General features: G+C 43.3%; 2 protein-coding genes across 2 annotated transcripts in view; both read left to right on the forward strand.

Moving 5' to 3' along the window:
* Positions 1–695: 695 nt before the first annotated feature.
* On the forward strand, positions 696–37279 carry LOC115111242 (excitatory amino acid transporter 1-like). Its single transcript, XM_029637105.2, has 10 exons — positions 696–1280; positions 2709–3004; positions 4191–4328; positions 18922–19126; positions 20096–20138; positions 28012–28286; positions 29292–29525; positions 29623–29817; positions 31145–31279; positions 34130–37279. The coding sequence occupies exons 2-10, from the start codon at positions 2824–2826 to the stop codon at positions 34335–34337; spliced, it is 1614 nt and encodes a 537-aa protein (XP_029492965.1). The 5' UTR covers positions 696–1280; positions 2709–2823; the 3' UTR covers positions 34338–37279.
* A 17666-nt stretch (positions 37280–54945) lies between these two features.
* Positions 54946–66241, forward strand: part of nipbla (NIPBL cohesin loading factor a) — a 42470-nt gene continuing 31174 nt past the window's right edge. The window contains 14 exon segments of the mRNA XM_029637101.2: positions 54946–55273; positions 57449–57513; positions 57653–57803; positions 57948–58113; positions 58227–58327; positions 59287–59401; positions 59614–59768; positions 59978–60105; positions 60290–60380; positions 60565–60791; positions 60794–61022; positions 61402–62385; positions 62601–62771; positions 63236–63418. Coding sequence (XP_029492961.2) covers positions 57740–57803; positions 57948–58113; positions 58227–58327; positions 59287–59401; positions 59614–59768; positions 59978–60105; positions 60290–60380; positions 60565–60791; positions 60794–61022; positions 61402–62385; positions 62601–62771; positions 63236–63418 — 2614 coding nt within the window. The 5' untranslated portion in view covers positions 54946–55273; positions 57449–57513; positions 57653–57739.

Raw genomic sequence — 66241 nt, forward strand, 5'->3', positions numbered from 1 at the left:
GATGAGAATCATCCAGACGTTCTCAAGCCCCAGGGGGAGACCGCAGCACTGTGGGGATTCTCACCGAAATTTGGCACTCGGGAGCTGTTTGTCCACTGACAAATGATCTTGTGCTCAGATGTACTGTATTGTTCCTGACAGCTTGACTGAGGGCTTCTTTGTACTGGTTCTCCACTGAGACGACGAGGGTCCGGGGACATCAGGAGAAACGTTAAATAGAACAGATTAGCTGTTCAACGCTGCCAGTGTTGTTATGTCACTGCCTTGACTTACTGTGTATTTGTTCCGTAGGCATGTGTACGTTTGAAGATGCAGTATCCAGTAGTCTAGAAAGACTATTGTATTGTACCGGCACAGCCAATTATTTTGCCTCTTACCAATGTTTTTTATTTTTTTAAATTCATTTACAAGGTTGTAAGTCATATGGGGCGGCAAGTAGCCTAGTGGTTTGAGCTTTGGCCCTCAAGTCCCTCGCAATGATCATTTTACTATCTGACTGTATATTTTAGGCCTGTGTTTCTTTCAGTGTAAAGTTGCATAAAACCACAGCAACACGGTCAATATTTGCTTGGACTCTACACTTGATTCTGAGTTTTCTAGCATAGGGTCAAACTGGATATCAAATATCAACACAACTGCACATGACTGAGGGAGTCATCTTCTTGGAATTTGGGAGGAAGATGTGTAGCGACAATGTGTAGCGCCACTCGGGAGGTAGGAACAGCAGCATTCTAATCATTAGAATGCCTATGTCATAACTGTCATATGTCATAGCGGTTTGATGGTTCCTTCTGGAATTTGGGAGGAAGCGACAAAGGAAGCTCCGTCCATATTTTAGATGGCTATAGCACAGCTGTTTGTCTCGTGTCTGATTCTGCTTTTTCATATCCAATCAAGCTGAACTGACGAAGCTTGAAAAGCATGTGAAAGAAGAAAATTAAGAAGGCCTCTTTTTCCCTGCTGTGGCAAATCCTCATTATTCCCTCAAGCCCCTCTGTCTGAAAGGGAGGTGTTCCTTGGAGGAGATTACAATCTCCTCCCTCTTCAGTGAGCCTCCAGCGTGTGAGAGAGTTTTCTGCACCTCCTCCCTCCATTCGCTCACTGGCCCTTTCATTCCCTCTCTCCCTCATTCCCTCTCTCCCTCCTCTCCAGCACTGGTTGTACCATCTCCGACTTAAAGAGCTACTCTTCTCTGTTGTTTATAGACTGAGATTTTCCCCAAATAACCCTGCAAAGGCCAAGAAATGACTCCCTAAAGGAAGGTATCACAAAGTTTAAAGGTACAGTAGCAACTCTCTTCACACTTTTTAAAATGTGTTTATCTGACTGAACCACTGGCTGTGTGCTACTGTTTACTCATACCTCACTATTGGTTAGTCACTATGTGGCAGTTCACTATTGGTTGCTTTCTATTGGTTACTCACTATCTGGCAGTTCACTATTGGTTGCTTTCTATTGATTACTCACTATCTGGCAGCTCAGACTGAACAAAAACATTCTGTGATTCCACATGTGGCATTACTAAGGCAGTGGAGTTTTGCTTCCTTCAGTTCTATGTTGTTTCATTGTAGCCCGAGCAATGTAGCCAACCTGGACTCAGGGGTAGACGTAACATAGTAAAAATAAATCAAGAAAACTCCAATTTGCATGATATGTTACGTTTACTATGGTATGTCTTAATTTTTGAATGTCCATCATCCATTTCTTATATCATGTTGCGAATTACAATTTGTACAATATGTTACGAATTTGAAAAACGTATGAAATGCCACGAATTTCAAATCGTTGTGACTAATGTTAGCTGGGTAGCTAACGTTAGCTAGACTAGGGCTAAGGTTAGGGTTCGAAACATGCAACCTTTGCATTGCTAGACGTTCGTTATATGTAACCGTCTGTCATATGTAACCATACCAAAGATAACATATTATGCTAATTTCAGCATCTCGGATTTAAATTTACTCTGTTACGTCTAGTCTATGAGACCAGGCTGGCTCCTACACTACAACAGCTACTGCATAAAGAACTTGTCTGTATTCCTTATATTTTCAGTTCAGATATATTCATCTTTATTTTATATATTTTGTATACGTACATACAGTATATATATCACAGATGTTCACCTAAAACTGAAATCTAAAAGTCAATTATTGGCAATCAGATCGATGGCAATAGATAGATGACTTTCTTTAGGTTATATGACTTACTTTCTGTGAAAATATTATCCAATCCATGTCATTTGATGTTGTTTTGGGAAAGTTCCCTTTTCTTTCTGTTCATTCCCACTTGCCCCTTGAGAGTTTAACTTGTGATTATCATTGGAACGTGTAGGTCTACACACTGTACAGTTTGGGGGGTTTTAGTTGTCTGATACTTAATAGGGATTTTTCAATGGATCATTATGGTACATTTCCACTGGTGGGCTTTGCACCAGGTTTTGGTCCAGAGATTGTGGTTGGTAAGTGTGATGATTTGGGGTGGCAGTAACTGAAAGTTGCTGGTTTGAATACCTGAGCTGACAAGATGAAAAATCTGTGGATGTGCCTTGAGCAAAGCACTTAACCCTAATTTGCTCCAGGGGTGGCTGACCCAGTAAAACAATGCATTTCACTGCGCCTATCTGGTGTATGTGACAATAAAACATGAATTAAACAAATACACATTATAGCCCTCTTCTTCTCTTACATTTTCCACCCTCCTTCCCTCCCCAGATTGTCTCATCTCAGCTCTAAGACCAGTGTGGGGAGCCGGACACAGAATCAGGATCTATAGGTCCTCACAGGTGTTGGGAATATAGTGGTACCAGCAACAGCACTACCAGCAACTATGACCAAGAGCAACGGGGAGAACCCGCAGGCCCGAAGCCGAGTCAGACAGATCCGCGATGGCCTCCAGTCCCGTTCCCTGAAGGCTGTGCAGAGGGTGGAGAGTGTCACTAAGGATGACGTCAAGGGTTTCTTCCGCAGAAACGCCTTTGTGATCTTCACTGTCGCTGCGGTCATCATCGGCAAGTGTTGTGTCTTTAAGCCTTTTAGTTTGAGAAATGAGAAATGGCCAGGATGAACAGAGTTGGTATTAAATTCTTCATATTCCTCATCTCTTTCTCTTTCTCTCTCTCTCTCTCTCTCTCTCTCTCTCTCTCTCTCTCTCACACATGCACTCACAAATACACACACACACACACACACACACACACACACACACACACACACACACACACACATTATTAGATTTCGTTTAACAAAATTTGAAAATGCATTGTGTTGAAGGTTGGTATCCACTTAGAATCAATGTTTTCATATTCTCCTTCTCGCATCATACAAAATGGGAGAATTTGGTCACGATTGATAATCTGCTGTGACATCAGTGCATCTGATAGCAGTGTAACTTCCCCCACCATGCCTTCATGCTCCCAGGGAAGAATAATGGCGAGTCAGATGAAGTGAGTGGAGGAACCCTTCACTAACCTCTAACCTCTAACCTCTAACCATTAACCCCTTAGCCTATCCCAGCAGGATCATAGCCGGGAAAAGCTCTGTGATAGAATTCCACACACAGCCCCCAGAGAAAGGGTCAATTGAAGTGCCTGCTCCTCCTTTCCTGAACCCTAACCCTGCCACCTGGAGTCATGTTGAAATTCAGGATCACACTAATAGAGTGGTCCAAATCACACCCTATACCTTATATTGTGCACTACGGCCGTAGGCTCTGGTCAAAAGTAGTGCACTATATAGGCGAAATAGGGTGTCATTTGGGACACATCCTCAACTTGTGTTAGGAGTTTTCGTACAAACGGAAGCCTTTTTTCAATCACATATACACTGAGTGGACAAAACATGTTCTTTCCATGATATAGACTGACCAGGTGAATCCAAGTGAAAGCTATGATCCCTTATTGATGTTAAATCCACTTTAATCAGTGTAAATGAAGAGGAGGAGACAGGTTAAAGAATCATTTTTAAGCCTTGAGACATGGATTGTGTATGTGTGCCATTCAGAGGGTGAATGGGCTAGACTAAACATATAAGTGCCTTTGAACAGGGTGTGGTAGTAGGTGTTCCTAATGTTTTGTCCACTCAGTGTAGATCTCTTTAACGAGATATACATCTGTGGGATTATTGTGGATGGATAATTGCATGCATCTGTTCCAGTCAGACTATTATATAGATGAGGTTGTTTATTTTATTTGACAGGTATAGGGCTGGGATTTGCACTGCGGCCGTACAAGATGACCTACCGCGAGGTGAAGTATTTCTCATTTCCTGGAGAGCTGCTGATGAGGATGCTGCAGATGCTGGTGCTTCCCTTGCTGGTGTCCAGTCTCATCACAGGTTAGAGGAGGAACCGCCTATTCCACCACACCACACTGGAGTTGGGTGAAGTTGCCCCTAGACGCTGATATTGGGTCAGTTTAGGGGAAGAAGAAGCTGATCCTAGATCTGTACTTCATCCAGGAGCGTGCCCACTTCTCATACCATGGCTTTAACTCTACCAACATCGTCTATACTGTTGCGATACTACTGCTGAGAAAACATGAATGGTTTAGCTGGACAAGCAGCCATAATAAATTAACTGCTACTACTGCCCTAAAAACACAGATGAAAAGTTTCCTCATCAATCTACACATAATACCTCATAATGACATCACAAAACCCGATAATGACATCACAAAACCCCATAACGACAAAGCAAAAACATTGTATAAATTGTGTTAATTTATTCCAAATAAAAAACGTATATCACATTTAAATTTTCAGACCTTTTACTCGGTACTTTGGCAGTTATTATAGCCTCAAGTCTTCTTGGGCATAACGTTACAAGCTTAGCACACGTGTATTTGGGGAGTTTCTCCCATTCTTCTCTGCATATCTCCTCAAGATCTGTCAGGTTGGACAGGGAGCGTCGCTGCACAGCTATTTTCAGGTCTCTCCTGAGATGTTCGTTCTGGTTCAAGTCCGGGATCTGTCTGGGCAACTCAAGGACATTCAGAGACTAGTCCTGAAGCCAGTCCTTTGTTGTCTTGGCTGTGTGCTTAGAGTCATTGTCCTGGTAGAAGATGAACCTTCGCCCCAGTCTCAGGTCCTGAATGATCCAGAGCAGGTTTTCATCAAGGATCTCCCTGTACTTTGCTCAGTTCTCCCTGTACTTTGCTCAGTTCTCCCTGTACTTTGCTCAGTTCTCCCTGTACTTTGCTCAGTTCTCCCTGTACTTTGCTCAGTTCTCCCTGTACTTTGCTCAGTTCTCCCTGTACTTTGCCCTGCCTCACCGTAGCGATGGTGCCAGGTTTCCTGCAGACGTGATGCTTGGCATTCAGACCAAGGACGTCAATCTTGGTTTCATCAGACAAGATAATCTTGTTTCCTATGGTCTAAGCATCCTTTAGGTGCCTTTTGGCAAACTCCAAGCGGGCTGTAATGTTCCTTTTACTGAAGAGTGGCTTCCGCCTGACCACTCTACCATAAAGGCCTGATTGGTGGAATGCTGCATAGATGGTTGTCCTTCTAAGGTTCTCCCATCTCCACAGAGGAACTCTGGAGCTCTGTCTGAGTGACCATTGAGTTCTTGGTCACCTTTCTGACCAAGGCCCTTCTCTCCGATTGCTCAGTTTGGCCAGGCGGCCAGCTCTAGTAATAGTCTTGGTAGTTCAAAAATTCTTCCATTTAAGAATGATGGAGGCCACTGTGTTCGTGGGTCCTTCAATGCTGAAGAAATGTTTTGGTACCCTTCCCCAGATCTGTGCCTCGGCACAATCCTGTCTCTGAGCTCTACGGACAATTCCTTCGACCTCATGGTTTGGTCTTTGCTCTGACATGCACTGTTAACTGTGGGACCTTATATAGACAGGTGTGTGCCTTTCCATATAATGTTCAATCAATTGAATTTACCACAGGTGGATTCCAGTCAAGTTGTAGAAACACCTCAAGGGTGATCAATGGGAACGGGGTGCACCTGAGCTCAATTTCGAGTCTCATAGAAAAGGGTCTGAATGCTTACTGTTTTTTATTTTTAATACATTTGCACAAAGTTCTAAAAACCTGTTTTCGCCATGTCCTTATGGGGTATTGTGATGTCATTATGGGGTTTTGTGATGTCATTATGGGGTTTTGTGATGTCATTATGGGCTATTGTGAAGTCATTATGGGGTTTGTGATGTCATTATGGGGTTTGTGATGTCATTACGGGGTATTGTGATGTCATTATGGGGTTTGTGATGTCATTACGGGGTATTGTGATGTCATTATGGGCTATTGTGATGTCATTATGGGGTTTGTGATGTCATTATGGGGTTTTGTGATGTCATTATGGGCTATTGTGATGTCATTACGGGGTATTGTGTGTAGAATGATGAGGATTTTTTTTATTCAATCCATTTTAGAATAAGGCTGTAATGTAACAAAACGTGGAAAAGGGGAAGGGGTCTGAATACTTTCTGAATGCACTGTAGCCTTTAGATGAGACCACTTTTCCAACTCTTAACATATACAATATTACACTGAACAAAAATATATATGCATCATGTAAATTGTTGGTCCCATGTTTCAGGAGCTGAAATCCAAAAATCGCAGAAATGTTCCATAGGCACAAAAAGCTTATTTCTCTAATTTTGTGCACAATTTATTTACATCCCTGTTAGTGAACATTTCTCATTTGTCAAGATAATCCATCCACCTGACAGATGTGGCATATCAAGAAGCTGATTAAACAGCATGATCATTACACAGGTGCACCTTGTGCTGGGGTCAATTAAGGGCCACTCTAAAATGTGCAGTTTTGTCAATGCCACATACTGTATGTGTCAAGATATGAGGGAGTGTGCAATTGGCATGCTGACTGCAGGAATGTCCACCAGAGCTGATGCCAGAGAATTGAATGTTCATTTCTCTACCATAAGCTGCCTACAATGTCGTTATAGAGAATTTGGCAGCATGTCCAACCGGCCTCACGCCAGCCGTGGGCCTCCACATCCGGCTTCTTCACCTGTGGAATCGTCATTGGGTGGGTGCTGAGGAGTATTTCTGTCTGTAGTAAAACCCTTTTGTCCAGAAAAACATATTCTGATTGGCTAGTTCTGGCTCCCCAGTGGGTAAGCCTATTCCCTCCAAGGACCACTCATAGCTGCACCCCTGCCCAGTCATGTGAAATCTATAGATTAGGATTTTCCTCATATGAACTTTATCTCAGTAAAATCTTTGAAATTGTTGCGTTTATATTTGTGTTCAGTGTATATTGATAGATATTGCTATGTGATTTAGGTGAACACTTTGTTGTTTCTTGACTTTACCATGTACCTCTGAGGTCACGTCCTAATGGCACCATATTCCCTATATAGTGAACTTATTTTCTTCAGGCCAAGTACACTATTTAGGAGAATAAGGTGGTATTTAGGACCTAACCTGAGAGCAAACACTATTCCATGTTTACCAGTGCATGTTTTTTTTGGGGTCCAGATGTGCTTCTAAATGACCTTAGGTCATGTTCCAAAGACAGATATTTGTATTTCTTTGTCCCAATTCTTAGCCAATGTACAAAGTCAAACCAAAACATCAGTGATTCCGGACGGGCTCGTACCTGGTTGTGTCTGCTTGTTTGTATTTGACAGGAAGTGGGCGTTATGCATGTGGCTTCTGAGTGGTTGCTCACAATGAGTGAGACAGAGGGCTGTCCCAGTTCCCTTGAAGTCTTCTTGGCCTATAATAACACGCTTTGTACCGTGCAGCTCTTCATTAACATATCCTCTGAGCTAATGTCACATGATACATGATAGTAAACAAAGCTCTGTGTTTTCAGACCAAAGCTCTTCAAGAAATCCCTGTTGTATGTACAGTGGTGTAAAGTACTTAAAAATCTTTTAAGGATCAGACTGTTTTTTTCAATTTTCGCCTAAAATGACATACCCAAGTCTAACTGCCTGTAGCTCAGGCCCTGAAGCAAGGATATGCATATTCTTGGTACCATTTGAAAGGAAACGCTTTGAAGGTTGTGGAAATGCGAAAGGAATGTAAGAGAATCATACAATCATACAAAGATAATACAAAGAAAAAACAACCGTTCTTTTGTAATTTTTTGTACCATCATCTTTGAAATGCAAGAGAAAGGCCATCATGTATTACTCCAGCCCAGGTGCAATTGAGATTTTGGCCACTAGATGGCAGCAGTGTATGTGCCGTTTTAGACTGATCCAATGAACCATTGTATTTCTGTTAAACATTTTTTATTAAGTCTGCCCAAATGTGCCTAATTGGTTTATTGATACATTTTCAAATGCATAACTGTGCTGAACTCTCCTCAAACAATATCATGGTACTATTTCACTGTAATAGCTACTGTAAATTGGACAGTTCAGTTAGATTAACAAGAATGTAATCTTTCTTCCCATATCAGATATGTCTATGTCCTGGGAAATGTTCTTGTTACTTACAACATCATGCTAATCACATTAGCCTACGTTAGCTCAACCGTCCTGTGGTAGTGTCACCGATGCCGTAGAGGTTAAGTAAAAAATACTATAAAGTACCACTTTTACTTCACTACATTCCTGAAGAAAATAATGTAATTTCTACTCCATACATTTCCCCAGACACCCAAAAGTACTCATTACATTTTGAAAATTGCCTAATTCACGCACTTATCAAGAGAACATCCCTGGTCATCCCTACTGCCCCTGATCTGGTGGACTAACAAAACACATGCTTCATTTGAAAATTTACTTACTATGAAGGTGATATGTGGCTGTCCCACCTAGCTATCTTAAAATGCATTATCTGTCAGTCACTCTGGATAAGAGCATCTGCTAAATGACTAAAATGGCAAATAGAATAATAGTGTGAAGTTGTGAAAATGATGATAATTCCCTTTTAGTGTAAGAGCTGTTTGAAAAGACTGGTGGGATGGACTTTTGGCCTTCCCGGTGACATCACCAAGCAGTCAATTAGTTTATAGACCAATAAGAAAGAGAGTTTCAAACCACTCAGCCAATAACAACTAGTTTTTAGTTTCCCCCCTCCCCAATCAGACCCCTCCCAGTCAGTCCTTGCTAAAAACTATTTTTGTTTATTTTTGAACATTAGAATTGAAAGCAATCACGCTAAGGTACTTAATTGTTACCCAGAAAAGATTTGATATTGAGATAAAAACGGCTGCATTGGATCTTTAATCAATGCATTTGTAGGTACATCTGCACAGTATGTTTGTTAGCCAGCCAGACTGTCATTTAATAGGATCTGTGTTCAGACTGAGCTCTGGGAAGTTGTGGTATCGAGCATAAACCTTCAGATCTGTTTTGGGGGAGTAAAGATAGGTGATTGAGTGTTGAGTTACAGATGAACAGATGGAATGGAGAGAGAGTAATGAAGGGGAAGAGTGAACTGAACAGGGGTTGTTGTGAGACTAGGTGGTGCTGCTCCTGTGTGGTCGCCGGTCTCTTCACCCAACAGGAGCTTCCGACTCGGGTCGAGTAGGGTCAAGGGTCGAGTAGGGTCAAGGGTCACGGTGGCCATGCAGAGACAGCCTGGAGAGACAAAACAGCCTTTCTCTCACCTCATGAAAAGAGACTCCTCCAGTAAGATATGTTGCGCGTATGTTTCCCAAAAAAAAGCATTTCACACTTTAAAAACGTGAGGGGGATGTTTTTTTCCCCATTTTTACTGGTTGCAATTTAATCTATAATTCAGAATTTGACAATGGAGGAAAAATCCATTGAAAGTGAAAGGAAATGTTTGGGTCTCTTTGATACTGTGAACTTTGTGTAGACTAAAGTAAACCCCCAAAAAACAGTGAAGAAGAGAATAACTTTATTAAGGAGCATATTGGGCAATTATTTTCTGGAAATATGTGTGAAAGTGTTTCCTCATCTAGCATGCTGTGTTAAACAGCTGTGGGAAACATTACGTTGGTCATTGGCTCATAAAACCACCGCAGGGTTTGATTTACACTATGAAATGGGAAACTCTTGTTGCCTGACTACATTGGAGTCTATGGTTAGAGAATGACATCGATGTTAACACTGGGTGGCTGCCACATTGAGACTTGAAATAAACACTTTGATTCAGACTACGACATATATAGAATTTAGGGAAACTTTTTGGGATCCATCAAATGCAAACATGGACGTGATAAAATGGATGGATATTGGTAGAGCTTGGCTAATATGACTTCTGATGGTACAAAATATGTTACGTACAACTTCGGGAATTGCAAAATTGTAAGAAGAGTGAAACATTTAAATATATTGTGCCATACAACAGTTAAAGGGGTTGACACTTTTATACTGAACAAAAACATAAACGCAACATGTAAAGTGTTGATCCCATTTTTCACCAGCTGAAATATTCTCAGAAATGTTCCATATGCACAAAAAGCTTATTTCTCTCATATTTTGTGGACAATTTTTTTTCTTTTTTTTCCTTTTTTTCCCATCCTTGTTAGTGAGCAGTTCTCCTAATATAATCCATCCACCTGACAGGTGTGGTTTATAAAGAAGCTGATTAAACAGCTTCTCCACCTTGTGCTGGGGGACAATAAGGCCACTCTAAAAATGTGCAGTTTTGTCACACAACACAATGCCAGAAATGTGTCAAGTTTTGAGAGAGTGTGCAATTGGCATGCGGACTGCAGGAATGTCCACCAGAGTTGTTGCCAGAGAATGTAATGTTAATTTTCCTACAATAAGCCGCCTCCAATGTTGTTTTAGAGAATTTGGCAGTATGTCCAACCGGCCTCACAACCGCAGACCACATGTAACCATGCCAGCCGTGGACCTCCACATCCGGCTTCTTCACCTGCGGGATCGTCTGAGACCAACTACCCAGACAGCTGATGAAACTGTGGGATTGCACAACCAAAACATTTCTGCACAAACTGTCAGAAACCTTCTCAGGGAAGCTCATCTGCGTGCTCGTTGTCCCCATCAGGGTCTTGACCTGACTGCAGTTTGGCGTCGTAACCGACTTCAGTGGGCAAATGCTCACCTCCGATGGCCACTGGCAAGCTGGAGTTGTGTGCTCTTCACGGATGAATCCCAGTTTCAACTGTACCGGACAGATAGCAGACAGCATGTATGGTGTCATTTACATTTACATTTACATTACATTTACATTTAAGTCATTTAGCAGACGCTCTTATCCAGAGCGACTTACAAATTGGTGCATTCACCTTATGACATCCAGTGGAACAGTAGTGCATCTAAATCTTTTAAGGGGGGGGTGAGAGGGATTACTTTATCCTATCCTAGGTATTCCTTAAAGAGGTGGGGTTTCAGGTGTCTCCGGAAGGTGGTGATTGACTCCGCTGTCCTGGCGTCGTGAGGGAGTTTGTTCCACCATTGGGGGGCCAGAGCAGCGAACAGTTTTGACTGGGCTGAGCGGGAACTGTACTTCCTCAGTGGTAGGGAGGCGAGCAGGCCAGAGGTGGATGAGGTGGATGAGGTGTTGGTTGGAGAGCGGTTTGCTGACGTCAATTATTTTAACAGAGTGCCTCATGGTGGCAGTGGGGTTATGTTATGAGCAGGCATAAGCTATGGATAACGAACACAATTGCTTTTTATCACGACTGCGTGGCCATGCACGCCTCCAACTCAATCATCAAGTTTGCGGACGACACAACAGTGGTAGGCTTGATTACCAACAACGACGAGACGGCCTACAGGGAGGAGGTGAGGGCCCTCGGAGTGTGGTGTCAGGAAAATAACCTCACACTCAACGTCAACAAAACTAAGGAGATGATTGTGGACTTCAGGAAACAGCAGAGGGAACACCCCCCTATCCACATCGATGGATCAGTAGTGGAGAGGGTAGCAAGTTTTAAGTTCCTCGGCATACACATCACAGACAAACTGAATTGGTCCACTCACACTGACAGCGTCGTGAAGAAGGCGCAGCAGCGCCTCTTCAACCTCAAGAGGCTGAAGAAATTCGGCTTGTCACCAAAAGCACTCACAAACTTCTACAGATGCACAATCGAGAGCATCCTGGCGGGCTGTATCACCGCCTGGTACGGCAACTGCTCCGCCCTCAACCGTAAGGCTCTCCAGAGGGTAGTGAGGTCTGCACAACGCATCACCGGGGGCAAACTACCTGCCCTCCAGGACACCTACACCACCCGATGTTACAGGAAGGCCATAAAGATCATCAAGGACATCAACCACCGAACCACTGCCTGTTCACCCCGCTATCATCCAGAAGGCGAGGTCAGTACAGGTGCATCAAAGCTGGGACCGAGAGACTGAAAAACAGCTTCTATCTCAAGGCCATCAGACTGTTAAACAGCAATCACTAACATTGAGTGGCTGCTGCCAACACACTGTCATTGACACTGACCCAACTCCAGCCACTTTAATAATGGGAATTGATGGGAAATGATGTAAATATATCACTAGCCACTTTAAACAATGCTACCTTATATAATGTTACTTACCCTACATTATTCATCTCATATGCATATGTATATACTGTACTCTAGATCATCGACTGCATTCTTATGTCACTAGCCACTTTAACTATGCCACTTTGTTTACATACTCATCTCATATGTATATACTGTACTCGATACCATCTACTGTATGCTGCTCTGTACCATCACTCATTCATATATCCTTATGTACATATTCCTTATCCCCTTACACTGTGTATAAGACAGTAGTTTTGGAATTGTTAGTTAGATTACTTGTTGGTTATCACTGCATTGTCGGAACTAGAAGCACAAGCATTTCGCTACACTCGCATTAACATCTGCTTACCATGTGTATGTGACAAATACAATTTGATTTGATTTGATTTGATTTATCAATGGAAATTTGAATGCACAGAGATACCGTGATGAGATCCTGAGGCCCATTGTCATGCCATTCATCCACCTCCATCACCTCATGTTTCAGCATGATAATGAATGGCCCCATGTCGCAAGGATCTGTACACAATTCCTGGAAGCTGAAAATGGCTCAGTTCTTCCATGGTCTGCACCAAGGTCAACTCTGTCTCTCCATATGAGACCAATGTTGGTTATCGGTCATAAAGCAAATCCAAGCACAACCAAAGTCAACCATTGTGATTCCAGGGAAGTACGCCAGGGACTTCTCTGTGTTTTTATCAAGGAGAGGCACTGATATTCAATCTCTTGAATCAGTGATTGAGGGAGTTGTTTAGAGGGATTTTTGTGCTGTGTTTTCCAGGTGGATTGTTAACTGTTTTCACACCAAGGCCAGCCAGAGTTTCTACACACTTGCATGTCACCCTTTGAACATGTTTGGAAAGATCTCGATCGACATGTACAACAGCGTTTTCCATTTCCTGCCAATATCCATGTTGTTTAGTGTACACCCCAATATGTGTAGTTTACCCCAATATGTGTAGTTTACCCCAATATGTTACTGATAAATTGTACCATAATATCTAGATCATTTCTGACATTGCCTGTCCTTCAAATTATGTTGGCTGTTAGATGGGAGAGGGAGAGAGACGGAGGTAGAGAGAGAAAGAGACGGAGGTAGAGAGAGAGAGAGACGGAGGTAGAGAGAGAGAGAGACGGAGGTAGAGAGAGAGAGAGAGACGGAGGTAGAGAGAGAGAGAGACGGAGGTAGAGAGAGAGAGAGACGGAGGTAGAGAGAGAGACGGAGGTAGAGAGAGAGAGAGACGGAGGTAGAGAGAGAGAGACGGAGGTAGAGAGAGAGAGACGGAGGTAGAGAGAGAGAGAGACGGAGGTAGAGAGAGAGAGAGACGGAGGTAGAGAGAGAGAGAGAGACGGAGGTAGAGAGAGAGAGACGGAGGTAGAGAGAGAGAGAGACGGAGGTAGAGAGAGAGACGGAGGTAGAGAGAGAGAGAGAGACGGAGGTAGAGAGAGAGAGACGGAGGTAGAGAGAGAGAGAGAGAGATGGAGGTAGAGAGAGAGAGAGATGGAGGTAGAGAGAGAGAGAGAGACGGAGGTAGAGAGAGAGAGAGACGGAGGTAGAGAGAGAGACGGAGGTAGAGAGAGAGAGAGAGACGGAGGTAGAGAGAGAGAGACGGAGGTAGAGAGAGAGAGAAAGAGACAGCGGTAGAGAGAGGGAGACGGAGGTAGAGAGAGAGAGAAAGAGACAGCGGTAGAGAGAGGGAGACGGAGGTAGAGAGAGAGAGAGAGGGTCTGGGGTCCACTCACCAACCAAGAATTCACAAACACCAAATTGAGACTGCATGCAGAATTCTGCAAAAAATATCCTCAGTGTACAACGTAGAACACCAAATACTGCATGCAGAGCAGAATTAGGCCGATACCCGCTAATTATCAAAATCCAGAACAGAGCCATTAAATTATACAATCAACCTAAAAGGAAGCAATTCCCAAACCTTCCATAACAAAGCCATCACCTACAGAGAGATGAACCTGGAGAAGAGTCCCCTTAGCAAGCTGGTCCTGGGGCTCTGTTCACAAACCCAAACAGACCCCACAGAGCCCCAGGACAGCAACACAATTAGACACAACCAAATTGTGAGAAAACTAAAAGATAATTACTTGACACATGGAAAGAAAACTGAGCAAACTAGAATGCTATTTGGCCCCAAACAGTGGCAGAATACCTGACTACTGTGACTGACCCAAACTTAAGGAAAGCTTTGACTATGTACAGACTCAGTGAACATTGCTATTGAGAAAGTAGGCAGACCTGGCACTCAAGAGAAGACAGGCTATGTGCACACTGCCCACAAAATGGGGTGGAAACTGAGCTGCACTTCCTAACCTCCTGCCAAATGTATGACCATATTAGAGACATATTTTCCTCAGATTACACAGATCCACGAAGAATTCAAAAACAAATCCAATTTTGACAAACTCCAATATCTATTGGGTGAAATACCACAGTGTGCCATCACAGCTGCACGATTTGTGACCTTTTGCCACCAGAAAATAGCAACCAGGGAAGAACAAACACCTTTGTAAATTCAACCCATATTTATGTTTATTTATTTTCCCTTTTGTACTTTAACCATTTGCACATCAACAGATGTGACTCAACAGCCTTGGTTTCTCAAATGATTGCCTCACCTGGTTCACCAACTACTTCTGCGACAGAGTTCAGTGTGTCAAATCTGAGGGCCTGTTGTCCGGGCCTCTGGCAGTCTCTATGGGGGTGCCACAGGGTTCAATTCTTGGGCCGACTCTCTTCTCTGTATATATGAATGATGTCGCTCTTGCTGCTGGTGTCTCTGATCCACCTCTACACAGACGACACAATTCTGTATACTTCTGGCCCTTCTTTGAACACTGTGTTAACAACCCTCCAGACAAGCTTCAATGTCATACAACTCTCCTTCCGTGGCCTCTAACTGCTCTTAAATGCAAGTAAAACTAAATGCATGCTCTTCAACCAATCGCTGCCTGCACCTGCCCGCCAGTCCAGCATCACTACTCTGGACGGTTCTGACTTAGAATATGTGGACAACTACAAATACCTAGGTGTCTGGTTAGACTGTAAACTCTCCTTCCAGACTCACATCAACCATCTCCAATCCAAAATTAAATCTAGAATTAGCTTCCTATTTCGCAACAAAGCATCCTTCACTCGTGCTGCCAAACATACCCTCATAGAACTGACCATCCTACCGATCCTTGACTTCAGCGATGTCATTTACAAAATAGCCTCCAACACCCTACTCAACAAATTGGATGCAGTCTATCACAGTGCCATCCGTTTTGTCACCAAAGCCCCATATACTACCCACCACTGCGACCTGTACGCTCTCGTTGGCTGGCCCTTGCTTCATACTCGTTGCCAAACCCACTGGCTCCAGGTCATCCTCAGGTCTCTGCTAGGTAAAGCCCCGCCTTATCTCTGCTTGCTGGTCACCATAGCACCCACCTGTAGCACGCACTCCAGCAGGTACAGTATATCTCTCTGATCACCCCCAAAGCCAATTCCTCCTTTGGCCGCCTCTCCTTCCATTTGTCTGCTGGAGAATGACTGGAACGAACTACAAAAATCTCTGAAACTGAAAACACTTATCTCCCTCACTAGCTTTAAACACCAGCTGTCAGAGCAGCTCACAGATCACTGCACCTGTACATAGCCCATCTATAAATAGCCCAAACAACTACCTCTTCCCCTACTGTATTTAGTTATTTATTTTGCTCATTTACATCCCAGTATTTCTACTTTGCACACTCACCTACTGTCAAATCTACCATTCCAGTGTTTTAATTGCTATATTGTATTTACTTCGCCAGCATGGCCTATGTATTGCCTTTACCTCCCTTATCTCACCTCATTTTCTCACATTGTATATAGACTTATTTTTCTACTGTATTATTGACTGTATGTTTGTTTTACTCAATGTTCTCCATTTACTCCAACAACTCTGTGTTGTTATATGTGTCGAACTGCTTTGCTTTATCTTGGCCAGGTCGCAGTTGTAAATGAGAATTTGTTCTCGACTAGCCTACCTGGTTAAATAAAGGTGTTCTCAACTAGCCTACCTGGTTAAATAAAGGTGTTCTCAACTAGCCTACCTGGTTAAATAAAGGTGTTCTCGACTGGCCTACCTGGTTAAATAAAGGTGAAATAAAAATACATTAACAAAAAACATCTTTACGTTAGATGTGTACACACAGACAGCTCTGTATATCGACATAATATGACATTTGAAATGTCTTTCTTCTTTTGGAACTTCTGTGAGTGTAATGTTTACTGTACATGTTTTATTGTTTATTTCACTTTTGTTTATCTACCTCACTTGCTTTGGCAATGTTAACATATGTTTCCCATGCCAATAAAGCCCTTACATTTAAATTTAAATTGAATTGAGAGAGAGGGAGAGAGAGAGAGAGGCCTCTGTCGTTTTCTCCCTCTTTGCGTCAGCTGCTCTAATTACTGCTATGTGTGGTCTGCTTGTGACAAGGGCCCTCATGGCTCTCCCTCCTTGTCCTCTTACTACACATAAAACACTGCATTTCCTTCCGTTGCTTTCTAGAAGAGAAAAAAAAACATATTGTGGCCAGGCATTTCATGTCCCCACATAAGAGGGAAGTGCAGAGGTTTAAAGGGTGGGTGGGTGGATGAATTGGGATACAGGGGTTGGGGCCGTGGAGGTTATACAAGGGGTGTGTGGTGGGGCCTCTGCTCACATGAACCCACTCGTTAGTTCTAGCCCATGGCTAAATCAGGCTAATACGTTTTTTTTACACTAACTCTGTGTATTCAGAAAGTATTCAGACCCTTTGACTTTTTCCACATTTTGTTACGTTAACAGCCGTATTCTAAAATGTATGAAATAGTTGTATTTCCCCCATCAATCTACATACAATACCACATAATGACAAAGCAAAAGACAGTTTTTTAAAAATGTTTATAAAATGTATTCAAAATAAAAAACGTTGTCATTGCTTTGTCATTTATGGGGTATTGATGAGGGGGGGAAACAATTGATCAATGTTATAATAAAGCTGTAATGTAACTATATGTGGAAAAGGTCAAGGGGTCTGAATACTTTCTGAATGCACTGTGCCTCTGTTTTGCTTATCTGGATGTATGTATAATCTCTCATGTTAAAGTAAACACCACACTGTTGATGCACAGTTGGCAATGTAGGCCTAAACAGTGTCTTGATTGGCACGATCAGTTGTCTTCAAGATGTTTTTGCCATAAAAAAAAATTGTCCTAAAAATCACTGTTCATAAAAGGTCTAAGTCAATATAGAACATCAGACAGACTATCTGCATTTGCATCAGTTCAATAAATGAAGGAACCCTGCAGGGAACTTCTACTTCTGACAGGCTTCAAATAAATAGTTCACTTTTGTCTGTTGTGCTAATGCCAGAGATCTGGGTTTGTGTCCCAAAAGGCACCCTATTCCCTATGTAGTGCACTACTTTTAAATGAATAGAGTACCATTTAGGACAGAACCTATACAGAGTTAATGGCCTCATGCTCATTGTCCGGGACCTAAAGGAACTGAATAGGTATTGTGCTGGATGGCTGTGAATTTTAGTTGGCATAGCTCTAACATCACAATGTCTCCTCTACTCTCCTCGCCTCTAGAACTCTTTGAATAACCCTTCTGGTTTCATTTATAACCCTTTTGAGTTCCATGTAGAACCCTTTACACAGAGGGTTCTACATGGAACCCAAAAGCGTTCTACCTGGAACCACAAAGTATTCTACCTGCAACCAAAAAGGTTTTTCCTATGGGGACAGTTGAAGAACCCTGTTGGAACCCTTTTCCTAAGGGTGTACAGCACTTTGGTTTAATGAACGTTCTCTGAATGAGAAAGTAATTATTTCACTCTAAAGGATGAAAATGCGGTGGCTGCATTTCTTGTTGCCAAAGAGATGGGGGAGAATCAATGTAGCTGTGCAAGCTGGACTAAGTCAACAAGTTTTCCCAGGGTTGTCCGAAAGGGAAAGGGGGGGGTAAAGAAAGAGAATTGCAGGCAATAAGATTAGTGTGTAAAGGGGGAGAGCAGAGGAGAGAGACTGGGGGCCATGTAGGGGTCACACAGTGCACCTCTGAAAAGAACACATACATCACATCTCATTCACACAAAAGGCTGAACTGGGGGAAATACCCCATAAGAACAGCTGACACTGAAAATATGTCGCTAACTAACGTCATTGCTATTGAAGCAAGCTTATTGTCCCAGTATGTTATCCTCCACAGAATAACAATTTTAAAAAATGTCTCACTTTAACATCCTTTACATCCCGTCAAAGAGATTCAAACTCAGGTACAGCGACTCAGCTGAAGCAGTCCAGCCTGGAAGTCACAGCTAGTTTCAATTCCTGTGTTAGAAAACGTCAGGGGATAGTGGTGGCCCGTGTCCTAAATAGCACCCTAGTCATTATAGAGGGAATGGGGAGCCATTTGGGACACATACTTGGTGAGCATGGCAGGTCTCGGATTGTCATCAAGTGTTTTCTCTATTTTCAGACTGACTCACCAGGTTGTCTTTTTGTCCCACCAGGCATTGCAGCATTGGACAGCCGTGCCTCTGGGAAGATGGGTATGCGGGCAGTGGTGTACTACATGACCACCACAATCATCGCAGTCTTCATCGGCATCGTCATGGTGCTCATCATCCACCCTGGGAAGGGCTCCAAGGACGAATTCAAAAATCAGCAGAAGATCGAGCAGGTCAGCCCTGCTGACGCTTTCCTGGACCTCATCAGGTAGGCCATAATTATTGTTGTGTATTCAGGGTGTTGCCCTGCCCGGGACTCAAACCCAGGTCCAGCGATTGTCAACCCAACACCTTAACCGTTACGCCAAGAGATCCGAAACTTGCTGACGAGGTCACTTGGTGTTGAGTTAGAGTCGCAACTGTAATTTATACTGCTTCCTGTTGCTGTTCTGTTCTTGTTTCCTGTTGCTGTTCTGTTGTAGTTTCCTGTTGTCGTTCTGTTGTTGCTTCCTTATGCTGTTCTGTTGTTTTTTCCTGTTGCTATTCTGCTGTTGTTTCCTATTGAAGTTCTGTTGTTGCTTCCTGTTGCTGTTCAGTCGTTGCTTCCTGTTGCTGTTCTGTTGTTGCTTCCTGTTGCTGTTCAGTCGTTGCTTCCTATTGCTGTTCTGTTGTTGCTTCCTGTTGCTGTTCTGTTGTTGCTTCCTGTTGAAGTTCTGTTGTTGCTATTCTGTTGTTGCTTCCTGTTGAAGTTCTGTTGTTGCTTCCTATTGCTGTTCTGTTGTTGCTTCCTATTTTTATTTGATTTTTTATTTCACCTTTATTTAACCAGGTAGGCTAGTTGAGAACAGGTTCTCATTTGCATCTGCGACCTGGCCAAGATAAAGCATAGCAGAGTGAACAGACAACACAGAGTTACACATGGAGTAAACAATTAACAAGTCAATAACACAGTAGAGAAAAAAAAGGGGAGTCTATATACAATGTGTGCAAAAGGCATGAGGAGGTAGGCGAATAATTACAATATTGCAGATTAACACTGGAGTGATAAATGCTGTTCTGTTGTTGCTATTCTGTTGTTGCTATTCTGTTGCTGTTCTGTTGTTGTTTTCTAATATTCTCTTACATTCACATGAATGATCAGCTTGAATGATCAGTTTGTCACTGTAAAGGAAAATAAAAAGCAAGTAAAATACTTTTTTCAGTAGTGAGATTTGATTGGTTTGTTTCTCTCTTCTAGAAACATGTTCCCTCCAAACATTGTGCAAGCTTGCACACAGCAGGTAAGTCCTTTTCTGTTCCAAAATGTAAACCTGGACCGTACATCGATCTCACTGACATATTTGTACAAAGGGAACAATGTGAAACCCAGATCAGTGCCATTTCCAGATAGTATAAACGAAGCCTAGTAATATAACCCACAGGGAAATATCAAAGTCCACTGCTTATCGTGAATACACCAAACATTAGGAACACCTTCTTCAGAACAGACTCAATTCGTCGGGGCATGGACTCCACAAGGTGTCGAAAGCATTCCCCAGGGATGCTGGTCCATGTTGACTCCAATGCTTCCCACTGTTTTGTCGACTTGGCTGGATGTCCTTTGGGTGGTGGGCCATTGTTGATATACTGGTGAGTGTCAAAAACCCAGCAGCGTTGTTGCAGTTCTTGACACAAACCGGTGCACCTGGCACATACTATCATACCCCTTTCAAAGGCACTTAAATAATTGTGTCTTGCCCATTCACTCCCTGAATGGCACACATACACAATCCATGTCTCAAGGCTTAGAAATCCTTCTTTAACCCATCTCCCCTCCTTCATCTACACTGTTTTGTAACAGGGTTCTTCCTGGGAAGGACCAAAATGCAGCGTGGTTGAGGTTCATGTTTTTTAATAAGAAAACTAAACATGAACATAATACAAAACAATAAACGTGGAAAAACCGAAACAGCCCTATTTGGTGCAACAAACACAAAGACAGGAAACAACCACCCACAAAACCCAACACAAAACAGGCTACCTAAATATGGTTCCCAATCAGAGACAATGACTAACACCTGCCTCTGATTGAGAACCATATCAGGCCAAACATAGAAAATAGACAAACTAGACATATAACATAGAATGCCCACTCAGATCACACCCTGACCAAACAAAACATAGAAACATACAAAGCAAACTATGGTCAGGGTGTGACATGTTTGAAGTGGATTTAACAGTGGACATCAGAAAGGGATCATAGCCTTCACCTTGTCAGTCTGTCATGGAAATAGCAGGTGTTCTACTCTCAGTGTACATGACATATTATACACCATTTAGCAGATGTTTTTATCCTTAGAGACTTACAGTCATGCGTGCATACATTTATCATATCGGTGGTCCCAGGAATCAAACCCACTATCCTGGCATTGCAGGTGCCATGCCTCAACCCACTGAGCTACAGAGGACCAGGTTTTTTATGTAATCAAGTGTGTTGGTTTTTTTCATTGTTAATCTGTTCATAGAAATCTACCTACCCATATACAGTGGATTTGGAAAGTATTCAGACCCCTTGACTTTCCACATTTTGTTACGTTACAGCCTTATTCTAAAATTGATTTTTTTTAAAAAATCTTCTATATTCTATTCTAAAAATGTATTAAAAAAAAAAAATCCTAATCCATCTACATACAATACCCCATATTAACAAAGTAAAAACGTGTTTTTAGACATTTTTGCTAATTTATTACAAAATAAAAACTGAAATACCTTATTTACATAAGTACTCAGACCCTTTGCTATTAGACTCGAAATTGAGCTCAGGTGCATCCTGTTTCCATTTATCATCCTTGAGCTGTTTCTTCAACTTGATTGGATTCCAGCTGTGGTAAAATCAATTGATTGGACATGATTTGGAAAGGCACACACCTGTCTATATAAGGTCCCACTGTTGACAGTGCATGTCAGAGCAAAAACTAAGTTGTGAGGTCGAAGGAATTGTCCATAGAGCTCTGAGACAGGATTGTGACGAGGCACAGATCTGGGAAAGGTAACCAACATTTTTTAGCAGCATTGAAGGTCCCCAAGAACACAGTGGCCTTCATCATTCTTAAATGGAAGAAGTTTGGAACCACCAAGATTCTTCCTAGACCTGGCCACCCGGCCAAACAGAGCAATCGAGTAGAAGGGTCTTGGTCAGGGAGGTGACCAAGAATCCGATGGTCACTCTGACAGAGCTCTGGAGTTCCTCTGTGGAGATGGGAGAACCTTCTCTGCAGTACTCCAGCAATCAGTCCTTTATGGTAGAGTGTCTAGATGGAAGCCACTCCTCAGTAAAAGGAACATGACAGCCCGCTTGGAGTTTGCCAAAAGGCACTTAAAGGACTCTCAGACCTTGAGAAATAAGATTCTCTGGTCTGATGAAACTAAGGCTGAACTCTTTGGTTTTGAATGCCAAGCATCAAGTCTGGAGGAAACGAGTCACCATCCCTACGGTGAAGCATGGTGGTGGCAGCATCATGCTGTGGGGATGTTTTCAGTGGCAGGGACTGGGAGACTAGTCAGGATCGAGGGAAAGATTAACTGAGCAAAGTACAGAGAGTACCTTGATGAAAACCTGCTCCAGAGCGCTCAGGACCTCAGACTGGGGCAAAGGTTCACCTTCCAACAGGACAATGACTATAAGCACACAACCACAAGACAATGCAGGAGTGGCTTCGGGACATGTCTCTGAATGTCCTTGAGTGGCCCAGTCAGAGCCCGGACTTGAACCCGATCGAACATCTCTAGAGAGACCTGAAATTATATGTGCAACGACGCTCCCCATCTAACTTGACAGAGCTTGAGGAGATCTGAAGAGAAGAATGGTAGAAACTCTCCAAATACAGTTGTGCCAAGTGTCATGACATGCTCTTTGGGGAAGGATCATAGGCACCCCCTCTCTCTCTCTCCACAGTTTTATGATGGTCATAAATACCTGCAGGAAAACTCTCTCTCCCACTCTCAGCAATGGAAGTTAAATCCCTTTGTTATACCACAGGGAGAGACGTTGCAGTTCAGTAAACAGTATTTCTGTATTCCAAACATTTGGAATGGTCCATGGGTATTTAAAGAACAATCCTGTCGAATTTGGTAATAATTTGTGATGTAACTAAAGACGGTAGAACAACATAACTGTATCTCTGACTGTATATATTTACCCGTTATCAGACTCACATCCAAATGTGGAGGAACGTGTATGATTAAATGTGAAACTATTTCTAGAGCGTTGGACTAGTAACCGGAAGGTTGCATAGTTCAAATCCCCGAGCTGACAAGGTACAAATCTGTCGTTCTGCCCCTGAACAGGCAGTTTACCCACTATTCCTAGGCCGTCATTGAAAAAAATAATTTGTTCTTAACTGACTTGCCTAGTTAAAAAAAAAGAGATAATTGTTTTTCATTTGAAGTCTTAACCAAGTCAGTGGCCACGCCCACAAATTACATCGGCGTCATAGAACACCCCCTTTTCCCAGAGTGTATAAAACCCACTTCCAACAAAATGTACATGAGGCCAACGAGACCAACAGCTTGAGCTGAGAGGCACGTAATGGCTAGAAATCTGAAACTTTCAATAGAGAAGAAGAAAATCTCTACAAAACTAAAGACTACACATTAACAGTCTGCAGCTGTATATGTAAAATTACATTTACATTTACATTTAAGTCATTTAGCAGACGCTCTTATCCAGAGCGACTTACAAATTGGTGCATTCACCTTATGACCTCCAGTGGAACAGTAGTGCATCTAAATCTTTTCAGGGGGAGGGGGGGTGAGAGGGATTACTTTATCCTATCCTAGGTATTCCTTAAAGAGGTGGGGTTTCAGGTGTCTCCGGAAGGTGGTGATTGACTCCGCTGTCCTGGCGTCGTGAGGGAGTTTGTTCCACCATTGGGGGGCCAGAGCAGCGAACAGTTTTGACTGGGCTGAGCGGGAACTGTACTTCCTCAGTGGTAGGGAGGCGAGCAGGCCAGAGGTGGATGAACGCAGTGCCCTTGTTTGGGTGTAGGGCCTGATCAGAGCCTGGAGGTACTGAGGTGCCGTTCCCCTCACAGCTCCGTAGGCAAGCACCATGGTCTTGTAGCGGATGCGAGCTTCAACTGGAAGCCAGTGGAGGGAGCGGAGGAGCGGGGTGACGTGAGAGAACTTGGGAAGGTTGAACACCAGACGGGCTGCGGCGTTCTGGATGAGTTGTAGGGGTTTAATGGCACAGGCAGGGAGCCCAGCCAACAGCGAGTTGCAGTAATCCAGACGGGAGATGACAAGTGCCTGGATTAGGACCTGCGCCGCTTCCTGTGTGAGGCAGGGTCGTACTCTGCGGATGTTGTAGAGCATGAACCTACAGGAACGGGCCACCGCCTTGATGTTAGTTGAGAACGACAGGGTGTTGTCCAGGATCACGCCAAGGTTCTTAGCGCTCTGGGAGGAGGACACAATGGAGTTGTCAACCGTGATGGCGAGATCATGGAACGGGCAGTCCTTCCCCGAGAGGAAGAGCAGTTCCGTCTTGCCGAGGTTCAGCTTGAGGTGGTGATCCGTCATCCACACGGATATGTCTGCCAGACATGCAGAGATGCGATTCGCCACCTGGTCATCAGAAGGGGGAAAGGAGAAGATTAATTGTGTGTCGTCTGCATAGCAATGATAGGAGAGACCATGTGAGGTTATGACAGAGCCAAGTGACTTGGTGTATAGCGAGAATAGGAGAGGGCCTAGAACAGAGCCCTGGGGGACACCAGTGGTGAGAGCACGTGGTGTGGAGACGGAGTTCTCGCCACGCCACCTGGTAGGAGCGACCTGTCAGGTAGGACGCAATCAAGCGTGGGCCGCGCCGGAGATGCCCAACTCGGAGAGGGTGGAGAGGAGGATCTGATGGTTCACAGTATCGAAGGCAGCCGATAGGTCTAGAAGGATGAGAGCAGAGGAGAGAGAGTTAGCTTTAGCAGTGCGGAGCGCCTCCGTGATACAGAGAAGAGCAGTCTCAGTTGAATGACTAGTCTTGAAACCTGACTGATTTGGATCAAGAAGGTCATTCTGAGAGAGATAGCGGGAGAGCTGGCCAAGGACGGCACGTTCAAGAGTTTTGGAGAGAAAAGAAAGAAGGGATACTGGTCTGTAGTTGTTGACATCGGAGGGATCGAGTGTAGGTTTTTTCAGAAGGGGGTGCAACTCTCGCTCTCTTGAAGAAGGAAGGGACGTAGCCAGCGGTCAGGGATGAGTTGATGAGCGAGGTGAGGTAAGGGAGGAGGTCTCCGGAAATGGTCTGGAGAGAGAGGAGGGGATAGGGTCAAGCGGGCAGGTTGTAGGGGCGGCCGGCCGTCACAAGACGCGAGATTTCATCTGGAGAGAGAGGGGAGAAAGAGGTCAGAGCACAGGGTAGGGCAGTGTGAGCAGAACCAGCGGTGTCGTTTGACTTAGCAAACGAGGATCGGATGTCGTCGACCTTCTTTTCAAAATGGTTGACGAAGTCATCTGCAGAGAGGGAGGAGGGGGAGGAGGATTCAGGAGGGAGGAGAAGGTTGCAAAGAGCTTCCTAGGGTTAGAGGCAGATGCTTGGAATTTAGAGTGGTAGAAAGTGGCTTTAGCAGCAGAGAGAGAAGAGGAAAATGTAGAGAGGAGGGAGTGAAAGGATGTCAGGTCCGCAGGGAGGCGAGTTTTCCTCCATTTCCGCTCGGCTGCCCGGAGCCCTGTTCTGTGAGCTCGCAATGAGTCGTCGAGCCACGGAGGCGGGAGGGAGGACCGAGCCGGCCTGGAGGATAGGGGACATAGAGAGTCAAAGGATGCAGAAAGGGAGGAGAGGAGGGTTGAGGAGGCAGAATCAGGAGATAGGTTGGAGAAGGTTTGAGCAGAGGGAAGAGATGATAGGATGGAAGAGGAGAGAGTAGCGGGGGAGAGAGAGCGAAGGTTGGGACGGCGCGATACCATCCGAGTAGGGGCAGTGTGGGAAGTGTTGGATGAGAGCGAGAGGGAAAAGGATACAAGGTAGTGGTCGGAGACTTGGAGGGGAGTTGCAACGAGGTTAGTGGAAGAACAGCATCTAGTAAAGATGAGGTCGAGCGTATTTCCTGCCTTGTGAGTAGGGGGAAGGTGAGAGGGTGAGGTCAAAAGAGGAGAGGAGTGGAAAGAAGGAGGCAGAGAGGAATGAGTCAAAGGTAGGCGTGGGGAGGTTAAAGTCGCCCAGAACTGTGAGAGGTGAGCCGTCCTCAGGAAAGGAGCTTATCAAGGCATCAAGCTCATTGATGAACTCTCCGAGGAACCTGGAGGGCGATAAATGATAAGGATGTTAAGCTTGAAAGGGCTGGTAACTGTGACAGCATGGAATTCAAAGGAGGCGATAGACAGATGGGTAAGGGGAGAAAGAGAGAATGACCACTTGGGAGAGATGAGGATCCCGGTGCCACCACCCCGCTGACCAGAAGCTCTCGGGGTGTGCGAGAACACGTGGGCAGACGAAGAGAGAGCAGTAGGAGTAGCAGTGTTGTCTGTGGTGATCCATGTTTCCGTCAGTGCCAAGAAGTCGAGGGACTGGAGGGAGACATAGGCGGAGATGAACTCTGCCTTGTTGGCCGCAGATCGGCAGTTCCAGAGGCTACCGGAGACCTGGAACTCCACGTGGGTCGTGCGCGCTGGGACCACCAGATTAGGGTGGCCGCGGCCACGCGGTGTGGAGCGTTTGTATGGTCTGTGCAGAGAGGAGAGAACAGGGATAGACAGACACATAGTTGACAGGCTACACAAGAGGCTACGCTAATGCAAAGGAGATTGGAATGACAAGTGGACTACACGTCACGAGTGTTCAGAGAGTTAAGCTTACGTAGCAAGAATCTTATTGACTAAAATGATTAAAATGATACAGTACTGCTGAAGTAGGCTAGCTGGCAGAGGCTGCGTTGTTGACTAAGTAGGCTAGTTGGCATTGGCTGCGTTGTTGACACTACACTAATCAAGTCGTTCCGTTGAGTGTAATAGTTTCTACTGTGCTGCTATTCGGGGCTAGCTGGCTAGCTAGCAGTGTTGATTACGTTACGTTGCGTTAAAAGAACGACAATAGCTGGCTAACTAACCTAGGAAGTCGCTCTAGACTACACAAAATAGTCTAGGAAACTTGACCGAAGACGAGAGGAGAACATATCAAACGACCATTGGTACGACTCACATATCCATTGCAACAGACAGACGCTACAACTACAAAGGATCTGGGGGACAAACCAGAGACTTTCTGTCGACTGACTCTCCAGCAGACGGACTAGCGATTTCAACAGAGACAACAAAGGCATACAATCGTAAATGTGTAAATTGTAAATATTTTCGAATGAGCGGCCATTCATGTGCAAGGTATTAGCATTTCCATGAGCATAGTTATCAGCTGTGTGTACGATAGTGGAGTCGTTTTTGTTTTTCCTCCCGCTCTTTCTCACCTGCCCCTCCCTTTTCATTTGGTGTAACAAGCCGTCATATTGGTTTAGTCCACTAGGGACTTTTCATTGTATCATGTATAATGTATAACCTATCCTGTGTGTATTTATGTACTTCTGTGTGATTATTTAGTTAGTTAGTAAATAAATAATTAAGCAATTGGTATATCACTGATTCATCATTTATACTAGGGTTCGTGCTGATATCCAAGAGTTTGCGACCTTCAGAATATGACTGATGATGTGATAATACATTAATAAGTGACTAATCGATAAGATATGAAAATATCTGAGAGAGTTCAATTCTGGAAATAGTAACTCTTTAAACAACATTTTCCCGTGGTGTTAGTTTAATCATGTAATAATTACACATAGACAATTGATTTGATCATTTAAGTCTTCACATTAATGATCGTCCAAGACACACTTGTAGCATCATACCCAAAAAGACTCAAGGCTGTAATCGCTGCCAAAGGTGCTTCAACAAAGTACTGAGAAAAAAGTCTGAATGTGATATTTCAGGTTTTTTTGCAAAGTTTTTGCTTTGTCATAATGTGGTATTGTGTGTAATTTGATAAGGGGGAAAAAACGAGTTAATCCATTTTAGAATAAGTCTGTAACGTAACAAAATGTGGAAAAGTCAAGGGGTCTGAATACTTTCCAAATGCACTGTATAAACACTGAACAAAAATCAATAAAGCTTTGCACCTTTGCCCTACAGTTTAAAACGCAGTACGGAAAGAGAGTGGTCCATGTGAAGATGACGGTGAACGATACCCTCTTCGTCTTGAACGGGACCCAGGGGCAGCATATCATGCGGGAGGAGGTGATCCCCATCCCGGGGCAGGTGAACGGGGTCAATGCCCTGGGTCTGGTCGTGTTCTCCATATGCTTCGGTCTCATCATTGGCAGCATGAAGGAGCAGGGAAAGCCCCTCAAGGACTTCTTTGTCTGTCTCAACGAGGCTATCATGAGACTGGTGGCCATTATCATGTGGTGCGTGGTGCAGTGTTAGGCATGGTTTGAATTCGGTTTAGGGCGAAGTTGCCCCTAGACATTGATTTTGGTTCAGTTTTAGGATTGTGGGACTGGAAGCTGATCCTAAATCTGTACCTAGAGGAAACCTCACCCCGGAGAGTTCAAATTACAAGGTGGCTGGGTATTACAGGGTGGCTGGGAATTACAGGCTGGTTAGGAATTACAGGGTGGCTGGGAATTACAGGCTGGTTGGGAATTACAGGCTGGTTGGGAATTACAGGCTGGTTAGGAATTACAGGGTGGCTGGGAATTACAGGCTGGTTGGGAATTACAGGCTGGTTAGGAATTACAGGCTGGTTGGGAATTACAAGGTGGCTGGGAATTACAGGCTGGTTAGGAATTACAGGCTGGTTGGGAATTACAAGGTGGCTGGGAATTACAGGCTGGTTGGGAATTACAGGCTAGTTGGGAATTACAAGGTGGCTGTGAATTACAGGCTGGTTGGGAATTACAAGGTGGCTGGGAATTACAGGCTGGTTGGGAATTACAGACTGGTTGGGAATTACAGACTGGTTGGGAATTAAAGGCTGGTTGGGAATTACAGGGTGGCTGGGAATTACAGGGTGGCTGGGAATTACAGACTGGTTGGGAATTAAAGGCTGGTTGGGAATTACAGACTGGTTGGGAATTAAAGGCTGGTTGGGAATTACAGACTGGTTGGGAATTACAGGCTGGCTGGGAATTACAGGGTGGCTGGGAATTACAGGGTGGCTGGGAATTAAAGCGTGGCTGGGAATTTAAATCTCAATGTACCGGTCTCTCACCCATTTAATTAACCTCTATATCTATCCAATAAAGAGAAAATACTTTAAAAAATAAGAAAAGTAGAACTTGGTATTGTGTACTATGTGATAGTGGAAATGTGTTGATCTTGACGGTACCACAATAACGTGATGTAGCACTCGCTTGGTATTGTGAGCCTAAATTTGACGTGGGATTTGTTTTGCATTTTTTTTGCATCAGGTATGCACCCGTTGGTATCCTGTTTCTCATCGCTGGGAAGATAGTGGAGATGGATGACATCACAGAAACGGGCGGCCAGTTGGGCATGTACACAATAACAGTCATCATTGGCCTGTCTATCCATGCCTTCCTGGTACTGCCCACACTCTACTTTGTGATCACACGGAAGAATCCCTTTGTCTTCATCTGTGGACTCCTACAGGCTCTCATCACCGCGTTGGGGACCTCATCTAGGTGAGTTGTCATGGTGATAGACAGTAGATCTGACTTTTACTGACTCCTAATGTCTCGTCTGTCTCTCTCTCTCGCCTTTCCTCCTGTTCACCCTCAGCTCAGCCACGTTGCCCATCACCTTTAAGTGTCTGGAGGAGAACAATGGGATAGATAAGAGAGTGACACGCTTCGTGCTGCCAGTGGGCGCCACCATCAACATGGACGGCACCGCCTTGTACGAAGCTATCGCGGCTCTCTTCATAGCCCAGGTCAACAACATGGACATGAACTTTGGACAGATCCTCACTATAAGGTATGTCCATCCAGTCCATTAACCAAACTATTTGGGATGAATCATGACTTACGCTTAGTCTCCCACTAACATCAATGCAAATTCATGGAAGTTCAAATATATTTTTCTGGGATTTAGTCAGCTTCTGGGAAAAGGAGGAGCTGCAGAGGTTGGTTTCTTTGAAACTGAATGAGTCAAGGGTTTGTTAAGGATCGGTCTCCCTTCCACGGGACGGTTGAGCTAACTTAGGCTAATGTGATTAGCATGAGGTTGTAAATAACAAGAACATTTCCCAGGACATAGACATATCTGATATTGGCAGAAAGATTAAATTATTGTTAATCTAACTGCACTGTCCAATTTACAGTAGCTATTACAATGAAAGAATACCATGCTATTGTTTGAGGAGAGTGCACAATTTTGAACATGAAAAGTTATTAATAAACAAATTAGGCACATTTGGGCAATCTTGACACAAAATTTTGAACAGAAATGCAATTTGATTGGATTTGATTTGATCAGTCTAAAACGTTGCACATACACTACTGCCATCTAGTGGCCAAAATCTAAATTGCACCTGGGCTGGAATAATACATTATGGCCTTTCTCTTGCATTTCAAAGATTATGCTACAAAAAAAATACAAAATAACGTTGTTTTTTTCTGCTATGTATTATCTTTTACCAGATCTATTGTGTTCTATTCTACTACATTCCTTTCACATTTCCATAAACAACAAAGTGTTTCCTTTCAAATGGTACCAAGAATATGCATATCCTTGCTTCAGGGCCTGAGCTCCATGCAGGTAGATTTGTGTATGCCATTTAAGGCGAAAATTGAAGAAGAAAAAGGGCTAATCCTATTAAGCGAAAAGTCTCTTACAGAAGTGATGTGTCCACAGAACTAGAATGGCATAACAGGTGGGACTGGCAGCTAGTGTGTTCATCTAATCCAATGTTTCCCAAACTCTGTCCTCAGGACCCCAAACAGTACATGTTAAATTCGTTTTTTTAACTAGGTGAGTCAGTTAATAACAAATTCTTATTTTCAATGACTGCCGGTTCAGTGGCAGAACGACAGATTTTTTTTAACCTTGTCAGCTCAGGGATTTGATCTTGCAACCTTTCGGTTACTAGTCCAACACTCTAACCACTAGGCTACCTGCCACCCCACTAGGCTACCTGCCACCCCACTAGGCTACCTGCCACCCCACTAGATTAGTTTATCATTTGAATCAGCTGTGTAGTGCTAGGGCAAAACCAACATGCACCCTTTGAGGACTGAGTTTGGCAAACCCTGATCTAATCTAATCTATTTCTTTGGTTGTGTCTATCTGTCCTGTGGAATAGCATCACGGCCACCGCAGCAAGTATCGGTGCAGCTGGGATACCACAGGCTGGACTGGTCACCATGGTGATTGTGCTGACCTCTGTTGGACTGCCCACTGATGACATCACCCTCATCATTGCAGTGGATTGGTTCCTGTGAGTACAGTGTATTTTCTGTAACAATGATTAATAGTTTGACTGATATGATCATCTTGTAAAGAAGTTTGGATAGTTACTGTGTGGACAGTGTCAAACACAGGGTGACTAGCTGGACTAGTAGACTGCAGTTTCTAACCAGCCCATGTGTTGTTCCACTAGCCAAGGGTCCAAAATCTATGCCATGCCATATTTAAGAAGACAGATTTCGGGCTATATTTTGATATATGTTCTACTAGCCTGGTCTGAAAACTAGCCAGTGACTAACGGGTTAGCTTCATTTCCATCTCTGGACAGAAACCAAAGCCTAAGGGAAGACTCAGTCGGTATAGGTAGTGAGATACTCCCTTCACATTCCATTCTCCCCAATCCATCTGTTTCTGATTCTATCGACATGTGATTCCTCTAAAGATCTCATGCATGGGATCGAGTGGCTGAGCGTTTCCACTTTTCTTTTCTGAGTTTATTTAAACATACCCATTGTGTTCAACGATAATCATAATATTGTTGTATTATATATTTTGTATTGTAGATATGTAGTGGTGTAATAATTTTACACGATGTAGTGTTTTATATTTTGTATTATATGTAATGTAAGTGCTCTAATATATTTCGACCCCAGGAAGTGTAGCTGCTGCCTTGACAGGAACTAATGGACATCCCTAATAAACCCCAGGAAGTGTAGCTGCTGCCTTGACAGGAACTAATGGACATCCCTAATAAACCCCAGGTAGAATAGCTGCTGCCTTGACAGGAACTAATGGACATCCCTAATAAACCCCAGGTAGAATAGCTGCTGCCTTGACAGGAACTAATGGACATCCCTAATAAACCCCAGGTAGAATAGCTGCTGCCTTGACAGGAACTAATGGACATCCCTAATAAACCCCAGGTAGAATAGCTGCTGCCTTGGCAGGAACTAATGGACATCCCTAATAAACCCCAGGTAGAATAGCTGCTGCCTTGACAGGAACTAATGGACATCCCTAATAAACCCCAGGTAGAATAGCTGCTGCCTTGGCAGGAACTAATGGACATCCCTAATAAACCCCAGGTAGAATAGCTGCTGCCTTGGCAGGAACTAATGGACATCCCTAATAAACCCCAGGTAGAATAGCTGCTGCCTTGGCAGGAACTAATGGACATCCCTAATAAACCCCAGGTAGAATAGCTGCTGCCTTGACAGGAACTAATGGACATCCCTAATAAACCCCAGGTAGAATAGCTGCTGCCTTGACAGGAACTAATGGACATCCCTAATAAACCCCAGGTAGAATAGCTGCTGCCTTGACAGGAACTAATGGACATCCCTAATAAACCCCAGGTAGAATAGCTGCTGCCTTGGCAGGAACTAATGGACATCCCTAATAAACCCCAGGTAGAATAGCTGCTGCCTTGACAGGAACTAATGGACATCCCTAATAAACCCCAGGTAGAATAGCTGCTGCCTTGGCAGGAACTAATGGACATCCCTAATAAACCCCAGGTAGAATAGCTGCTGCCTTGACAGGAACTAATGGACATCCCTAATAAACCCCAGGTAGAATAGCTGCTGCCTTGACAGGAACTAATGGACATCCCTAATAAACCCCAGGTAGAATAGCTGCTGCCTTGGCAGGAACTAATGGACATCCCTAATAAACCCCAGGTAGAATAGCTGCTGCCTTGGCAGGAACTAATGGACATCCCTAATAAACCCCAGGTAGAATAGCTGCTGCCTTGACAGGAACTAATGGACATCCCTAATAAACCCCAGGTAGAATAGCTGCTGCCTTGACAGGAACTAATGGACATCCCTAATAAACCCCAGGTAGAATAGCTGCTGCCTTGGCAGGAACTAATGGACATCCCTAATAAACCCCAGGTAGAATAGCTGCTGCCTTGGCAGGAACTAATGGACATCCCTAATAAACCCCAGGTAGAATAGCTGCTGCCTTGGCAGGAACTAATGGACATCCCTAATAAACCCCAGGTAGAATAGCTGCTGCCTTGGCAGGAACTAATGGACATCCCTAATAAACCCCAGGTAGAATAGCTGCTGCCTTGGCAGGAACTAATGGACATCCCTAATAAACCACAGGAAGTGTAGCTGCGGCCTTGGCAGGAACTAATGGACATCCCTAATAAACCCCAGGTAGAATAGCTGCTGCCTTGGCAGGAACTAATGGACATCCCTAATAAACCCCAGGTAGAATAGCTGCTGCCTTGGCAGGAACTAATGGACATCCCTAATAAACCACAGGAAGTGTAGCTTGGCAGGAACTAATGGACATCCCTAATAAACCCCAGGTAGAATAGCTGCTGCCTTGGCAGGAACTAATGGACATCCCTAATAAACCCCAGGTAGAATAGCTGCTGCCTTGGCAGGAACTAATGGACATCCCTAATAAACCCCAGGTAGAATAGCTGCTGCCTTGGCAGGAACTAATGGACATCCCTAATAAACCCCAGGTAGAATAGCTGCTGCCTTGGCAGGAACTAATGGACATCCCTAATAAACCCCAGGTAGAATAGCTGCTGCCTTGGCAGGACGTAATGGGCATCCCTCATAAATCCTATTGAATACAAATTATGTCCACAAGTATGTGAAATGATACACCTGGTTTTAGTTTGCCAAACCTCCAATGGAAAATTAACTGTTTTTTTCTCTCTCTAAGAAATAGGCTGGGTAGTGCATGCATGCCTTTGCCAAATTTCACACCAAAGTGTTGCCTCTGTGCAAACCTTGCCTTTTTTTTGTGAAAATGAGTCCCTCGTAGGAAAGCTGAAAGAGTAATATTCTGAGTGTTTACATTCCCCTTCTGTACGGTATATTATCTCTAACAACTGGACTCCCTCCATTTTATACAGAGACAGGTTGCGTACCACCACTAACGTGCTGGGAGACTCGATTGGCACAGGTATTGTTGAGTATCTGTCTCGTCATGAGTTACAATCCAAGGATGCGGAGATGGGGAACTCTGTGGTGGAGGAGAAAGACAAGAAATCATACCAGCTCATCGCCCACGAGAACGAGCATGAAAACGAGAAGCCTCCAGTCAGTGAGACCAAGATGTAGCACCAAACAGTTTGACCACTGTGGTGTTTTTAATCCCATGGTAAAGGGAAGCAACCCATATCAATCCTCAAAACACAAAAAAAAATGATAGTGTTTGTTTAGACCAAGAAGCTGAACCAAGAGTATGTACAGGATGTATTTGATTTGATCAAGACTTCTGCAGCCGTTCGTGCTGATTAGATTTCATTGAATAACTTATTGATATTGATCTAATCAAGAAGATACAGTGGGGTCTGAAATCATTAACACCGTTGATAAAAATCAACAAAAATGACCGTATCAAATAAGTAATTAAATTACTGAGTTATATTGTATGCACAAAAAAGGAAAGTAATATTATTTTATACTTATAGAATTGTGCGGGAAAAAAATTGATTTTGTTTAACAAGTCGTGTATTTCTTTTTTTCAAAAAAGTAAGGGTCAAAATAATTGACACCCCTGTTTTCAATACCTTGTGAGGATAACTACACTGAGCCTTTTGATAAAATATTTTATGAGTTGGATAACACATTGGGAGGGATCTTGCGCTTATGGAATGACATGAAAATACCTGTGGTTTGAATTGAAGAGGGCAGGCCATAAGTGCAGACAAAGGATATCAAGGATCTGGAAAGATTCTGTATGGAGGAATGGTCGAAGATCCCAATGTGTTCTCCAATCTTATAACACATTTTTAGAAAAAGGCTCAGTGTCATTATTTTCGCAAGGGGAGGTAAAAAAAAGAATATATATATCACTCGTTAAACAATATCCGATTTCTCTGAGCAATTGTATAAGTACAAAATAATATAATTTTTAAAAGAAATGGAGCATACAACATAGCTCAGTATTTTAATTATTTTAAACAGTATTTTTGCTCATCTTTAACAGTGGTGGAATAGGTACTCAATTGTCATACTTGAGTAAAAGTAAAGATACCTTCGTAGAAAATGACTCAAGTAAAAGTGAGAGTCACCCAGTAAAATACTACTTGAGTAAAAGTCTACAAGTATTTGGTTTATAATATACTTAAGTATCGAAAGTAAAAGGAATTGCTCAAATATAGGTAAGTATCAAAAGTAAAAGTATGGCTCAAATCCCCGAGCTGACAAGGTAAAAATATGTTGTTCTGCCCCTGAACAAGGCAGTTAACCCACTGTTCCTATGCCGTCATTGAAAATAAGAATTTGTTCTTAACTGACTTGCCTAGTAAAATAAAGGTAAAATAAATAACAAAAAAACCAGGTCACAGTCCTTACATTAAGAAATCCAAACAGAACAATTTATTTTTTAATTTTTTATTGACGGATAGCCAGGGGCACACTCAGACGTAATTTACAAACGAAGCGCTTGTGTTTAGTGAGTCCGCCAGATCAGAGGCTTTAGGGATCACCAGGGATGTTCTCTTGATAAGTGTGTGAATTGGACCATTTTCCTGTCAAAATGTAACGAGTAGTTTTGGGTGTCAGGGAAAATGTATGGAGTAAAAAGTACATTATTTTCTTTAGCAATGTAGTGAAGTAAAAGGAGGCAAAAATATAAATAGTATGGTACAGATTCCCCCCAAAAACTACTTAAATAGTACTTTAAAGTATTTTTACTTAAGTACTTTACACCACTGATCTTTATGGGTGTCAACCATTTCGGACCCTACTGTAAATCAATGGTTGTAAGTGCCTAGTATGAATTAAATACATAAAATGTTGAACTTCTGAATTAGATACCCAGCAAACAATAATGAGTCATTAGGACATCCCCAGGATGTCACAAAATGGTCCCCTAAAGTTGTCAGGACGTTGTGTCATGGTCCCTCCTGGAGGTTTTTGTCTAGTTTCCTGTTCGTCCCCTAAAAGGTCGCAAAGAAATGTTCTCCCCTGTAGTTTCATTACACATCATCCCCTGATCAGCATATCCTAAATCCAGAGGTTGTGAGTTAGAAATGAAGTTGGGGTCATATAGTCAGTAAGAAGTGATCATGTCAAATGTAATCATTGATTATAGATTTTTACACTATTTTAGATGAACAGCCTACCACTTACCTGAAAACCGCCATATCGTTATATTACTTATAACGGTTTAGGACACATGGGACCATCACGTGACAAAAACTTCCAGGGGACCATGACACAACATCCCAAGAATGTTCAGGGGACCTTCAGGCTACCATGACACAACGTCCTAAAAATGTCCTCAGGACAAACTAGGAACTATAAAAAGGTCCCCCAGAGAATGTTCCCTTTGGACCATCCCAAACCCTTAAGGAACCTAACTGGGAACAGAGCTGATTGTCCTCAGTACATCCCTTGTTTTCTGGGTAGGGAATAACGAAGAGTCCCTGCCACTCTTCTATAAGATGCCTTTACCATACCATTTGATGGTGTTTAAAGTTCAACAGTTTGACAGAGATGATTTATTTTTGATATGTCAGATGTGAAATGATGTGGTCTTTCATTCTTGCTTTTGTCATTATTTTTGTTACGGCTGACAAACCAGAATAGGTTGCCAAACCCTTTGCATCAGAGCTTTTTAGATGGAGGTTTTTCTTTGTAAAACTGCCAAAATATTAGTTTCAACTGGAGGTGGGAGTTGAACAGTATGACATTTTCACATAATCATACCAAAAATATAAACAATTTCTGCATGTTTACAATTTTGGACTTTTTGTGTAAAGACATTACAGGGATCCCTTTTACAGTTGAACAAGTTTCATGATTTGATACTGAAACCCTTGATGTCTAAGGGCTCTATTTTAACAAACGTAAATGCAATGAGCCCAATAGCTGGCGGTGACATGAAAGGGCTGTGTTTTGATGAATGATCCAGTTGTGGTGTGTCGAGACTTGGCCCCTCACTGGCCAATCAGAACATGCTCCATGGTTGCTTCAAGTTGTGCATTTACCGTCTTTTATGTATTGTGTTGTCGTCAACTCGAATTCGAATGTTAGTCCCATTATAACATTTACATTTAAGTCATTTAGCAGACGCTCTTATCCAGAGCGACTTACAAATTGGTGCTTTCACCTTATGACATCCAGTGGAACAGCCACTTTACAATAGTGCATCTAAGTCTTTTAAGGGGGTGAGAAGGATTACTTTATCCTATCCTAGGTATTCCTTAAAGAGGTGGGGTTTCAGGTGTCTCCGGAAGGTGGTGATTGACTCCGCTGTCCTGGCGTCGTGAGGGAGTTTGTTCCACCATTGGGGGGCCAGAGCAGCGAACAGTTTTGACTGGGCTGAGCGGGAACTGTACTTCCTCACTGGTAGGGAGGCGAGCAGGCCAGAGGTGGATGAACGCAGTGCCCTTGTTTGGGTGTAGGGCCTGATCAGAGCCTGGAGGTACTGAGGTGCCGTTCCCCTCACAGCTCCGTAGGCAAGCACCATGGTCTTGTAGCGGATGCGAGCTTCAACTGGAAGCCAGTGGAGAGAGCGGAGGAGCGGGGTGACGTGAGAGAACTTGGGAAGGTTGAACACCAGACGGGCTGCGGCGTTCTGGATGAGTTGTAGGGGTTTAATGGCACAGGCAGGGAGCCCAGCCAACAGCGAGTTGCAGTAATCCAGACGGGAGATGACAAGTGCCTGGATTAGGACCTGCGCCGCTTCCTGTGTGAGGCAGGGTCGTACTCTGCGGATGTTGTAGAGCATGAACCTACAGGAACTGGCCACCGCCTTGATGTTAGTTGAGAACGACAGGGTGTTGTCCAGGATCACGCCAAGGTTCTTAGCGCTCTGGGAGGAGGACACGATGGAGTTGTCAACCGTGATGGCGAGATCATGGAACGGGCAGTCCTTCCCGGGAGGAAGAGCAGCTCCGTCTTGCCGAGGTTCAGCTTGAGGTGGTGATCCGTCATCCACACTGATATGTCTGCCAGACATGCAGAGATGCGATTCGCCACCTGGTCATCAGAGGGGGGAAAGGAGAAGATTAATTGTGTGTCGTCTGCATAGCAATGATAGGAGAGACCATGTGAGGTTATGACCGAGCCAAGTGACTTGGTGTATAGCGAGAATAGGAGAGGGCCTAGAACAGAGCCCTGGGGGACACCAGTGGTGAGAGCGCGTGGTGAGGAGACAGATTCTCGCCACGCCACCTGGTAGGAGCGACCTGTCAGGTAGGACGCAATCCAAGCATGGGCCGCGCCGGAGATGCCCAACTCGGAGAGGGTAGAGAGGAGGATCTGATGGTTCACAGTATAACCTTGTTCCTTAAATAGCCTGCCCCCATATTAGCTAAATATGTTGAACATGTTTGCAGTCCACATTGATCTAGTTGCATTTTTTCAATATGGAAATACATTGTTAACATAGGCTGTAGCGTTCTCACTAAAATAGGGGCTAGGCGTACTGTTTATTTCATGCTGGACATGGACATGCAAAACGTAGTCAATAAGTGATATTACATTTCCTAGGATATTGATATAGCCAAAGAAGACAGTATATCATTCTAATCAAATTCTAATACAAATGGAACCATAACTTGTTTTAAATAGGCTATGTTTAAATACAGTTACAGGCACCGCAATTGCTGCGTTGGGCGTATAATACAGACAAGGCAATTTAGACTATGGAGGGTTTTACGCGCATCCAAACGGGATAAAGATCCATTATGAAGAGAAAAGGGTCATGTACTGCTCGCAAATGTAATGTTCTGTAAACATTATGGAACCATCTCACAGATCATATTTGCACTTCTCCAGAAATAGCAGATTAAATTGCATTGCATTTGAGCCTTAAACCAGCCTCACCATAAACACATGGAAGGTGAATCTTAATAATAGGTTAATCAAGTTAATCAAACGTTAAACAACACGTTAAACAACGTTAAACAACACGTTTTTCAAACAACAATATTTCTAAATATGATCGGGTCAGAAGCATGATATCATAAATCGCTTATTTCGTTCCATGGTACTGTGTGCACACGCAGGCCTAAATGTCTTCACGCATAACATTTGCACATCTACAGTAAACGAAATACTAGATTCCTGTCAATTGTATCGTTCCCTATGTGCGAGGTAGATTCTCAAAAAATCGCCCATTAACATAGCATTATAGGAGGACTGAATCACTTGGAGGAGCGCATCTTCGGTAATAGGAGAAGGGATGGATAGCCCATTTGAACAAGCGAAATTCAGGTAGACCATTTCAAGCACCTTTAATCATAAGCTACTTGGATAATGTCCAGGATAAAAAGCAGCACCAATGTGATCCTGCTAAACCAGCCTTGATTAAAGGGAGGATAGGTTGTGCTTGGTTTTCTAGCAAATTAAACGAAATAGGGGGATAGAACCAATCGTTTTTTAATGTTTATAAATATGAGATTCACCAGCACAAAAGGCACAGCTTTCCTTCTATGGGCACTGTGCGTCATGGCAGGATAGGCTGCACTTCCTCTCTCAACATCCATTCCATGATCAACTCTGTTACATGTTAACACCTGCTTTTTGTGGGTCTTAAAACGTCCCTTTAGAACTGTTAAAATTGTCACTTGCGCTCGTTTTTAAGGACACACATCAAATATGCCCCCCCCCCCCCCCCCCACCACCACCACCACCTCAGCGCCATTGAGCTGATGTTAAACAGCTAAATTGCCAAACCTGGCATGAGGCCTGGAAAATGCCAGTGCGCCAGTTTTTACACGAGGAAATTGCAAACTAACGTGCCTTTGACACTCGCGCCTCCTTAGAGCCAGCTGTAAATAGAGCACTAAAGGTAATTGGTACTTTTCTGCTTTTAAACTTTTCAGTCTATTATTCTAATCGAGATCCTATTAAATTGTACTTCCCAGTTCTATGGTTATACTGTCGTAATGATTGGGCAGAACAAAATCTAGAATGTAGAATTGAGTGTGGTTGTTATGTGACATACCCAAAAGGTGCGACAAATACAACTTGAATTAACATAAAAATTGAATTAACTAATAGAACATGTAATCACGCTCTAAAACTCATATAGTGAGAATTTTATATTTCTTCTCAATGTCTTTGATAGAAATTGTTTTGTATAGAAAAAAGGTTTTGATATATGTATATATAGAATTTGAAGAGTAAAAGATGACTTTAGGAGGATGATGGCTGTGAAGTTTTTGTAAAGACATTCCTTTGAGAACTAGAAGAACCCCCTAGCTATTAAGAACCCCCTAGCTATTAAGAACCCCCTAGCTATTAAGAACCTCCTTAGCTATTAAGAACCCCCCTAGCTATTAAATACCCCCTAGCTATGAAGAATCTCCCTAGCTATTAAGAGCCTCTCTAACTATTAAGAACCTCTCTAGCTATTAAACAACTCCCTGTGTGTGTCCCAAATGGCACCCCAGTCCCTATATATGTAGTAACCTATTTATATTACACTACATAGGGAATAGTGTGTCATTTAGGAAGCATTCCCAAATGCCATATCTATCTACACCGGCTAATAAGTGGAAGCTATGTGAAACAAACTTTTGAAAAGATTGAACGAGTTTCATACAATTGATTTTGGTGTCATGTTTGATATGCTTGTTTGTTAGCGCCTCAAATAATTAACGACAAACGTAAAAATCCCCCCCAAAAAACTGAAAGGAAATGTAGATTTTTATTTGTATAGTTTTTAATAAAACATGGACCTTAAAAGACCTGTGTCATTTTGTGTGTCCTCGTGTTATCACCTGTCCTTTTCTCTACCTTAAAAGACCTGTGTCATTTTGTGTGTCCTCGTGTTATCACCTGTCCTTTTCTCTACCTTAAAAGACCTGTGTCATTTTGTGTGTCCTCGTGTTATCACCTGTCCTTTTCTCTACTTTAAAAGACCTGTGTCATTTTGTGTGTCCTCGTGTTATCACCTGTCCTTTTCTCTACTTTAAAAGACCTGTGTCATTTTGTGTGTCCTCGTGTTATCACCTGTCCTTTTCTCTACTTTAAAAGACCTGTGTCATTTTTGTGTGTCCTCGTGTTATCACCTGTCCTTTTCTCTACTTTAAAAGACCTGTGTCATTTTGTGTGTCCTCGTGTTATCACCTGTCCTTTTCTCTACTTTAAAAGACCTGTGTCATTTTGTGTGTCCTCGTGTTATCACCTGTCCTTTTCTCTACTTTAAAAGACCTGTGTAATTTTGTGTGTCCTCGTGTTATCACCTGTCCTTTTCTCTACTTTAAAAGACCTGTGTCATTTTGTGTGTCCTCGTGTTATCACCTGTCCTTTTCTCTACTTTAAAAGACCTGTGTCATTTTGTGTGTCCTCGTGTTATCACCTGTCCTTTTCTCTACTTTTACCTGCTTCTTTTAAACAACCATGTGATCTGATATTCTTGAAATTGATGATACGCACGTTGGCATAGAAATACAGGTTTTAAAAATAGACATGTTAATAGATTATATTTATCAATTAACTAAATGCAAAGTGAGTGAATAGAAGAAAAATCTCCATCAAATCCATATTTGGTGTGACCAGCCTTTGCCTTCAAAACATGTCTATTTTTGAAAGCATTCTTACTTTACAGCATTTTTTCACAACTTCCTAAAACTTTTGCACAGTACTGTATATATATATATATATATATATATAAAAGTGTATATTTTTAGTTTTTGTTCAATCTGAGCCTGGCAGGGCCTGGCTCGCCAGTGGGTGGGCCTGTGTCCACCCAGGCCCACACCCCTGGATGCTACCATGATTATGGATAGTCTTGAATGAATCGTGAATAATGATGAGTGAGAAAGTTAGACCCACAAATATCATCATATCCCCCCAAATACTAATCTCCCCTGTTATTGTAATGGTTAGAGGTTAGCCTGTCTTGGGGTATGATATTTGTGTGTCTGTAACTTTCTCACTCATCATTATTCACGATTGTACAACAAGTGCTGTAATGTCTAAATGGTTCACCCGATATGGATGAAAATACCATCAACTTAGAGCTGACAGTCTGCACTTTAACCTCATAGTCATTGTATCATTTCAAATCCAAAGTGTGGAGTAGAGAGCCAAAACAACAACAAAATGTGTCACACTCCCAATACTCTTGGAGCTGACTGTATATGTTTGTGTAGTGTGAGGCAGCTTGATGTACAAGTACTCCCCCTGGACAGCACCATGTAAGATGCAGCAGGTTCAAATTCACCATTTTGAAGAAAATAATGGACATTCACCCTCTATGGGCACAGGGTAAAATACTCATCACCAATCAAAAAGTGTAATTCATGCAGCTACAGAATGAAATTGATATGAACATAAGCCTGTAACAGAGTGTGGTTTCTAATATCAGAGTGTAGATTCCCACTCAACACGTATCCCAAATGTACAATATATGACATATGGTCATGTGAAGGGGAGAAACTGGAGGTGCCACATCACAATGTGGTTCTGTTGGAGTGTGTAAGGCCCAAATTAATCAGGAACTGATTAGACCGTTGCTTTGACACATGTGAATAAATTGGGTTTTTGCTGACATCTTAAGGACATGTTTAAAACTGCTTCTTCACTTGATTTTCAAACGCCCCTCAGTAAACCTCAATATTCTAAAGCGATTCAGTGTATTTGATTCAGCCTAAAAAGCACCAGCTTGTTGTCAGTGTGAACTCCCATACAAAAAAAAGGATTTAACATATATATTTGTGTGCATTTTAAGGATACATGTAATATTTAAAATTGGCCTAACATATTTGTTCTAAAATATATTTAAAGGTCAAATGCAGCCGTTTTAATTGTTTTTTTTCCAAATCAAATCATTTCTGGGTAACAATTAAGTACCTTATACCTTACTGTGATTGTTTTCAATTAGCAAAGAGCAATTTCTCAAGCTATAACTTTGCTGGGACTGTCTGGAAATGGTCTGAGTAAGGAGGGGAATACTCAAAACTAGGTATTATTGGCAGAGAGATTTGGAACTATTTCTTATTGGTCTATTAACTAATTTACCTCCTGGTGATGTCACCAGGCAGGTCAAAGCTCCATCCCACCCAAACAGGCAGTCTTTTCAAACAGCTTTGGCAACACCCACCCGTAGCACGCGCTCCAGCAGGTGTATCTCACTGATCATCCCTAAAGCCAACACCTCATTTGGCCGCCTATCCTTCCAGTTCTCTGCTGCCTGTGACTGGAACGAATTGCAAAAATCGCTGAAGTTGGAGACTTTTATCTCCCTCACCAACTTTAAACATCTGCTATCTGAGCAGCTAACCGATCGCTGCAGCTGTACATAGTCCATCGGTAAATAGCCCACCCAATTTACCTACCTCATCCCCATACTGTTTATATTTATTTAATTTTCTGCTCTTTTCACACCAGTATCTCTACCTGCACATGACCATCTGATCATTTATCACTCCAGTGTTAATCTGCTAAATTGTAATTATTCGCCTACCTCGTCATGCCTTTTGCACACAATGTATATAGACTCCCCTTTTTTTTCTACTGTGTTATTGACTTGTTTATTGTTTACTCCATGTGTAACTCTGTGTTGTTGTCTGTTGACACTGCTATGCTTTATCTTGGCCAGGTCGCAGTTGTAAATGAGAACTTGTTCTCAACTAGCCTCCCTGGTTAAATAAAGGTGAAATAAAAAATAAAAATGAGACAGATCTCTACTGCCGCTGTCCACTGGGCCTGTCAGACAGAACTCTACAGCCGCTGTCCACTGGGCCTGTCAGGCAGAACTCTACAGCCGCTGTCCACTGGGCCTGTCAGGCAGAACTCTACAGCCGCTGCCCACTGGGCCTGTCAGGCAGAACTCTACAGCTGCTGTCCACTGGGCCTGTCAGGCAGAACTCTACAGCCGCTGCCCACTGGGCCTGTCAGACAGAACTCTACAGCCGCTGCCCACTGGGCCTGTCAGACAGAACTCTACAGCCGCTGCCCACTGGGCCTGTCAGACAGAACTCTACAGCCGCTGCCCACTGGGCCTGTCAGACAGAACTCTACAGCCGCTGCCCACTGGGCCTGTCAGACAGAACTCTACAGCCGCTGCCCACTGGGCCTGTCAGACAGAACTCTACAGCCGCTGCCCACTGGGCCTGTCAGGCAGAAATTCTGATATTCCACTGGGTTTTTCATTTTCCACATCTGTCAATTCTAGTAACTAGCCTACCTGGTTAAATAAAGGAGACATAAAAATAATAACAATTAAACACTAAAAGGGCATTATCATAATTTTCACAATTTCACAGTATTATACCAACCTCATAGTGTGGAAGTATATATTTTCACATCACATTTTTGACATATATATGCTACTCCTTCCTCCTTGAATATGCGTCTTCCTCCTCCTCCCAGTGGGAGTCTAGATAGAGGTGTTAAGAACCCAGCATGTAGGGGGAATGAAGAAAAAACATTCTAAAATGCACACAGCACATGCGAGCGGTTTCATGAGCTAGGTTTCCATCCAATTGGTGACAGACTTTAACGTGAATATTCACAAATCTGCATAAAAACAGCACACTTTCCCACCTGAGATGTGTTTCCATCAAACCTTCTTTTTGCAGATATAAAGCTGTGCATGATGACATGCACATAAAAATCACTTTTGGGGACCGAGTGGCGCAGCGGTCTAAGGCACTGCATCGCAAGCCAAGAGGCATCACTACAGAACCGGGTTCGATCCAGGGCTGTATCACAACCAGCTGTGATCGGGAGTCCCATAGGGCGGCGCATAATTGGCCCAGCGTTGTCCGGGTTATGGTTTGGCCGTCATTGTGAATAAGAATTTGTTCTTAACTGACTTGCCTAGTTAAATAAAGGTTAAATAAAATAAACAAATAGAAAATGTACCTGTTAAAAAAAATATGTGAAATGGGTTTCCATCATATTTTCAGCTGATGGTGTTGTCAGACAAAAAAGGAAGTGTTTTAATCTGTAGCGAATGTTCCCACTTTGGTATGACACGTACCTTAGCTATCAGCTAACAGATACAGTGCAGGTATAGCCTACAGCACGTGTCAAACTCATTCCACGGAGGGCCAGTTGTCTGTTTTCTCTCCTCCCTTGTACTTGATTGATGAATTAAGGTCACTAATTAGTAAGGAATTCCCCTCACCTGGTTGTTTAGGTCTTAATTGAAAGGAAAAACCTAAATCCAGCAGGATTGTAGGCAGATTGATGTATTATCTGGGACATAGGGGTCTATTAAGGCCACACCAGAGTAGATTCAGAAAATGAAGAACCAGCCTTGATGCATTCGTTAAAGTTAGTACTGAGAGGACCAAAGCTTTGCCAATGAAGGAAGTGATGTCAATAGTATAGGATGCAAGCGAGTGCATTCAGGATGTGCGGTGGTGCATTTAAAACTACACCGGTTGAGGCTTCACAAGTAGATACTGGGTAAATGCCACTATCCCTTAGAAGAGTTAAGCCAGCCCTGGCATACTGGATTGAAGGGTGGTATGGTAGACCATCATATACTGTCAGTACTGGAAGAGTGCTGGGAATATGAACAATATCAAAAGAGAGGTTTTGGCCCAGAGATTGGGAAAAGGGTTGATGAATATGGACTCAGAGATGTTGTTATAAGGCCATCTGTGGCAATAGGAAATGTGCCACTGTGGTTTTATACAAGACCACATGTTGATCTGAGCCTGACAGAAGAAAAGAAACAGTGGTGTGAGAAAATAATGTAGGAACAATAGTGGGTCAATATAGTAGTAATACGTTTTATTCTTGTCTTGCAGTGTATACAGATGGTTCAAAGGATCTCATGAATGGGAAGACAGGAGCAGGTCTATTCATTCCTGATTTCTATATTAATCTATGCAAGAGACTAACAAATGATTTATCTGTATATTCAACAGAAATGGTTGCTATAATTGTTGGAGTCCAATGGATAGAAGAGGCACAATCAAGAAGACTAGTAATATGTTGGGACTCTGCATCAGTTTAGTGTAGTTTAAGATCAGGAACGTCAGAACGTGAGGATTTATGGGTAGAAATAATGATGCTGTTGTTTGGGTTACAAAGACATGGTATTGGAATTCAGTTCTGTTGGATTCCGGCTCATACAGGAGAATGGAAATGATACGGTTGATATAATAGCAAAAAGAGCAGTGAGAAAGAATATTGTGGATATAATGGTGCAGATGGGTAGAGAGGAAATGAAAACATTGACTCTGGAAAATGGGTTAGATTGCTGGCAGAGACAATGGGATGAAAGTAGTAAGGGCAGAAATTGTTATAATACAATGAAATCTGCACGGGAGATAGTGTCATATAATGGGAACAGAAGGGAGGAGGTTATGTTGTATAGGATGATATCAGGAATATGGGATTGAATTCATCTATGAAATTGATAGGGAAACATGGTCCTGGAATGTGTAATGGATGTATGGTAGAGGAAATGGTTGATCATGTATTTTTATATTGTGAAATGTATGATGTAGAAAGGGAGAGGTCGTTTGATAGGGTCAGAGAGGTTGGGCGGGAAAGGGGAGAGGGTGGTATTTTGGGTGGGAGTGATGGTCGTAGTGAGATTTGTAGGGAATTATTTTATTTTATTAGAAATTCAGGGTTAGTTAAGAGAATATGTGGGTATAGATAGGTCGTGACCAGCCTCATACTCCAGTACAGTAGGTGGCGGTGTACACACCTGCCAGTTGGTCGCGATTTGCCAAATGAAGAAGAAGAAGAAGAAGGAGGAGAAGATGAACCAGCAGCCCTCCATGGAATGACTTGGCCTACGTGATGAGATTATTATGGACAAAATAGTAAGATTATTTATATTTGCTGAACGGCAGCCAATGATTGATGATCATGTCACCAGAATAAACTCTCCAGATGTATTGGAAAGGAGCATCGAGCTCATCCTCTTTCACATTCACCACCCCTGGGAGGTTCATCATAACTTTCATCTGTAGCCTAATAAACTGCATGATTTCCTCGTTCGGTTCGAGTCGTAGTGGGAGGACCACACAACATGTCATCCTGTGACTCCAAGCCTACTTCCTTATCATGGTTATTATGTCAATATTTGCTCATAAAAGCGTTTCCACTGACATTTCTCGCATAATTAGTTTTACCAACACAAAAAGATCCCACCTTGTCTAGCATATTTTGTTTTGTCGACATTTGGAAAGTTTACCGACAAATTAGCTTTTTCCATCAGGCAGGAAGTTATTTAATCGGACGTACTTTATTTGCATAAAAAGGTTGGATGGAAACCTGGTTAGTGGAGGGGAAGTGGATGGAAACCTGGTTAGTGGAGGGGAAGTGGATGGAAACCTGGTTAGTGGAGGGGAAGTGGATGGAAACCTGGTTAGTGGAGGGGAAGTGGTTGGAAACCTGGTTAGTGGAGGGAAAGTGGATGGAAACCTGGTTAGTGGAGGGAAAGTGGATGGAAACCAGGTTAGTGGAGGTGAAGTGGATGGAAACCTGGTTAGTGGAGGGGAAGTGGATGGAAACCTGGTTAGTGGAGGGGAAGTGGATGGAAACCTGGTTAGTGGAGGGAAAGTGGATGGAAACCTGGTTAGTGGAGGTGAAGTGGATGGAAACCTGGTTAGTGGAGGGGAAGTGGATGGAAACCTGGTTAGTGGAGGGAAAGTGGATGGAAACCTGGTTAGTGGAGGTGAAGTGGATGGAAACCTGGTTAGTGGAGGTGAAGTGGATGGAAACCTGGTTAGTGGAGGGACAGTGGATGGAAACCTGGTTAGTGGAGGGACAGTGGATGGAAACCTGGTTAGTGGAGGGACAGTGGATGGAAACCTGGTTAGTGGAGGGACAGTGGATGGAAACCTGGTTAGTGGAGGGACAGTGGATGGAAACCTGGTTAGTGGAGGGAAAGTGGATGGAAACCTGGTTAGTGGAGGGACAGTGGATGGAAACCTGGTTAGTGGAGGGACAGTGGATGGAAACCTGGTTAGTGGAGGGACAGTGGATGGAAACCTGGTTAGTGGAGGGACAGTGGATGGAAACCTGGTTAGTGGAGGGAAAGTGGATGGAAACCTGGTTAGTGGAGGGACAGTGGATGGAAACCTGGTTAGTGGAGGGAAAGTGGATGGAAACCTGGTTAGTGGAGGGAAAGTGGAGGGAAAGTAGATGGAAACCTGGTTAGTGGAGGGAAAGTAGATGGAAACCTGGTTAGTGGAGGGAAAGTGGATGGAAACCTGGTTAGTGGAGGGAAAGTGGATGGAAACCTGGTTAGTGGAGGGAAAGTGGATGGAAACCTGGTTAGTGGAGGGAAAGTGGATGTGAAGTGGATGGAAACCTGGTTAGTGGAGGGAAAGTGGATGGAAACCTGGTTAGTGGAGGGGAAGTGGATGGAAACCTGGTTAGTGGAGGGAAAGTGGATGGAAACCTGGTTAGTGGAGGGAAAGTGGATGGAAACCTGGTTAGTGGAGGGAAAGTGGATGGAAACCTGGTTAGTGGAGGGAAAGTGGATGGAAACCTGGTTAGTGGAGGGAAAGTGGATGGAAACCTGGTTAGTGGAGGGAAAGTGGATGGAAACCTGGTTAGTGGAGGGAAAGTGGATGGAAACCTGGTTAGTGGAGGGAAAGTGGATGGAAACCTGGTTAGTGGAGGGAAAGTGGATGGAAACCTGGTTAGTGGAGGTGAAGTGGATGGAAACCTGGTTAGTGGACGGAAAGTGGATGGAAACCTGGTTAGTGGAGGGGAAGTGGATGGAAACCTGGTTAGTGATGGGGAAGTGGATGGGAACCTGGTTAGTGGAGGGAAAGTGGATGGAAACCTGGTTAGTGGAGGGGAAGTGGATGGAAACCTGGTTAGTGGAGGGAAAGTGGATGGAAACCTGGTTAGTGGAGGGAAAGTGGATGGAAACCTGGTTAGTGGATGGAAACCTGGTTAGTGGAGGGGAAGTGGATGGAAACCTGGTTAGTGGAGGGGAAGTGGATGGAAACCTGGTTAGTGGATGGAAACCTGGTTAGTGGAGGGAAAGTGGATGGAAACCTGGTTAGTGGATGGAAACCTGGTTAGTGGAGGGAAACCTGGTTAGTGGAGGGAAAGTGGATGGAAACCTGGTTAGTGGAGGGAAAGTGGATGGAAACCTGGTTAGTGGAGGGAAACCTGGTTAGTGGAGGGAAAGTGGATGGAAATGCGCTTGTATGAAATGACTCTCCTCCAATCACACGTCATCAGGCAAATGGAGTCAAGAGTGGAATCTCAAAATGAATGTATAAAGTGATGAAACTAATTTAGCTAGGTGTGCAAGACATTTTATAGATAAAGGGATAAGTAACATATCATAAGTAGCATATCATTTCATATCATAAGCAGCATATTTCATATCATATAAGTAGCATATCATTTCATATCATACGTAGCATATCATTTCATATCATAGGTAGCATATAATTTCATATCATATAAGTAGCATATCATTTCATAAGTAGAATATGGTTTCATATATCATAAGTAGCATATGGTTTTTAAATGTTTGCATGCTTTTCTCCTTTGAGAAACCAATAGCTGATTCAAAGGGGGTCTGGCAGATTTCAAAACTCTTCCATGAAGGACTCAGTTAGGATACATTTGTGCTTCCTCGCCAAAAGGAGGCTATTGAGGAGGGATGGACCGTCTTCCGTTTCCCTACTAAATTAATTAACACACTCCTCGACTACCTATCGGTTTCTGGGTAACGGATGAGAGAGCACGGATTTTTGCCCAAATTAGAAAACCCCAGGGAAGGAAGGTTCCGAGATGCTGCTCTTTTTCCCCTGCGTCTTCTTCTTCCTTTTCTTCTTCTATGGTATTATGGCGATCCGCAAACAAGCGTAAGAGGTGCATGCCGCCACCTACTGTACAATCAATTATACTTGGTAATACAAAAACTATTAGCCGTCGTAAAAAAACACCATCCCATTCCACTATTTATCCCTATCTAATCCTCATTAAAACACCACCCCATTCCACTATTTAACCCTATCTAATCCTAATTAAAACACCACTCCATTCAACTATTTAGCCCTATCTAATCCTCATTAAAACACCACTCCATTCCACTATTTAACCCTATCTAATCCTAATTAAAACACCACTCCATTCCACTATTTAGCCCTATCTAATCCTCATTAAAACACCACTCCATTCCACTATTTAACCCTATCCAATCCCCATAAAAACACCACTCCATTCCACTATTTATCCCTATCTAATGCTTATGAAAACCCCACTCCATTCCACTATTTATCCCTATCTAATCCTCATAAAAACACCACTCCTTTCAACTATTTATCCCTATCTAATCCTCATACAAACACCACTCCTTTCAACTATTTATCCCTATCTAATCCTCATTAAAACACCACTCCATTCCACTATTTAGCCCTATCTAATCCTCATTAAAGCACCACTACATTCCACTATTTATCCCTATCTAATCCTCATACAAACACCACTCCTTTCAACTATTTATCCCTATCTAATCCTCATTAAAACACCACTCCATTCCACTATTTAGCCCTATCTAATCCTCATTAAAGCACCACTACATTCCACTATTTATCCCTATCTAATCCTCATACAAACACCACTCCTTTCAACTATTTATCCCTATCTAATCCTCATTAAAACACCACTCCATTCCACTATTTATCCCTATCTAATCCTCATTAAAACACCACTACATTCCACTATTTATCCCTATCTAATCCTCATACAGACACCACTCCTTTCAACTATTTATCCCTATCTAATCCTCATTAAAACACCACTCCATTCCACTATTTAACCCTATCTAATCCTCATTAAAACACCACTCCATTCCACTATTTAACCCTATCTAATCCTCATTAAAACGCCATCCCATTCCACTATTTAATCCTATCTAATCCCCATAAAAAACACCACTCCATTCCACTTTTTAATAATATCTAATCCTCATTAAAACACCACTCCATTCCACTATTTAACCCTATCTAATCCTACATCAGGCCAACAGCCTGGGAGGACAGAACACTACCACTACCCCCTGTAACTCTTCTGCAGTAAAATCTGGTAATCTCAAGTATTTCTCTGCAGCAGCCACCACAACATCTATATTCTATTACATTTCTGTGGTACAGTTAATAACCATGGCTATGACGTTAAGAAGCCAAACTTACTGAAGAACATGTTATTCCTATCACTCGCAATTGGCCTCGGCCAACTCACAGGGATCCTCTCAGAATCCCTCACCCTGGAACTATTTTCCTCTACTATTCTCTTCACTGCCTCAGCATACGACACCTTCTGTACTGCTCTGATCCTGACAACCTCAACCTGCCCTTCTCTCACCGCACACCTCTGATCTCCAGCACCATGGGTACCCCTACAGTTTACACACACAACTTTTTCCACCAATACTACACATTCCTTTGTCTCATGCCCTCCTGCACACTTCTCACATCTAGGAATCTCCCTCCTACACACTGCTGCTACATGACCATAAGCTTGGCACCTAAAACACCGTAATGGGTTCGGGACAACAGCTCTCACAGGATAATTGACACATCCTTGACTTGGTTGGGTAAAGACTCTGGATCATCAGCCGAACAGACAGTGTCTTCTCTGTTACAGCACGCTCTCCACCTGGTCTGCGTCGCACCAAACGGTGGAAGTCACATACACCGGGAATCTTCCATTTCAGTTGATTCTCCTCAACACTTAACGCCACTCCAGTTAACATTCCTTTAAATGGCGCCCTGCTCCAGAGAGCAAAGCAAGTCACAGTTCTTGTCCCTAGGTGTGTGGTTTGGAGCGCCCGCTCCCTCTGCACGGAAGACACAAGAAATCATTATGAGTCCACTTCGAGTTACTTTCCCTGACTCAACAGTCCACAACCTCTTCTCAACCCAACCGTACATCACATATAGATCCGCCAGAAGGCAAGGATCCATTCTCTCCAAAAAACGTCACTCCCACTGGGCCAGAATCTTCTTCATCATCATTGGGAAGAGGCTCAACCTAGGCCATCTTCACCACACCTCCCACCGCAGGCAATTCATCCTCGCTCTTGTCAAATTAAATTTTGTCCACCACCAAAGTGTTGTAATTTATCCAACATCTTCTCTTTGACTGAGAGGTTCCCTCTCCAAGTGGTACACAAAAACCTGTGCCATAAAATAACTTGTCTTGTTGGCAACTAACTCCCTCCTCCTACCTCCATGCGCACAGCTCCTCTGCTGCTGCTTCTTCTTCTGTGGTTTTATCGGCGGTTGGCATCCAACGTTATGGTGCATTACTGCTACAAACTGTACTATAGTGTGGGCCAGAGACCGGTTGGGGGGGGTAATCCAGGGGGCTCTGATGTACTGGAACACATTGAGAGAGACCAGAGACAGGGAGGGGCTAAAGCCTACCTGCAAGCCCCATTTTAATTATTATTATATCTTTTTTTACGATGTTCTACTTAATTCCTGTAGCCACTTCTCCCTCATACTGCCCACACTGTATCAATCTCTCTCTTTCCCTCTAATACTGACTACACCGTATCTGTCTCTCTCTTTCCCTCTCATGCTGCCCACACTTTTTTTTTTACGATGTTCTACTTAATTCCTGTATCCCCATCTCCCTCAAACAGGATCTCAGTCTCTCTCTTTCCCTCTCATACTGGGCCCCACACTGTATCAGCACATGTTCCACTGTCTCTGTTTCCTTGCAGTAATCACACCTTCCGATTGGATACTTTCCTATCACCGTAAGGCTCCTCATTCCTCCTTGCATGACTTAAGTGAAGTCAATGCAGCTGACCAGCCACTAAGGGCACAAGTATTTACAACACATCAACACAGGGAAGGAAGGCTCCAAAATGCTTCCCCCTCCTGAAACCAATGTAGCCCAGCCGGTCAGGGTATAAGTTGCTCACAAGTAGCTTCTCCTCATAAAGAATGATAGAGGCCTCTAGTGGCCAAAAGGCCATGTTAGCATGGGCAGCTCCAATAAGAGTTTCCACCATTTTTAATGTAGTCAACAGGGTGGGACTTCCAACTTCATTGGCAGAAAAGGAGGGATCAGCCAATCTTGAAGAAGATAATTGACTACTTCAAAATGGAGATAGCCTCAATGGTGCTGCCCATGTGGTCACCAACGCTATAATGGCATGGATGCAAAGATGTGTCCTCTATCTATCTCTATGCTTCTTCTTCATCTCTGCGCGCCTCCTCCTTCCTCCCCGTGTGAGCTGAGTGAATCCAATGCAGGCGCTATGTGAGCCAGCAACTCACTACACATCAACACAGGGAAGGAAGGCTCCAAGATGCTGCTATTCCCTCCCTGCCCCAGCATTTCCTCTTATGACATTCTAATTCAATATTTGATTGCTCAATTAATTCAATTGAGAGCCTGTCAAATACACAGAAATACAAAAACCTTTACATAGAGATTGACAGATTCATAGTTAAAAAAAATAAAGGACATAGAATCCTGACAAAAATGTTAAGGGAGATAGACTAACATAACCAAGTTGAACAACACAATCAGTGACAGCACAACAATCAGCACCACCTTTAGTGGACAGCGGCCACATTACATAATTTATTTTGATCATATTAGGATGGGGAATTAAGCACATACTGGCTACATTTAGTAAAATAAAAATACATTATATTATTGCTATTCATAAATAAAAGCTGCCCTCTGCTGAAATTCCGTTAGTTAATACAAGAATGCACTCTACTGGCCAAAAAGCTAACAGCACCTGGTATTCACAGGCGGTCTCCAATCAAAGCAGGCCCGACTAACCAGGCTCGACCCTGCTGTTTAGCCTCCAATATCGGGCATATTCAGACTGGTATGGCCGTAAACAAAGGGGAAACTCTTGGTACACTTTATAAAGTCAACGTGTTATCCACCACTTTGTAACACAGTTAGACACTGCTTACATTTCCAGGGCATATGCCTTTAAATTTGAATCTTTTGAAAATAGAAAGAGCATATGGAGGGTCGGCCAATGATGGATGTGTAGGCCTAGTAACAGAAGCCTATAAGTGCATCCTGAGACCTAGAAGTAGGCCTGCTGTTGCCCCGGATCCAGAAATGCCTTGTTTTTTCTGGGTCAGTGGTAGACCTATTGATGATGCCTCGTGTGGGCCTATGCTGAGGGTTATGAGTTTGCGCCTCAGCCGTTGAAGAACTTCCACTTTATCACAGATGGAATGTTTGTGCACACTGCACTGTCAGGCCTCATGCGATGACATTGTTTTCATAGGCCTATTATAACAAATATAAACAATTATGCAAACATTCTTCATGTAGGCCTAGCTAGTGTTCTTCAAGCCTTCCCTGAGAAATTGGCATGCAGGCTTTTGTCACAGCCTAAAGTTAACACACCAGATTCAACAAAACAATACAACTGATTCCCAACAAGAACAAAAGGTCCTTCATTCCACTATCACCCATAACCAGGGGTGGATATGGAAACAGGGATATGGGAGTGAAAACCCCCTGGGAAATCGTTCAAAGAATGAAATTGAGTGAAATCATTTTAACATAAAAAAAATGCGCTGAATTCAAAGATTTTACATTGGAGGATTCCCAGACAGTTTTAAATCGATCTATAAACACTTACGTTCAATTATTTAAAATAGATTGTAGGTTTGTTTGTCTTGCGCCACATACTGGTGATTCCTTCAAACTTGGCATCTCGTTTTGGCGCCGATGGAGGTCACTCCGACGGCGGCACTTCCGGTCGGCATTTTGTTCTAAGAGAGAAGTCTCACCGCAACAATCGTCATATTTTTTAATTTTTTTAACCCCCTCCCCACACACATATACAAGCGAAATTGGCCACAGATTTATCCATGTCGGTTTAGACCGACAGAAACTCAAACCGAACGAATGTGTCCCCAATATACTTCCGTTCAAACATTCAACCCCGCCGTATGACGGAAGAAGAAAGAATCTGCCCAACCCAGATTATTGTTGACTGCTAGTTTAGCTGGACGGCTAACGTTAGCTGGCAAGTCAAGAACGGAGGTCTGTTGGAGGAGCAACAAGAGAGAAGAAAGGGGGAGCTAGAGAGACACACAGACCAGGACAACCTAGCGTAGCAACAACAAAAAAAAAATCACAAGGTAAATGGTGATGTAAACTATCAATAAATGTTTGATGTTCATATACCAATTCTCAAAACTAAAGTCGCGTTGTTTATTAGCTAACCGACGTAGCCAGTTAACGTTAGCTAGTTTCTCTCCTCGTCATGTTTATCATCGTTGCCACTTGCTAACGTTACTACAGTACGTTTCGCTCGCTTAGTAGGTAGGCCCGGAGCCCGAGTATTAGGTAGTTAACTAGCTTGCTAACGTTATATACCCGAATGATCAAATCGCTTGTCTGGTAAAAATAGTGAACTATGTCGAGATATTAGGCCAGCGCTTGTTAGCTAACTAGCTAGTTAGCTAGCAAGGGCTTTACTGATTTTCTGTTTAACTAGATACGTTAGCTAAAGTTAGCGTAGTTGATCAACGTAGCTAGTAACTAACTGCTAATCAAAATAGCAACGACTATTGTTTGCTAACTAGCTAGCTGACGAACGTTAATCCGACCTGCCACAAGTAAAGATAAATAGCTAACTAGTTAGCTAGGCTAACGTAATCTAACCCGATTATTTAATTGATTACAGTAACTAGCTAGACAGTTAGCTAACGATATATCAACAACATTGAGTTGGATAATATTGTGTAGGTTGGTTCGCGTGAGAACATAACGTTAATTTAGCAAGCTAACGTAAAATATGTTAATAAATACTGAGGATTTTATTTAGCCACCTCATATGTTTTCAATACGTAACGTTACTCCTTTATAAAGTTCACCTCTGAAATGTGGGGCAATTAGCTAGCTACTATTAAATTAGTTTGGTGAACATCAGCTAACGCGGTACTGTTAGCTAGTTATCTATCGTTCATAAACATGACAAATTGAGGAAAAACATTTAGTTGTTGTTTTAAATGCATAACCAACAAAAACAATCCCCTTAAGTTTTCAAGCACTATTGCGTTGATCTCGTAATATTATTGATGATGACCCCCCTCACCCCCCCACAGTCATCACTGCATCTGTTCCTTTGTGCTCTGGCCTGTCAGTCTCCCAGCTGTCAGTAGTATGGCAGGCTACTGACGACTGTCACTGTATGTGTGTGTATAGGGAAGCTAGGGTCAAATTGTTTATTTTGTGTGTGTGTGTGATTTCAATATTACACTAACAAATTATATTTGTTTCTGTCAAATCATCGGTCAGTATCTTCTGAGGCTACACCAAACATTATTTTCTTAGAATAAATAATTAAAGTTTAGAGTTTGAAGACAATCTTTCTAAGTCCAAAATCCCTGTAGAAAGTGTTGGACCAAATAAATCATATTTTGAATTAAACCGAGGAGCACGGAGAGATTCCTACTGTTATAGTTGATGAATCATGACATTTATTGTTAGAGTGGTAGTTCAGCACAATCCTGGACTCAAGTAGATCAAATGTTATTTGTCACATGTGCCAGATACAACCTTACCGTGAAATGCTTACTAACAAGCTCTTAACCAACAATGCAGTTTAAGAAATATAGTTAAGAAAATATTTACTAAATAAACTACAGTATTTTTTTTTTTCAAAATAAAGTAACAATAAAATGACATAACATCGAGGCTATATACAGGGGGTACCTTCGAGTCAGTGTGCGGCGATACAGTGTAGTCGAGGTAATTTGTACATGTAGCAATGGATAAAGTGACTATGCATAAATAATAAACGGCCAGTAGCAGCAGTGCACAATGCTTTTACTTCAGTTATAGATCTACTTTTCTAAGTATGAAAAAGCTTAATAGATTTAGCATGGTCTGTTTGTAAGAGACAAATCAGTGACATATGTTGTGTTGCATTTGTTTTGGGCCATTATTTTGGTCTGATGGTTTTTTTCAGCTCTGGGCTGTGAATGCTTTGATGAGTGGGTGGCAGTATGACTCAACACCTGGGCTAACATTGGGCCATTCATTGAGCTGTTCTGTTGATAATGAGAAGGCAATGTATTGTGATTAGAGCGTAGCCTCCGACTGCAGTTTATTAGAGAACATAGCCAAATGTCCCACCAACACCACACTTATGTTTTTCCACTATTGGTTTTAACGTGAACTGCAACATAATGCCAAGTAGGAGTTTTGGAGCTAGTTGACACTTTTACATTTAAATCACTATCATTTTTTTAGCTGAATTTTTCAATACATTTTTCAATTAAATGTTATGCCATTTTTTTTCTCTTCAGACTTGTGGACTTCTTCCTGAAATGTCCTTGGTTTCAATCCATGCAGAACAGTGCCCTACAGAAAGGTATTTCAAATGGACTGCAATGATACGGTTTAGGAGTCACACTTATGGTCTATTTCTCGTATTGAGTTTAGCATTATGTTTTTCAGCCCCTCCTATGTTTTGAAGTAGCCTACAGTGAATCCGTCTTTTTCTCTTCCAGAACAAAGGAGATGTGAGTACTGGTCTGGCGGCTGTGACGCTGAGCAACCTGTGTATCGCCACACTGCCCCGCCCCCCCACCTTCAGCATGAATGGGGATATGCCTCATGTTCCCATCACCACTCTTGCTGGGATTGCTAGCCTTACAGACTGTAAGTCCTCCTGTTCTATTTCACTTCCACACAGAATGAACCACGAGATTAGTCATTTCCAGCTGTAACATCATGTGATGAACTGTCGCAATAAAACACATGTGTGTCTGTTGTACCGGCGTCCCTCTTCTTTCTCTGTTGCAGTGTTGAATCAGCTACCCCTGCCCTCTCCTCTCCCAGCCACCACCACCAAAAGCCTGCTCTACAATGGGAGGATCGCAGAGGAGGTCAACTGCCTGCTGGCCTGCCGTGACGAGAACCTGGTCTCCCAGCTGGCCCACGGTCTTAACCAGGTTTCCACAGAGCACATGTGAGTATTCAACCCCGAGTCATTAATTGTTCAACGATGCAGATATTTTGTGTCAATGGCCGTGTCTTTCTGTGAGCACATGTTTGACATGACCTGCTGCCTTTCCCCCACAGAGAGCTGAAGGACAACCTGGGCAGTGATGAGCCAGAGGGCGACGTGCCGGCGCTGCTCCAGACGGTGCTGTCCAGGAATCCCGGCATCTTCAGGGAGAAAAGTACACACACTTTGAAGGCCACTTTATTTTGTAAACAATTGTTACTCTAAACAAACTGAAGACAGATACGGAATAGAGTTTTAAATTTTTTTAAATTTATTTCACCTTTATTTAACTAGGCCAGTTGAGAACAAGTTCTCATTTACAACTGCGACCTGGAGTGAGCAATGAAAGAAGACAAATCCTTGCCCTCAACCTTAAAGTGAAAGGCTAATTTACTGATTTTTACTGTTAGGGGGAAGCTGTCATTTTAAGATCTTTATTTTCTTAAACAAATCAATTTCCTTTTTCTAAGTCTTTATGGACGCTGTCGATTGGCTAATGGATTAAAGCTGCAATATGTCACTTTCTTTGGGCGATCTGATCAAATTCACAGATGTGAATTATAGATCTGTCATTCTCGTTGAAAGCAAGTCTAAGAAGTAGTAAATCTGTTCTGTGCGCTCTTTCTGTTCTTTGCTTTTTTAAATTTCAGTTTTACCTCTTACTTTGTTTTATACGCCAGCTTCAAATAGCTGAAAATACAATATTTTTGTTTATGGAAAATATATTTTAGTGGTTTAGATGATACAGTGATTCTCTACACTATACTTGATAGTTTGGTCACATTAACTGAAATTAGGTTAACTATTTTGAATTTTAGGAACAAGGAAAAGGCAGAGTGATTTCTGCTTAGTGCACCTTTTTTGATTTACTATACTAACTCACCCTTAGTAGCAGCTGGTTGTCGACGCTGCATTTACCAATTTGTAATAGGAACTGAGTGTAGAAATGTTCCTTTTAGTATATCTAATCAAGACCCTATCTTCACCACCAATTTGTGTTTTATACCCAAAACTGGACCATTGAACTATTAGTTCAAGTTACTTGGGTACTTAGAATTCAATCGTATTGTCTCAAATTAACTAGTATATCTTAACAATTTATTTGGGTTTATTTGTTGTCCTTTTTGTTTGCAGATGTCATGCAGCAGCCGATGGTGCAACAGTACAAACCAATACAGAATTCCATGCATGGCAGCCCAGCCCAGTCAGCAAACTTTCAGCAGGCTTCAATGTCTCCTAATCCATCCAGGTGAGTGATGTCTCTATACATTGGCGATTGTAATCTTGAACCCTATTCCATGGTTTCCCCCCACCATGTCACAGACCTCTGATATATCCTAGCAAATTACATTCAATAGAATCTGATGTTTGACATGTTTTAGGTTGTCTTCACATAGCTAGTGAAAAAACACTGACACACCATCTGATCCTGGTCTCCTGATCTTCTGTCTCCCATGGCAGCCGGGGATTTGTCTCCCCACAGTCGAGCTCAGGGAGTCGGTTCATCCCCCAGCAGAACAGCCCTGTGCCCAGCCCATACACTCCCCAGAGCCCAGCTGGGTTCATGCAGTACCCTCACCCCCCCAGCTACAATCAGCACCAACAGATACAGCAAGGTAAGCCTCGTGTGTGTTGGTGGGGTGATAATACACCATTGTTCAGACATTTGATTGTGTACTGTTAGTAAATGTGACTGTAAGCCACAATAAATGCACCGATAATTGATACACGAGCAAAGAAGACTCAAAAAGCGTTAATTTGAACTTAATTCCATCATAGCGACACGATTGAGTGATATGAACTGTCACTTGTGTACTGTCTGTAGCCAGCCCCATGGTCCCTGGAGGCATGAGGAACATCCATGAGAGCAAGGGACCGATGACCAACGCTGCCCACCATCACCCAGACAGACAGGAGGACTACATGAGTATAGTTCACAGACTGGGGAATGAGGTACCTCCCGCACTCCCAAACCATGACTTAGATCCTGAATCAATAGTAATGGGGTCATTATGTTACCCTGTATTTCTGACTAAATGTTAGAGGGAACTTTTATAGCCCACAAAACAAAAACCGTTCATACAGAGCTTCTCACTAAGCCATGCCTTGTCATTCACTCTGCCGTCTCCATCTGCAGGAGAGTGACCCCTCCATGAGAAACGCCTCGTTCCCTCTGAGGTCGCCTCAGCCTGGGTGCTCACCCGTGGGAAACGAAGGAACACCCAAAGGTACACAGGGACAGACTCCAGCTCCTTCCTTGGCAGCCCAATTCCCTTTTCATGCTATTTTTACCACACCTCCAGATTCTCGGTTGCAGTGACTGATGCCTTTTTCTGTTTCTTATAATTGTGGCGACCTTCATTTCAAACTTAATTACATAAATGTGAGCATCACTTTTGACCGTCTTTTCAGCTGGTTCAAGGCCGCCACTTATCCTTCAGTCTCCTCCGTATATGTCTCCCCGGGAAGGCCCCCCGGACCTGCTACTGGAGTCTCCCGACCAGAGGAAGAAACAGCAGAAGAAGAAGCTGGTGGGCAAAGAGGACAAGGATGCGTACGACATCGTCACCTCGCCCTCCAAGGACACCACCAAGCTGACGCTGTCGCTGTCACGGGTGAAGTCGGAGGAGGTGGAGGACCCTCTGGTGAGCTGCTGCCAGTCATGATGGATCAGAACTCTGACCTAGAGGGCGAGCTTGGGTGCCAGCAGGTCCCTGTGCTGCAGAACGTGGGGGTTATTAAAGGGCAGGAGGGCCCTCTCTCGTCGCCTTTTGATGAGGCGGAGCTGGACGCCCTGGCGGAGATTGAGAGGATAGAGCGTGAGTCGGCCAGTGAGAGGGAGCGCTGCTCCAAAGAGGTGCAGGATAAAGGTGTGTATACTACCAGTAACCCCCCCCCCCCCCCCTGTGTTTAGGCCCTGTTTGGCTGGTGCTCAGTCTCTAAAGTAATGAACATTTGCATTTTCTTTACTTCTATAGAGGAATTGTACATCTTATAGCTTTCAGAGAACTCTAAAAGGAGCTCTCGCACCTTAAAATGCATGGGAGTGTATTTGTCCGTTTGAGTGTTTTCAAATGCATTCCAACATCTTTTCAAAGAAAATGATTTGTTCTTGTTGACTTCGTCTCGTAGATTTGCTTCAGTGCAATTAATCTGATTTCATGCTCATTTCTCCATTTATTTCTGACTGTTGTACTTCTGGGACTTGTAGTTTAATGGAGTTGTGTGCCTGTGATTGTTCCTTTCCAGACAAGCCCCTGAAGAAGCGAAAGCAAGACTCGTTTCCACTGGAGCCTGGAGCAGGGGGCACAGCAGGCACCACCGGTGCGCCAGGCAGCGGAGGAGGGGGCAATGCAGGCAAACTGATCCCCCAGGAGGCTACAGCGGCAGGAAACGGAGCTAGCAGACCAGCCCTCATGGTCAGCATCGACCTGCAACAGGCGGGCCGGGCCGACGGCCAGCTTGACCCTTGCATGGCTGCGCCCATCCCGGCCCTGGAGGCACAACGTTGGCCCGAGGAGCCTGCGGAGGGCCCTGCAGCCGAAGGATCCGACACGGCCGGGGTGCTCCGGCTCAAAGCCGACAATCGACCCGAGGTCATCAAGAACAGCATGGACAAACACGACAACCACCGTGAGCCATCCAGGCACCGGCATGACGGAAAGCAAGACCGGCGCCCTGACACACCTAAGTCATCGAGCAGAGAGCACGGGCGGGACCGGGAGAGGCGGCACAGGAATGAAGACAGGCGCTCGCCAGAGGAGCGCTACCGGCCGGACAGCCCCAGGGTCAAACAGGAGGGCCGTGGAGGTGGCTTTGACCCCAGTGGGCGGCCTCGGAGCGACAGACCCGGCTTCAGGTCCCCCAGCGGAGGAGAGGCGGCCAGAAACCGCCCAGATGGACTCAAACAACTACAGCCTGAGAGAAAGTCAGGAGAGTTCCCTGCTTACCTGCTGGGGGGGCAAGGGTCTGGGGGTCTGAAGAACTTTGTGATCCCCAAGATGAAGCGGGATGGCGGAGCTGTGGACGTGGCAGAAGGCTGGGGTCAGCCCCGGGTCAAGCTGGAGCGGCTGGGGGTTCGGGGGCTAGTGGACCACATAAGTAAGAGACCCAAGCCTGTCGTGGTGCTGCAGAAGCTCTCTTTTGATGAGGTGCAGAGGATCATCAGGGTTAAGGACCGTCACGGCTCCAAGTCTGGCAAGAACAGGTTCCTCTCAGGAAAGTCAGGCAGAGGTAAGAAGGCTGCAGTTGTGCTCTCATTCTCTCAATGTAATCACCCTATGAGAATATTTGGTGAATAATAATCTGTAGTCGTCCCATCTACCGTATAAAGGAATTCAGACTTTGTTTTGAGGTTATTCAATGAATTACTCACATGTCGACGGGCTATAGCTTGTCCTCTGCCAGCCTCTTCTTCAATAAGACCCTGTGACACCGTCTTCCTGTAGGTGGACTAGACCAGTCTGTGCTGGAAGAGCTTCCTCCTGAACTGTTGGCGGAGATGGAGTCCACCATGCCACTGTGCGAGAGGGTGAAGATGAACAAGCGGAAGCGGAGTACGGTCAAAGAGAAGCCCAAGTACACCGAGGTCGACTCAGACGACGATTCCAACGGGGAATGTGAGTAAACTATAGACAATATGCAGTCCAGTCTGTCAGGGTTCTCAGTCAACAACACCATGTATAGAATAGTCTGTAGTTTTTTATTTTACCTTTTATTTAACTAGGCAAGTCAGTTAAGAACAAATTCTTATTTTCAATGACGGCCTAGGAACAGTGGGTTAACTACCTGTTCAGGGGCAGAACGACAGATTTGTACCTTGTCAGCTCGGGGGTTTGAACTTGCAACCTTCCGGTTACTAGTCCAACGCTCTAACCACTAGGCTACCCTGCCGCCTCTATACTCTAACCACTAGGCTACCCTGCCGCCTCTATACTCTAACCACTAGGCTACCCTGCCGCCCCAGGTAGTGACTCCGTGCTGAGTTGACTGTGTGTGTGTGTGTGTGTGTGTGTGTGTGTGTGTGTGTGTGTGTGTGTGTGTGTGTGTGTGTGTGTGTGTGTGTGTGTGTGTCTTTCCACAGCTGCCAGGAAGCGCCAGAGGAAGAACCGGGGTGACAAGGCCTGGGAGTATGAGCCGGAGCGGGAGAGGAGGGGCTCTGGAGACCATAGGCGGAGTAAGGGCTTCCAAGAGGGATGCAGAGGCTCAAACAGCTGCTACCGGGACTCTTCTGATGAGGAGTCGCCCCCACCCAGCATGAGTGACAGTGAGTTTCCCTCCCTCTAACCTGCATTGACCGACTTATGACTGCCAGTTTAGCTATTTGTAATTCTTAAATTCACTGTCCCATACGTTTGTGGAATACAGTAGGAGCTGTATTCTCCCATCATGCACTGCAAAGTTGCTTATGATGACACACTGCGAAAGGAGGGAGCTGGGGCAGAGAGACAGCTTCACCTTTTCCTATCTAGCTAGCTGGATTCACTGTAGCTAGGTAGCTAATACAATCCCCAGCTACCTGCTTCGGATGGCAAACTAGCCAGCGACGATGCAATCACCAGCCAAGCACTTTTAGCAAGTTGGACTGCATTACACACAGCCAGTAGATGGCATAATATCTTTGTTAGAAGTAGCTATCTGCAGGGGTGGAAAAAGTCCCCAATTGTCATACTTGAGTAAAAGGAAAGATAGGTGAGAAGAAAATAACTTCAGTGAAAGTTACCTAGTAAAATAGTGAAGTAAATGTCTAAAAGTATTTGGTTTTAAATATACTTAAGTATCAAAAGTAAAAGTATAAATCATTTCACATTCCTTATATTAAGCAAACCAAATGGCACGATTAGCTTTAAAAAATAAAAAAAAGGTATTTACAGATAGCCAGTGGCACACTCCAAAACTCAGACACCATCTACAAATGAAGCACTTGTGTTTTAGTGAGTCCGCCAGATCAGAGGCAGTAGGGATGACCCGGGACTTTCTCTGTGTATGAATTGGGCCATTTTCCTGTTCTGTTAAGCATTCGAAATGTAAGAAGTACTTTTGGGTGTCAGGGAAAATGTACATGATTTTCTTTAGTAATGTAGTGGTGTCAAAAATATAAATAGCCAAGTATAAATATTCTAAACTACTTAACTTTCTTTTTTAGAATGTATTTTTTTTCTCCCTAATTTCATGGTATCCAATTGGTAGTTAGTCCTGTCCCGTCGCTGCAACTCCCCTACGGAGATGCAGTGCCTGAGACCACTTCGTCACTCGGGAGGCTTAAATAGTACTTTTAAAGTATTTTTACTTACGTACTCTACACCACATAGAGTTAGGGGTATGTCTGTTAGGGGTATGTCGATCTCGGCATTCTCGTCTTGTCGAAATTGTATCTGTTTTATCTCACTTGATACTCGGAATCGGATTTACTAGTGATTGGAAAACCCAGAAGTGTGCTTTAAATGTCGTTAAAGCCAGTAACTCAAGTGCACATTACTGCTCTATCACTCAGAGTGCATCGTTATGTTCCTTCATTGCTGCTCTATCACTGAGTGCATCGTTATGTTCCTTCATTACTGCTCTATCACTCAGAGTGCATCGTTATGTTCCTTCATTACTGCTCTATCACTGAGTGCATCGTTATGTTCCTTCATTACTGCTCTATCACTGAGTGCATCGTTATGTTCCTTCATTGCTGCTCTATCACTGAGTGCATCGTTATGTTCCTTCATTACTGCTCTATCACTCAGAGTGCATCGTTATGTTCCTTCATTACTGCTCTATCACTGAGTGCATCGTTATGTTCCTTCATTACTGCTCTATCACTGAGTGCATCGTTATGTTCCTTCATTACTGCTCTATCACTGAGTGCATCGTTATGTTCCTTCATTACTGCTCTATCACTGAGTGCATCGTTATGTTCCTTCATTACTGCTCTCACTGAGTGCATCGTTATGTTCCTTCATTACTGCTCTATCACTGAGTGCATCGTTATGTTCCTTCACTACTGCTCTATCACTCAGAGTGCATCGTTATGTTCCTTCACTACTGCTCTATCACTGAGTGCATCTTTATGTTCCTTCACTACTGCTCTATCACTGAGTGCATCGTTATGTTCCTTCATTACTGCTCTATCACTGAGTGCATCGTTATGTTCCTTCACTACTGCTCTATCACTGAGTGCATCGTTATGTTCCTTCATTACTGCTCTATCACTGAGTGCATCGTTATGTTCCTTCATTACTGCTCTCACTGAGTGCATCGTTATGTTCCTTCATTACTGCTCTATCACTGAGTGCATCGTTATGTTTCTTCATTACTGCTCTCACTGAGTGCATCGTTATGTTCCTTCACTACTGCTCTATCACTGAGTGCATCTTTATGTTCCTTCATTACTGCTCTATCACTGAGTGCATCTTTATGTTCCTTCATTACTGCTCTATCACTGAGTGCATCGTTATGTTCCTTCACTACTGCTCTATCACTGAGTGCATCGTTATGTTCCTTCATTACTGCTCTATCACTGAGTGCATCGTTATGTTCCTTCATTACTGCTCTATCACTGAGTGCATCGTTATGTTCCTTCATTACTGCTCTATCACTGAGTGCATCGTTATGTTCCTTCATTACTGCTCTATCACTGAGTGCATCGTTATGTTCCTTCATTACTGCTCTATCACTCAGAGTGCATCGTTATGTTCCTTCATTACTGCTCTATCACTGAGTGCATCGTTATGTTCCTTCATTACTGCTCTATCACTGAGTGCATCGTTATGTTCCTTCATTACTGCTCTATCACTGAGTGCATCGTTATGTTCCTTCACTCATTCACACATTGTTCAAAGGTAAACCACCCTGAAAGATGACAATGCGTACGATTTATTGACTTAGTCCTATTCCATTATCAGTGATTTAATAAAGACTAAAGGCTAATAAATAGCCTAATGCTGGCTATTACAGCCTGCATTTATTCTAGACACATTTAGATAGGTAGGCTAATTCTTTTGCCCCATATATATATAGATATAGATAGATAGATATATATAGAGATCTATAGAGATAGAGATATATATATCTATAGATATAGATATAGATATAGAGATGTATA

The sequence above is a fragment of the Oncorhynchus nerka genome, linkage group LG27 (assembly GCF_034236695.1).
Source record: "Oncorhynchus nerka isolate Pitt River linkage group LG27, Oner_Uvic_2.0, whole genome shotgun sequence".
NCBI lineage: Eukaryota > Metazoa > Chordata > Actinopteri > Salmoniformes > Salmonidae > Oncorhynchus > Oncorhynchus nerka.

Bases quoted from the DNA above. Each gene is read 5' to 3' on its own strand.
- LOC115111242 (XM_029637105.2), top strand. From the start codon at position 2,824: ATGACCAAGAGCAACGGGGAGAACCCGCAGGCCCGAAGCCGAGTCAGA. The intron at 20,139-28,011 runs GTAAGTCCTTTT...TTTGCCCTACAG, and splicing joins TGCAAGCTTGCACACAGCAG to TTTAAAACGCAGTACGGAAA. The intron at 31,280-34,129 runs GTGAGTACAGTG...CATTTTATACAG, and splicing joins ATTGCAGTGGATTGGTTCCT to AGACAGGTTGCGTACCACCA.